This window comes from Fringilla coelebs (assembly GCF_963513975.1).
Source record: "Fringilla coelebs genome assembly, chromosome: 6".
Lineage (NCBI taxonomy): Eukaryota > Metazoa > Chordata > Aves > Passeriformes > Fringillidae > Fringilla > Fringilla coelebs.
In genome coordinates, this window is record NC_140034.1 from 2,514,341 (window position 1) to 2,565,786 (window position 51,446).

A 51,446-nucleotide genomic window follows, 5' to 3' on the forward strand; every position below is an offset into this window, starting at 1 on the left:
GAAGGCTTAGAAAATCTTTAAAAATCAGAGTGACAATTTAACTGGCTCAGGCTGTGAGGGTTCTGCTAGGCTCCCTCCAGGAAGTGCATTGGAGGATCTCCAGTTCTCCCAGTGGGAATGTGGTGCTGGTCCATGACCCCTCGTGCCCAATCCATCCCTGATGCTGCTGCACTTTGCACAGAGCCAACCCAACCCTTCCCCCTGACCCCTTTTCCCAGCTTTATCCCAGATCCACCTGATGCACCCTGGACCAGGTTCGGAGCAAAACCTTTGGCTTCCTGACCCCATTCCCAGATTTCACCGTGGCTCCTGCCAAACTTGTAACCCAGCCCTGCTGCCATGGAAAATCCACGGGCACAGGTGAGGCAGGAGCTGGATCACCAGGGTGCCAGGGAGGAATGTGCCCCCCACGCCTCCTCCTTTGGAGCCCTGATGGATGCCCTGGCTCTTTGAAGTCTTTCACCACCCAAACTCCACTTTTTTTTTTTTTTTTTTTTTTTTTTTTTTTTTTTTTTTTTTTTTTTTTCCCAGCAGAGAAATTCCCAGTTTTCCTCCCACCCCACTGAGGGGGGAATTCTCTGATGTCTTGTAGGTCGGGGCTGTTGGTGACCCCCCCCGAGGGGGCCCTTGCTGGGGTTTCTCTCCTGTTTCAGCAGCCCTGAGGCGTCTGCCCCTCTGTCAGATGGGATTGGAATCGTGGAGTGGTGGTGAAGCCGGAGAACAGACGGGCTAAAAATATTCCCCTGCTCGCTCCTGTGATCTTTCCTCCCCGTCTGCCCCTCCCCACCGCCCTTTCCTGCTTTACACCACAATTCCATGGGATTGCAGCAGCTCTGCCAGGCTGGGAGCAAACTCCAGGAATCACCCCCAGGCCCAGAGCCATGAAAAAGCCCTTTGGGACCCCCCAAAACAGAAAGGAAGGGAGGGAGGAATTGGAGTTTTTAAAGAGGGAAATGAGAGTGGATTTGGGAATGGGGCTGTGGGAAAACCAGAAAATCCCTGCCTGAAAATCCCTGAATTTATCAATAATTTGCTGATAAACCCCCCCTTGGTGGCCCGGGTTGGGTGAGGAGGGGGAGGGGGTTGGGTTTGGGGGCGATCCCGCCTTTCCCTCCGGCCATGCCGAGGAATGTCCCGGGCTCCAGTGGCATCCCTGCTGCTGCTGCTGAGGAGGATGCTGGGCTGGAGGAGCCGGGAATCCTCGGGCTCCATCAGCTGAGCACACCGAGCAGCACTGCCGAGCCGGGGGATGCTTCCCTGCCGGGTGCGCGCTTGAATTTTCTTGATGGTTCCAACGCCCGGGGATTCACACTGGATTTTCTCATTTTCCAGCCTCGTTGGGTTTAAATCTCATGCAGCTCCTTTTTATTTTCATCCTTGCTGACTTCCCAGGCAAAGGCTGGGCACAATGAATACAGAAGGGGAAATTTGGGGGCCAGTTAAATGTACCAGCATCCTCCCTCGGCTAAAATCGGATGGGAAGAGCCCCTCTGGGAGCATCCCTGAATTCCTGGGAAGCCAGGGGTGGCTTGGCATTGCCAAAATTCCAGAATGCTCAAGGAGCCATCCTGCTTTCCACCTGGCTCCTGAGCTGGGGTGTCCCCAGGCCTCTCCCAGGGATGTTCCCCCTTTCCCAGCACCATCCAGGGCTGGCTCCTGCACGCTGGGATCAGTTTTCCCAAAATTCAGCTGGGATGGATGGAGTAGGTACCCCCAGGGGCAGCACTGGGGCAAAACCCCTGAGGAGGGGTCCCAGTGGGTGCTCAGGCTTTTAATTATTTATTATTATTATTAATTAATTGTATTATTAACTAATAAGCTCAGGCTTATGAATTACATTACATTCAAACCAAATTGAAGCAGAGGCTGGATGAGATCTCCACGAATTGGGTATTTATGGCCAAAAATCAGATGGAATCCTCCTCAACAGCCCAGGAAAAGCTGGAGAGAGTCCCTCCAGCCTGGTTGTTTCCGTGCTGGGGGTACAGGAACTCATCCAGCCCAGCCTGGACAGGGAGGAAAGAAGAGCTTCCTTGGAAATCCCCGTGAAATGCAGGAATGGGAGCGAGCTCCAGCTCCTCTCCGGAGTTTATAGCAACGCTCCGGCTGTTGTGGCTCCACACCAGGGATTCTTTATTTAATTTCTTCCCCTTATGGGCTGAGAAACCTTCCCAGCCCCAGCACAGCCCTCTCACAGTAGCTGGGATTTGTTTTCCCCGCTTGTCCAGGGAGGAATTTCTAAATCCCAGCTGCAGCCAGAGCGGGAGCCCTGGAATATGCTGAGTTGGAAGGGGCACATCAGGATCGTGGGGCCTGATGCTGTGCCAGGTGTCATCGAGCAGAGGTGACACCCCTGTCCCCAAATGCCCCCCACAAGGCTTGTGGTCAGCACTGAGGTCCCTGTGCTGCTGCTCCAGGGTCAGTTCTCCTAGCAGGACATCCTGAAAATTCCTAGGAATGGATGCTGGGCACCAACAGCAGCAAGCCTGATCCATCAGCCCTTGGGAAGGGGATGGGATGCAGAGAGGGATGTGTTTAGTTGTTATTTTGTTGCTTTTGGAATAATATTTTTTATGCCATTAACAAAATCCGAGGGACACAATGAGATAAGAGAGCTCCCACGTCTCCGTGTCCCTCCCTGCCAGTGACAATGCCAGCATTGAAATTCTGGGATGGGAGACACTTGCCTGCTGATAATGCAGGATCACAGTGAGCTGCTGCTATTTCCTGTCCTCTCCATATAAATACATCCAGTGAGAGAAAAATCCGTGTATTTTATGGGAATGGTATTTTAAGTCATAACCACACCACCTTTTTCTTTTTTTTTTTTAATTATTATTTTGAGATAGGCTTAGCAATGCAAAAAATAACCAAACCAACCCCAAAAGAATTTTTTTTTTTTTTTCCATTTTCCATCTGCATTTCCGCTCCTTGGGACTTGAGGGAGATTAATTCCAGAATTGTGAGGGAAATGTCACCAGAGTCTTTGGGCTTTTCCTCTTGCAGAGAGCAGAGGCAGAGCAGACCCTGGCTGAGGTCCATTTTTCCAAGCTCTCCCCACACTGCAGCCTGGGATGGCTTTTCCTGGAGTGTCTCCTCCAGCCCTGGGAGCATCTCCCTTTGGAATGAGCCGAGATTTTCCCCCCCGGCTCCGGAGCAGCCGCGCCATCCACGTTGGTGTTTATACATCGCCTCGCTGGCATCCCAGAGCTCTTCCTGCTGCTTTATTTAGCCTCTGCAGCAAGGCAGGAGCTGGGCTCCTGTATCCCTGTGTTCCACAGGGCCTGGGATGGGGCTGGGATGTGCTCAGCAGGACCCACTCGTCCTCCTCAGCACCGCAGCAACGGGACCGTGTCCCACTTGTGCCACCCCACAGCCCTAAAATGATTTGTGGGCTCAGAGCAATGAGCCAAAGGGAGGCTTTGCTTGTGTTAACTGCAGGAAGGGTATTTCCAGAGGGAGTTTTTTGGGGAAAAAAGACATTTCTGGCTGGAAAGACATGCCCTGCTTGGAATGACAGGCCCAGCTTGGACAGGATGCTCTCCATGCCCTTGGCAGTGGCACCAGTGGCTTTGTAAGGACTCAAGCAGGAGGTGTGGGGTAGAAACCCTCTCCCAATTCCAGCTGGCATGGCCAGGAGGATGAGAGTGAACCCAAACCCGAGGGATATCCAGCTCCAGGCCCGCAGAAAGCCAGGTTGTTTTCTTCCACGAGGAGCTGGATTCCCAGCGCCGGCACCGTGCACTCCCATAATGGAATTACCCAGCACGAGCTGTTGAGCTGCAAACAGATTTCAGCAAGGAGCGTCAGGGTGTTCACAGCAGAGCTGCTCTTTATTTAGGGCTGGGAACAAGCGGCTCCTCTCTCCCAGAGCCTCGGAGAGACTGCGGGGGCCGAGGCGGCCTCGCAGGTCAGCCCGAGAAACGCCTTTAGACAGTTAAAAGTGAGGAATAAATAACTCCTCCAAAAACAATCTCGCCAGATGGCACTTCTGAAGGAGGAGCGGCTCGGAGATGCTTTGCTGCTAATTTATGGTGCTGCTGCTGTTGCTATTCCGGGCCTGGGTCACCTATGGAGAGGGATCTGTGAGTGCATCAGCTCCAAGGGGTGGCCAGGCCTCACATGAGTGAGCCCCACTCACCTTCATCCAGCTGCTAGCGGGGGATTTAATGGGAATGGGGTTTGATTCTGCTCTTGCCTCAACCTGAATCCTAAGAACTGGGATTTTGTGATCTCCCAGGGCTGGGGATACTGGGATGGGTGTGGGGGGGTCCCCTACACATGGGTGTTGGGATCCCCCCAGAGGACATGTGAGTCCCTTCCCTAGGAGATCATAGAAACCCAAGGTTGTTTGGATTAGAAGAGATCTTTAAAAAAATCTTGTTCTAACCCCTGCCATGGCAGGGACACCTTCCACTATCCCAGGCTGCTCCAAGCTCTGTCCAGCCTGGCCTTGGACACTTCCAGAGATCCAGAGGCAGCCACAGCTTCTCTGGGCACCCTGTGCCAGGGCCTCCCACCCTCACAGGGAAGGATTCCTTCCCAATATCCCATCCATCCCTGCCTTCTGGCAGTAGGAAGCCATTCTCCCTTATCCAAACTCCCTCTCCAGTTCTCTTGGAGACCCACTGCAAGGAGCTCTAAGGTCAATCCAAGCCGGACACCGCCAGCTCTCCCAGCCCTCCAGAGCAGAGGTTCCGCAGCCCTCGGAGCCTCCTCCGGCCGCGCTCCCCGCGCTCCCCGCTGAAGGATGCTCAGCTCCGCTCCCGGGCACCTTCGGTGGCTCCATCCCGCAGGGACGGTGCCCGCGTGCCCTCCCAGGGGATGCGATGCTCAGGCTCTTCCCAGAGCCTTCCGTGGGCACCGTGGCGGCGGCTGCCCGGCTCCCCACGCCTCCTCCGGGGCCACCGCTCGTCTCCCAAGCCCGGGGCCAGCCCGTTCCCGACCCTCTCCCCGCTGTCCCGGGCACGGCGCCGGGGCGGGAGGCGGTGCCGGTGCCGCTCGGGGCGGTGCGGGGCGGCCCGGGAAGGGGCGGGGGCGGCGGGATGGGCTGGGCTGGGCTGGGCTGGGCTCGGCACGGCTCGGCTCGGCACGGCACGGCGGGGTTCGGCACGGCACGGCTCGGCTCGGTTCGGCACGGCTGGCACGCAGCGCGCTCCCGCAGCCGCAGGTAGGTGCGTGCCCGGCGCCCCGCACCGCGCTCCCGCCCGGCTCAGCCCGGCTCGGCTCAGCCCGGTTCCACTCCCTTCGGCTCGTTTCGGCTCGCTTCGGCTCAGCCCGGTCCGGCTCGGCTCGCCCCCGCGGGGCCGTGCCGCGGGTGGGCCCGGCGCGGCCGCTTGTTGCGCTCGGGGGCGAGTTGGAGCCGGAGCGGTGCGAGCGGCCCCGGCTGCAGGAATGCGAGTCATTTCCTCCGCCCGCCCGCGGGAGCTGCGGCTCCGCCGGAACCCCCCCACGGCCCCCGACGGCCGCGACACGGCCGCGACACAGTCGCGACACCGCCACGGCCACCCCGGAGCCGCTCCGGCGCCGGGCGCGCTCCAGGGGCGCGCTCGCCCGCGGGACCCCTCGCCCCTGGGTCGCACTCGCCCACGGGTCCCCACATCTGTGGGACCCCTGGGTCACACTCGTCCCCACATCTGCGGGACCCCTGGGTCACACTCGTCCCCACATCTGCGGGACCCCTGGGTCACACTCGTCCCCACATCTGCCGGACCCCTGGGTCACACTCGTCCCCACATCTGCGGGACCCCTGGCCCCTGGGTCTCAGCCACCCGCGGATCTCCTTTCCCCTGGGTCACGCTCGCCCACGGGTCTCGCTCACCCGCGGGCCACCTTGTCCCCTCACCCACAAGTCTCACTCACCCTTGGGACTCTTTTCCCTGGCTGGCACGCACCCACAGGTCCCCTCACCCATGGGACCCCTTGCTTTCACCCACAGGTCCTCTCACCTGTAGGTCGCCCTCACCCATGGGTCCCCTCATTTGTGGTTCACAGTCACCCACACGTCCCCTCACCCCTGGGTTACACTCACCCATGGGTCACTTCACCCGTGACACCCCTTGCTCATGGGTGACACTCACCCCCAGGTCCCCTCATTCCTGGTTCACAGGTGCCCATGGGTCCCTTTGTCCCTGGGTCACACCTGCCCTTGGGTCCCCTCTCACCCCTGGCTCTTGCCCACAGCCCCCCTTGTCCCTGGGCCACACTCACCCAGCTGTCCCCTCACCCCTGGGTCGCACATCCCCAGAGGGTCCCCTCACCCGTGGGTGCTCTGTGCCTGTGCCACCTCTTTCCCGTGGCTCATGGTGACCCACAGGTCCCCTCAGCTGTGGTCCCCACCATCTCCTGGTTCCCATACCTGTGATCCTCTCATCCATGGATCCTCCTGTCCCTGGGTCACCGCCACCTGTGGGACCCCATTGTCCCCGGGCTCCCCTCACCCTCGGGTGCCCCCCACCCCATGGAGGTGCTCAGGGTGCCAGCTGCTCCCTGCTGGTGTCCCTGATGGCCCTCTCTGCGCTTCCCACCGGGAATGCCATCCCTGACACGTTCTGGATAAATCCATGCAGCTCCTAAGCCAGGCTTTATCTGACCCGGTGCCCTGATGGCAGCGGGGAAATTGGGCTGAGCTTTCCCAGCGCCATCCTTGGTGTTCCTGTGTCCTTTGACTCGCCCGTGGGAGTGAGGCGCATCCCGACCCTGCCGTGCCCCTGGCCCCCTGCCACCTTTCTGCCATCTCCCATTCCTGAATCCTCCTCTTCCTGCTCGTGCCCAGTGCCTTTCTGGCCATCAGGATGTTTTTCCCTCGGAGCCAAACTCTGCTTTTCCAGAGCTGCTTTCCGCGTGGCACCGATGGAGCTTTGCTGCTCTGCCTAATTCTGGGCTGGTTTGTGTTGGTGTTTTTCCACAGGGCTCGCTCTCCCTCTCCGAATCTTGGATAGAGCTGGGATTAATTCGAGCTCTCTTGCCTGAAAGAGATGTTCCGTTTAAAATTCCCAATCCCGAAGGCATATTGGAGTTTGGTTCTAGGTACTGGATTTTTACTATCGGTTTTTAAAGGGGTTTCTTTTTTTTTTTTTTAAACTGGGTTTATTCAGGCTCTTTAAACCCCGAGTCTGTAAGCAATTATTCCATTACATGAAAGTCAGGACGCTGAGAAAGATTAATTCAGACCAGATGTAAAAATAAATGGGAATTTGAAATTAAGATGATGTCAGTTCCCTCCTGCTAAAAAAAAAACCCGGCAGCCTTTGGACTCCAGATGGAGTATACAAACCATGGCGCTGGTTAAAATATCTGCCTGCTCCTTAATTGAGTTTTATACTGCTTTTTTTCCCCCCCCTTGACTGAAAAGTGGGCTTTGGATATTTTTCCCAAAAAGCTTTCCCCGATTGTGGCCGGGGCAAGGGAGTTGATGGAGGCTGTGGCGTGGCTGAGGAGCTTTCCCAGCTGGAAAACTGGAGAGCGGCGCTGCTGAGGGAAGACAAATCTCCCTCTGCCTACCCCAGGATTAAAAAAAATCAGGAACTTGGTTTGGCTTTGTTTTGCTGGATTTGGAGCTGGAGGCGAGGGCGCCACAGAGGGCAGCAGGAGCTCCGGATAGTCCAGGCATGGATTTGAATATTTTGGCATAAAATGGAGCTGGTTTTTGGGTTCTTGTGTGTCTGCAGAGCTCTTTGCATCCCATTTTTTCCCCCTCCGTGTGCAGCAAGCACATTCCCCAGAGTGGGAATGGGTTTGGGCACCAATCCCGTGTAGAGCAGCCTGTGAGCGGGATATTGGGAATGGGGCTCCCCAAAACTGCCTCCTACTGGGAAGGAAAGGTTTGCCCAGGGTCAGAGCATCTTGGGGGTGTGTTGTTATAGAAAATAATGTAAACATTCATCATTGCATATTATTAATATTAATATTTACGTGGCATTATTAATTATTTAATATTATGTTGTTAATTAAATTTAAAATATGACTTTAATTTCTAAATAGGGATCCCCGTGGTTTGGAGACTCAGGGCTGTGCTTTCTGTGGTGCAGGGATTTGGGATGGTGACTCTGGCCCTTGGGGCTGCTTTGTGGTGCAGGGATCCCGCAGCCAAATCCCAAGGGATTTATGGCAGCTGCTGCTGGTGTGGGCTGCAGCCTGCCCACGGAGAGGGGAGCAAAGGCAGAGCTCCACATCCATGTGCAGCCTTGGGAGTGATGCCTGTCATCCTGGGAGTGGGATCAGAGCTCTGGGAGCTTTGGGCTTGTTGGTGCTGGGGGATGGTTCCTAAAATGCCTGGGAATGCCGTGGGACAGGCTGTGGAGCTGGATGGGAGAGCTGGGCTGCCCTGAGCACAACTCTCTCCAACCCAGTCCTGATATTGTTCTAATCCCAAAGGCTCAGGCAAAGTTTCCTGGAAGGAAATCTTATGGAAGGGGCTGGTCCTGGAGCAGAGGAGGGAAGAGGAAGAGCAGGCGTTGTCCCTCCCCTCCCTGGAGCCCTTGCCAGGAGAAATCCATCTCTGTGTCCATCCCTGGCAGAGGCAGGGACGCTTTATTTATATTTTAGTGCTCCAAAGTCAGGGAATGAAGAGGCCTGGGGTGACTCTGCTGTGGGCTGGATGGAAAATCAGTGCTTCAGGCTGGATTCTGCTCCGTGCATGATGAGATAGGCAGGGCAGGAGCTTCCTGAGCTGCCATGGCTCAGCCTGTGTTTCCCCGTGGAGTGTGGTGTCCCATGGGGCTCATCCCCAGCAGGAGGGGACATCATCCCATTTTTAGGATGATCCACATGGCCCAGCCATTCCTGCCCGTTGCTGTTGTCCCACTGCAATAGCCAAGGGGGAGGAGGATGAGGAAGAGGAAGAATGTTGAAGAAGTAGGGACAGACGAGCTCCTGGAGGAATTTTCTTTGGAGAGGCTTTTTGGATACCCCCAGCAGTCGGGGGCATCTGCTGAGGCTGGTGGGGGCTGGTCCCCGGCTGCCCAGGCTGAGTTTCCAGCATCCAAATAGCTTTTGTGGTGGATGAAGTAATGGAATATTTATAACTGAGTCCTTTTTCCCAGTGAAGGTCTCTTTCATCTGCCTCTCTTCATTAGGAGGAAACTGTTGAGTTCATGAAGAATTGGAGACGATTTTAATTACGGGGCAACCGCAAGCAGGAATTAATCTGGGTTTTGGGTTCGGAGAAGCTGCATTAGGGGACGGCCCTAAAACTTGTAATAACAGCTCTGTGCATACCTGTGCCTGTGATGTGGGGTGAGACCCACTCCAGACTCTTCAAAACAAGAAATTCCTGCCCCGTGAATTCATCTTCCCATCTCACCCCGCGCTCTGGGCAGCCTCTGGCTGTGGATGGCCCCTGCCTACGTGTGGGTCCTGGGCTGGATCCCTTCCCTTGCCCCTGGGGTGCCTCAGGAGGGCTGGAACAAAAGCCTGGAGGTGGGTTAGAATCAGGGAATCGTGGAGTTTTTTAGGTTGGAAAAGACCTCTAGGATTGTAATCGATCGTTCCCCCAGCACTAACCCGTGTCCCCAGGTGCCACAGCCCCACGGTTTTCAATTCCTCCGGGGATGACAACGTCTGATAGAGCTGCATTTTTTGGAAAAGTGGATATTTTGGCTAGGAGGGATGGATTTGTTTGATGGAGGAATGGACAGGATCTGCCTGGAGGCTGGGTTGAGCAGGGGGCACTGGGATGTCTGGTGGGCACCACAGAGGGACAAACCTGACCCAAACCCACGAGGATGGAGACTCATCTGCTTCTTTCAAATCCATTTAAATCCACGGAGAGGGAAGAGCGCTGCCCGTCCACCCAGCCTCGCTTCACACACGTGGAATCTGGAAGAAAACCCCGCCTCAGCCAGCAAGTTCAAACCATGTTCAATCCCCACCCTGGAATTACATCCCAATTTCTATTTCTGACGAGATCCTGCTCCAGCACCTCCATCTGAACCAATCCCAGGCTCTGCCTGCCCTCGGATGTGTTTGCAGGACCCCGGGATGAACAAATCCCTCGCCGAGTCAGCAGCGCCAGCCCCGGCTGCTTTTCCCAGGTTTTTTGTGGGATGTTTTCTTTGCAGCTGAGCTTTGTGACAGGATTTATCCCATGGCATCAGCACCACGGAGGGAGACAATATTCCAGCAGCCTGGGCCTGGAAAACACGATGGATGGAAGGAATTTTCTCAGCTCTGGAGTCACGAGCAGTTTGCAGTGCCTTCCTATGGAGTTTTAATGCTCTTTTCCCCATAGCAGGGAAAACATGGCTGGAAGACCTGGATCTCCTCACTCTGCTGATCCATGCCCAAGCCCTCATTCCCAGTGTTTTTTCCAGCTGACTTTGGATGGAAAACGCTTTAGAAAACTGCCTGGGGTTGAGGTTCCTGCTTGGAGTGTGGGGTGATCTGTGTCACCCCCTCTGTTCCGGGGCAATCCAAGGGGGCTCTCCCTCCAATCCAGGATCTTTCCAGCTTGGAGCCAGGAAGGCTGGGCTAGATCTTTAAAGGTCCTTTCCAACCCAAACCATTCCATGCTTCCATGTTTGTGCCTCTTATCAGCACTTCCTCCGGAGCAGCAGTGACCCGGCGAGGGCAGCGGCGCGGGGTCCCAGGGAATCAAAGCCCACATTGTGGGAATGAGCAGCAGATGCTTGGAAAGAATTTCCTGGCATCTGGCTGGGGCTGCTGCAGGCACAGCACCCTGGAAAAGGGCTCTGTGTGTCCCCTGCTGAATCCCTGCAGCTCCCAGGGCTGGCAGAGCCCCTGGGAAGCACCTGGAACTGAGGGGATCTCCATAGGGACCGTCCCTGTGTGGTGGGCTGATGGAATGTTCCCACTCAGCAGCAGGAGCTGGGATGTTTTCTACACAAATACCAAAATATAGGGTTTGGGCTTGGGTGGTTTTTTTCCTCTCCCATGTCCGTGCTCTGCTGACGCCAGCTCGTGTGGTTTAATCCCTGGTGCTCTGGGATCAATCCAGGCTGCAGGAGGAGGAGGAAATGCAGGGACTGGTGTGGGGATGAACAGTCCCAGAATGCCAGAGAGTGACAGGACAAGAGGGAATGGTTTAAAACTGGCAGAGGGCAGGGTTAGGTGGGATATGGGGAAGGAATTCTTGGCTGTGAGGGAGGAGAGGCCCTGGCACATGCTGCCCAGAGGAGCTGAGGCTGCCCCATCCTTGGAAGTTTTCCATGTTGGACAGGATTGGTGGAAGGTGTTCCTGCCCATGTGGGGGAGAGAATCCCAGTGATGGATTCTCCAGTGGCTCAGCAGTGGGTGCTGCCCATGGCTGGAATTTCGAGCCAGCTTGGGAAGAAGCTCTTGTGCAGCCCTGGGGCTTGAGGAGCCTGTGGGTGGGAGCAGGATACGGAGGGTGCTGCAGGAGCCCCGGGACGCGGCTGCTTTGCCGGGAACGCCGCCCCTCCCCAGCCCAGCCTCACAAGCCACATCCCACCAGCGCCCAGCCGGGCCAGGACGTGCCAAATTCCTTCAGCCCTGCTCTGTGAGCGCCGGGATCTTCTTGGGATCTTCAGTGAGCCCTGACACCACCCCAGCCATGGCTCTGTCACCTCCCGTCGGGATTGCCACGGCCGGCACGGCCTCAGAGCGTGGATACCATGGAGAGGGGCCAGGCACGGCCGCGGTGCAGAGCTGCGCTGCAGGGATGCACTGCATGCATGCCGTGGTGCTCCAGCTCAGTGCATGGGTGCCACAATGCAGGGGTGCAATGCAGGGGTGCACTGCGTGGATTCCATGGGGTTCCAGCACAATTTATGGATGCTGCAATGCAGGGGTGCGCTGCATTTGTGCCATGATGTTCCAACTCAATGCATGGATGGCACAATGCATGGGTGCAATGCATGGCCACAGATGCAATGCATGGATACCGTGACATTCCAGCTCAATGCATGGATGCCACAATGCAATGCTGCAATGCACAGGTGCGCGGCATGGATGCCATAATGCTCCAACTCAATGCATGGATGCCACAATGCATGGGTGCAGTGCGTTGGTGCTCTGCATGGTTGCACGTCTGTGCTTCATGGATGCAATGCATTGGTGCCATGATCTTCCAGCTCAGTGCATGGATGCCACAATGCAGTGCTGCAATGCACGGGTGCAATGCATGGCCATGGATGCACTGCATGGATGCCATGAGGTTCCAACTCAATGTATGGATGCCGCAATGCATGGGTGCAATGTGTAGGTGCAATGCATGGCCAAGTTGCATATCTGTGCTGCATGGATGCAATGCATTGGTGTAATGATGTTCCAGCTCAATGCATGGATGTCACAATGCAGTGCTGCAATGCACAGGTGCCATGATGCACTGCTGCAATGCACAATGCACTGCATGTATGCCATGATGTTCCAATGCATGGATGCCCAATGCATGGGTGCAATGTGTAGGTGCAATGCATGGCCACATTGCACATCTCTGCTGCACGGATGCAATGCATAGGTGCCACGATGTTCCAGCTCAATGCACGGATGCCCCAATGCATGGATGCAGTGGAGGGCCATGATGCACACAGATGCCACACAGAGAATCCATGATGTACCACCACGATGCATGGATGCAACGTGCAGGTGCAATGTATGGCCAGGATGCAGGGATGCAGTGTGTAGGTGCAATGTATGGCCAGGATGCAGGGATGCAATGCATGGATTCCATGCACATTTGCAGTCCAGAATCCCCCATGCAGGGACACAGCCTCTGTGCTGCACTCCCAGAGTGCCCTGGCCATGGGAAAGCATCGCCTCCGGATTTCCCAACTTCTGCAAAACCCCAAGAACCACCAACAAAAAGTCACCTCAGGGCACTTTCCCCCCTGTGCTGCTGCAGGAATTCCAGGCTTTCGGAAGGCAAAGGCGCTTCCATTTAGACCAAAGCAAATATTTGGTGACAAGGGGGACACTCTGCTGTCCGGGTGCCAGCGTAAATCTGGGCTAGGAAAGGACTGAACTAGGTCAGAGTTTAAAGTCCTTCCTCGTGGTGTCACGTGGGAATTCGTGTCCTCGTGGATGGTGGGGTGAAAAATGATTTGGGAATGTACACCCTCGGAAATGAGAGTTCCCTGGGTCAGTGTTAGGATGGATTTGTTGGCTCTGAATGTCAATTCCAATCTGCAAATCCCTGTTGGTGCTTGGATTGTTTTATTTCACCCCAGTAAAGAGTCAGAACTGGAGGGAAGGATGTTGGAAGGGATGTGGGGATCCTCTTAGGATTTCCTTGCCTTTCCATGGCTGGCAGGGAACCTCCTGCTTCCAGCACCGCCCCTTGCTGCCCCAACCGGGTTATTCCCAGGGGATAAACTTCTATTTATTTTAACTATGCCAGAAAAGCCTTTCCTGAGGTTTTCCTGAGCCTGAGCCAGGAGAATCAAACTGCTGGCTCAGGTTTTTGGGGCTGGGCCAGAAACCATGAGGGTGGCTGTGGTGGGGTGGCTGTGATGGGGTGAGGTGTGCTCCGGGTTTTTTGGGGTGCCTCGGTTTGGAAAGCCAGGTGTCTGCTAAGGAAGGCAGGAGGCTCCCCTGAAATTGAGAATGTAAACCCTCCCCACCCCTCCCAGTTGTTATAAATTTTAAATTAAGGGGCTCTCAGGCAAAAAATATGGGAGCAGGAAATCACAGTTCTTTAATAGGGAAGAAAATGAAAGGAGAAAATAAACAGTGCAGTGAACCAAACCAACACTGCCAGAGCCAGAGCACAGCCTGACAGCCTGTGGGTCAGGGTGCTGCAGCAGGGCCATTGGAATTGTGGCTCAGCCCTCCTGCAGGGCCAGGGGTGGTTCTGCTGGAGCAGGGATCCTGGAGAAGGGGGCAGAATCCTCTGGAGATCCAGGGGCAGAGGCAGCTGCTGCTCCTCTGGGAATGCAGTGGAGGAGCCGTGCTGGTGTTCCAGAATCTCCAGATTATATCCGGGTAGGAATGCTTGGCTCCTCCCTCTGGGCTCACATCTCCCATGGGATGCTGTAGCTCTTATCAGCCCTGCAGGGACATTCCATGGCCTCTTATCAGCAGGGGTCTGCCCAAGGGAGGAGTGGGTGTGGAAGAGATAAGGAAAAACTGCCCAATGGACAGAAGCCAACTGCCATACAGATGGTGATAGAACACACCTTCCTGGCAGTCTGGAGCAGGGGGACACCCCAACATGAGCCCACACCGTGTGGGGACGTGCTGGTGGGTGGGAGGGACGGGGGTGCAGCTGGGGAGCAGCGGGTGCCGTGCCCAGGGCTGATCCCCCCTTTTTCCAGCAGGGATGGCACCCGCGGAGCCCGAGGCCGCCCCGGCCCGCCGGTGAGGTGCCCCCAGCAGCCCCCCCGAGCCCCCTGGCCAGAGCACGATGAACAAGCTGCCTTTCCACAACAACAGAGTCATGCAGGACCGGCGCAGCGTGTGCATCTTCCTCCCCAACGACGACTCCCTCAACATCATCATCAACGTAAGGAACGCCCCCTGCCCAGCCTGAGCCTCCCTCACCCCCGGGCTGTGCTTGCACACCCTGGGTCTGGTGTGGAGCCTGCCTGGCCTGGCTCTGCTGGGGAAATGCACACTAGTTGTTCCCCTGGGGGTTGCAGTGGTGTTTTAGGCTCTGCTGAGTCTCCTTGATGGATGTGATGCTGGGTTTGGGGAGGGTGGCTTGCTGCTGGGCATCCCACAGAGCGTGGCACGAGCCCCGTCACTCCACCAATCCCTTCTGGATGGCTCTGCAGCCTCCTCTAGCCCAGGGAAGAAACAGGAGGGGCTTTGGCTCTGATTGGGATGGAGCATTGAATGTGACATTCCCCCACTTTTTGGTTTTGTTTTTTTGTTAACTCACCCCCACCCAATGTTGCTTTTAAGTCGTGAAAATATTGAAATTCCATTCCAGACTTAAAGGGAGCTTATAAAACAAGATGGAGAGAGGTTTGGAAAGAGGTGGATAATGATAGGATAAGGGGAATGGTTTTAAACTTAAAGAGGAAAGACTTAGATTGGATCATAGGAGTAAATCCTATCCTAGGAGGGTGAGGAGGCCCTGGCACAGGTTTCCCAGAGAAGCTGTGGCTGCCCCTGGATTCCTGGAAGTGTCCAAAGCCAGGCTGGACAGGGCTTGGAGCAGCCTGGGATGGTGGAAGGTGCCTGTGGGATGGAATGAGACTGTGAATATTCTGATTTCTGCCCCCAAAACATCTCCCCAGTGCTGGGTTCCTCCACCACCCCCTGCTCTCGAGCTGCCCCGTGGTCCTCTGAGCATCCCACCCCTGGCAGAGCTCTGCTCCAGGCTTTTGGGCCAGAGCTGAGCCCCACAGCCCATCCTGCCACCCTCATCCTGCTCGGGGTCCTGCTGAGGGGTTTGGTGGGCACAGATGCATCCAGGGCTCATTTCAGGGTTTTTTTCTCACAGGTGAAGATTTTGTGCCAAGAGTTACTGGTGCAGGTGTGTGACCTCCTGAGGCTGAAGGATTGTCACCTCTTCGGGCTCAGCGTCATCCAGAGTAAGTCAGGGGGCCTAAGTGTGAAAATCAACACTTCTGGTGACGAGGAGGTCCCAGTTCCCCATCCCCCCTTGCTGATGCCACCTCTGTCCCTTGCAGACAATGAGCATGTGTACATGGACCTGGCCCAGAAACTCTACAAGTACTGCCCCAAGGAGTGGAAGAAGGAGGCCAGCAAGGTCAGCGGTGAGGTCTTGCATGGAGAGCTGAGGCCACCTCTGTCCCCATCACAGGTCACTCCCAGGAGCCGGGAATGCTGCCAGGGGGTGGGGGGCACTTGGTCAGTGTGGGGCTGGGGGTGGAGGTGCAAAACCACGACCCTGGGGGTGTCACTCTGAGTGCCACCATGTGCCCCAGCTGGGGCTGTGTCCTCCATGCTCCGTCCCTGGAGCCTCTGGGTTTTTTTCCCTCTGATTTTTCTTTTCCTCCCTTATCCTTCAGCAGAATTTTTGAGGTTCCTTCTTCCAAATTCTGAAATCAGTTTGGGTTTTTTTCTCCCCAAAGCACCTTTTCATTCTTTCAGTGCTGAGGGGGTGGTGTCCAGGCTTGAGTGCTGGTGGAAGAATGGTCTGGGAGAGGGAGAGCAGCAGTGAGGTGTTGCAGAACTCCTGGGCTTGTCACACCCAGCCTTTTAAAATCCAAATCCCCTTCACTTCCAGCATTTCATGTGGAAAAATGGGTGCCAAACCCTTAACTGAGGAACAAAAACCCCGTCAGTGCCGTGGGGGGCAGGGGGTGGCTGTGACAGAGAGCACCCCAGAGAGCTGAGGAGAGGGGCTGGGCTGTGATGCTGGGATCCCCAGGGGATTCCTGAAAACCTCCTCCATTCCAGGGCATCGACCAGTTTGGCCCCCCCATGATCATCCACTTCCGAGTGCAGTACTACGTGGAGAACGGGCGGCTCATCAGGTAGGGAGTGCCCCCTGCCCGCCACCTCTGGGGGGGCTGGGCACATTCTGGGGGGGCTGGGAACCTCCTGGGGTGGTTGAGCACATTCTGGGGTGGCTGTGCCCCTCCTGGGGTGACTGTCCCCTTCCTGGGGTGGCTGTGCCCCTCCTGGCATGGCTGTCCCACTCCTGGGGTGGCTGTGCCATTCCTGGGGTGGCTGTGCCCCTCCTGGGGTGACTGTCCCCTTCTTGGGGTGGCTGTCCCCTTCCTGGGGTGGCTGGGCACCCTCTGGCATGGTTGTGCCCTTCCTGGGGTGACTGTGCCCCTCCAGGGGTGGCTGTGCACATTCTGGGGTGGCTGTGCCCCTCCTGGGGTGGCTCTGTCCTTCCTGGGGTGGCTGTGCCCCTCCTGGGGTGGCTGTGCCCCTCCTGGGATGACTGTCCCCTTCCTGGGGTGGCTGTGCCCCTTTTGGGGTGGCTGTCCCCTCCTGGGGTGGCTGTGCTCCTCTTGGGGTGGCTGTCCCCTTCCTGGGGTGACTGGGCACCTCTGGGGTGCTGTGTGCTGCTGAGCACACCCCAAGAGGTGGGGCTGGTTGTGGGTGGGTGCTGAGTGGTTTCTCACAGGGCCAGGTGGGGACATTGCCCCCAGACAAACCTCTTGGGGGTGGGGATTGTTGTGTTTGGGTTGTCCTCAGAGGAAGGGAGGAATGATGAGTCTGACTCTGTGCTCTCAGAAGGCTCATTTATTACTTTAAGATACTGTATTGTATTAAAGCATGCTATGCTAAATTATACTAAAGAATACAGAAAGGATACAGACAGAAGGCTCAAAAGACAATAATAAAAACTCCTGACTCTTTCCAGAGTCTCAACACAGCTTGGCCCTGACTGGCCAAAGAGTGAAAACAACTCCCAGCAGAATGCAATGAAACAATCACCTGTTGGATAAACAATCTCCAAACTCATTCTAAAGCAGCAAAACACAGGAGAAGCAAATCAGACAATTATTGTTTTCCTTTTTCTCTGAGGCTTCTCAGCTTCCCAAGAGAAAAGTCCTGGGTGAAGGGATTTTTCCAGAAAATGTGAATGCACAGGGGCTGATGTGTTTGGGGGTTTAGCACAGCCTGATTTGAGCTTACCCACGGCTGGGTGGCAGCTGCAGCTCCTGCTTTGGGGCTAAAATGATGCCCAGGTTTTGGGGACACAGTGGCACCTGCACAGACTTTTTGAGGGGGCTCCTCCACCTGGCTGGTGAAGCAGCTGGGTTTGCAGAATTTTAACAAACAGGGAAGAGGGAACAAAACCCTTTGGTGCCCCCTCCTCGAGGGCTTCCCAGCGGGTGTCCCCTGGCTGCTGACTCCTCCCTGTGTCCCCCTGTTTTGTGGAGGCAAACAAACTCCACAGCTTTGTGAGAGTTTGAAGCTGGTGTGTTTATTACAGCATGTGGGGATTGCTCTCCTTAAAAGACACAGGCACCTCTGGGAGCTACAGGTGCTTTTTTATCCCCCTCCCAAATACATCTGCATGCAATTGCACAATAGGTTTGTACATATTCATTTTTACTGATTTTGAGTGAGAGTTGCTGCTGATTCTTCTTTATCAGAAGGAATTCCTGGGTGAGGTGGACCTGCTTTGTTGCAGTCTTTTTGGTTTTTCTGTCTGCCCCCCCTTATCTCTGTCCTTTGGCTGAGGCACTTTCTCTGAGCATAGGTTTTTTACTAGAACAGGCAGTCAGACCAAACAGCCACGTTTCCAAACTACAGACTTAACTCAAAGACGTGCATTTCACCTAAATCAAACTGGATTTCTGCCCTGGGAAATTCCCACTCTGTCTCCCTTCCCCAGTGACAGGACAGCTCGGTACTACTACTACTGGCACCTGAGGAAGCAGGTGCTGCACTCCCAGTGTGTGCTGAGGGAAGAGGCATATTTCCTGCTCACTGCCTTTGCCCTGCAAGCCGACCTGGGAGACTTCAAGAGGAACAAGCACTACGGGAAATACTTCGAGCCCGAGGCCTATTTCCCTGCCTGGGTAAGAAATCCTGCTCTGCTCCCTGCTCTGGCTGCATCCTGGGTTAATCCTGGTTGTAAATAACCTGGGACAGTGGGGTGGTTGTGAGGGTTCCCAGGATGAGGTGAGAGATGAGACTCCCAAGTTCTCAGAAGGCTGATTATTATATTATATTATATTATATTATATTATATTATATTATATTATATTATAGTATAGTATAGTATAGTATATATTATAGTATATCATATATTATGGTATATATTCTATTCTATACTATATTATATAATATAGTATATTATATATTATAGTATATATTATAGTGTATATATATAGTATATATAGTATATATATTATATTATATTTTATTATATCACATTATATCACATTATATTATATCACATTATATTATATCACATTATATTATATCACATTATATTACAATATTCTAAAACTATACTAAAGAAAGAGAAGGGATACATCAGAAGGCTTTACAAGAATGATCATGAAAGCTCATGACTGACTCCTCAGAGTCTGACCCAGCTGGCTGTGGTTGGTCATTAATTAAAAACAATTCACATGGAGCCAGTCAAAGATGCACCTGTTCCCTGTGAGCTGCAGGGATGCTCCTGAAGGATTCTCTGTGCCCACCACCCTCCCAGGGAAGGATTCCCAGTTCCCACTATCCCACCCATCCCTGCCCTCTGGCACTGGGAGCCATTCCCTGGCTCCTGTCCCTCCATCCCTTGTCCCCAGTCCCTCTCCAGCTCTCCTGGAGGCCCTTTAGGTGCTCTGAGCTCTCCCTGGTGCCTTTTCTTCTCCTTCCCAACCTCTTTTCTTGGTTTTGGCCCCAAATCTGCCCAATTCTCCTTTTTTCACACATCTCACTGAGCAGTGGTGGCCCCGGGCCCGTGTCCCCAGCCACACAGGGAGCCCAAGTGTCCCCCAGCACAGGTGTCACTGTGGAATGGCCACATGGAGCACACTTCCAGCAGGAAATCCTGCTGGCAAGAAGTCCCTGGCTGCTGTAATGATTTCATTTTTGCTTGGAGGTCTCTAGAACAAAGCTCCCCTTTGCCCTTTTCCCTTGAAACCAGCGCTCCCAGGAGCCAGCACGGGGCAGCTGGACAAACTCCTGTCCCCCTCCAAACAGGTGGTTGCCAAGAGGGGCAAGGATTACATCCTGAAGCACGTGCCCAACATGCACAAGGACCAGTTTGCCCTGACAGCCTCAGAAGCCCACCTCAAGTACATCAAGGAGGCTGTCAGGCTGGACGACGTGGCCGTGCACTACTACCGCTTGTACAAGGTGAGCCCTGGCCCTGTGGCTGTGGGGATCTGGATTCTGGGAATGCCCTCCCTGAGAAATAAATGCTGGTTTTGCTCTCCTGGGAACAAAGCAGTTGGTTTGCTGGGAGAGGGTGAGGTGTTTGAATTGAATCTCAGAATGGTTTGGGTTGGGAGGGAGCTTAAAGCTCATCCAGTGCCACCCTGTGCCATGGCAGGGACACCTTCCACTGTCCCTGGATGTTCCAAACCCTGTCCAGCCTGGCCTTGGGCACTGCCAGGGATCCAGGGGCAGCCACAGGGCCCCACCACCTTCACAGGGATGATTTCTTCCTCACATCTAATCTAAATCTCCTTAGTTCAAAAGCGTTCCCCCTTTTCCTGTCACTCTCTGCCTGTGTCCAAAGTCACTTTCCATTTTTAATTTGGCACATTAATCATAGAAGGGTGACTGGGGTGATTCTGGGAGTATCCCTGGGCTGAGATGCTGAGGTGGGGTGGATTTAACCACTTCATGCTGCAAATTGTGTATTTAAAAGCATTTTTCCCCCCTTAGGACAAAAGGGAAGTGGAGGCCTCCCTGACTCTGGGGCTGACAACACGGGGCATCCAGATTTTCCAGGTAGGTGATGAAGGTGCTGGCTCAGCTCAGCTCCATGCCCCTGCCAGAATCCTCAGCCATGGCTCCCTCTCCTCTTTTTGCAGAACCTGGATGAGGAAAAGCAGCTGCTCTACGACTTCCCATGGACAAATGTGGGGAAGCTGGTGTTTGTGGTGAGTGCCACCACCTCCACCTGGAGCTCTGCTTCCAGCTCTGGGGTCCTCAGCACAGGAGCTCTTGGAGCAGGTCCACAGCAGGCCACAGAGATGCTCCATGGGCTGGAGCACCATTTCCTATGGAGCCAGGCTGGGAGAGCTGGGGGTGCTCACCTGGAGAGGAGAAGGCTCCAGGGAGAGCTCAGAGCCCCTGGCAGGGCCTGAAGGGGCTCCAGGAGAGCTGGAGAGGGGCTGGGGACAAGGGATGGAGGGACAGGAGCCAGGGAATGGCTTCATTGAGATCAGGGTCAGATGGGATATTGGAAAAGAATTCTTCCCTGTGATGGTGGGAATGTCCTGGCACAGAGAAGCTGTGGCTGCCCCTGGGTCCCTGGAAGTGTCCAAGACCAGGTTGGATGGGGCTTGGAGCACCGTGGGTTGATGGAAGGTGGAAGGGGGTTGGACTAGGTGTTCTTTTAGGTCCCTTCCACCCCAAACCCTCAGTGACTCCCCCATCCCCAGGCAGGGCAGGGCATCTCCTGGGCGTGGGGCGCTTTGGCCCCGACCCGCAGCAGGCGACACCAACCCATGGGCTCAGCGAGGAGCTGCAGCAGGGCTGGGGGAGAACTGGAGCCTTCTCCTCCTTGGGGCTGACCCCTCCCTTGTCCCACGCAGGGCAAGAAGTTCGAGATCCTGCCGGACGGGCTGCCCTCGGCCCGCAAGCTCATCTACTACACGGGCTGCCCGCTGCGCTCGCGCCACCTCCTGCAGCTGCTGAGCAGCAGCCACCGGCTCTACATGAACCTGCAGCCCGTGCTGCGCCAGGTCCGCCGGCTGGAGGAGAACGAGGGTAGGTGCCCCGGGCCCCAGCCCCGCCAGGACGGGCTCCCAGGGGAGGGCACACCTGGAACAGCTCCCGGTGCTCCTGTGGAGGGATGGGTGTGAGCCCCGCTGCCGTCGCCGGCGTCCCGGTTCTGCTGCAGCACAGCTTTGCCAGTGTCCCTCATCCTTGTGAAGGCATAAGGTCTTCCTCCTCTTCTTTCCTCTCCTCATCTTCTCTTTGTCTTCCTCATCTTTCTCTTTCCCCTCTTTCTTTTCTTACTTGTTCTTCTTGTCCTACTCTTCTTCATCCTCCTCTTCTGCCTCAACGTCTTACTCTTTCTCACCCTTTTCGTGTGTCCCTTCCTCAGTGTCCCTCATCCTTGTGAAAGCATAAGGTCTTCTTCCTCTTCTTTCCTCTCCTCATCTTCCCTTTGTCTTCCTTATCTTTCTCTTTCTCCTCTTCCTCCTTTTATTATTTGTTCCTCTTGTCGTACACTTCTTCATCCTCCTCATCTGCCTCAGCTTCTTCCTCTTTCTCATCCTTTGTCTTTTTCTTCTTTGTCCTTTTCTTCTTCTTCCTTGTTCTCATCTTTATCCTCTTCTTCTTATGTTTTCCTCCTCACACCATCCTCCTCATCTTCTTCCTCATTATCATCTTCATCCTACTCTTCTCTTGTTTTCTTCCTCCTCTTCCTTCTCTTCCTGTTTCTCTTCCTTCTCCTCTTCCTCTTCTTTCTCCTCCTCTCCCTCCTCCTCCTCTTCTTGCTCCTTCCTGTCTTTCCCCTCCTCATCTCTCTTTCTCTTCTGTATTCTTCTTTTTCCTCTCTTCTTCCTCCTCATCTTCTTCCACCTTGTTTCATTGTCTTGCTCCTCCTCATCATCCTCATCTTCTTCCATCTCATCCTCATCCTCATCTTCTTCCATCTCATCCTCATCCTCATCTTCTTCCTTCTCATCTGCATCTTCTTCCTTCTCATTTATTTTCTTCTTTTCCTGCTCCTCCTTATTTTCTGTCTTCTTCTTTCCCTTCTTCCTCCACATCTCTTCCCCTTCTCCCTCCTCCTCCTCTGTTGAAGGAACAGCCCAGCACAGGAGCTTTGCAGCTCCTGCCCCACCTTCCCTAATGCCACTGGGACAGATCCATCTCCAGCTGTGCCAGGGCTCTGGTGACAACTCCTCTGTGTGCCAGCACATCCGTGCTCCTCCAGGGGATCCAGTTTTCCCTGGAGGTCATGGGAATCCCTCTGATCCCGTTCCCCCTGTGGTGATGACTCCACCAAGGGGTAATCAATGCTCACTCGAGGTCACCAAAGGTGGAATTTTTCTTCACTCGGGGTCACCAGATGTGGGAATGCTCCTCACTTGGGGTTCACCAGATGTGGTGGTGTTCACAGGGGTCCCAGGACGAGGGAAGAGAAGAGAATGTTGACTCCATATTTCAGAAGGCTGATTTATTATTTTATAATATATATTATATTAAAAGAAAATGATATATTAAAACTATACTAAAAGAATAAAGGATTTCATCAGAAGGCTAGCAAGGAAAGAAGACAAATGGAAAATGATAACAAAACCTTGTGACTGACCAGAGAGTCCGAGCCAGCCGGACTGTGATTGGCCATTAATTAAAAACAACCCCATGTCACCAATCACAGATGCACCCGCCGCATCCCCCAGCAGCAGATAATTAACGTTTTTCCTTTCCTCTGAGGCTTCTCAGGAGAGAAAAACCCCGATGCAAGGATTTCTCTCATAAAACATGTCTGTGCCTCCCCCCCTGCAGAGAAGAAGCAGTACCGGGAGTCCTACATCAGCGACACGCTGGACCTGGACATGGAGCAGCTGGAGAAGCGCTCGCGCGCCAGCGGCAGCAGCGCCGGCAGCGCCCGGCACAAGCGGCTGTCCCGGCACTCCACGGCCTCGCACGGCAGCTCCCACACCTCCGGCATCGAGGCCGACCCCAAGGCCAGGGAGGGGGGGCCCGAGGACGCCTTCTCTGGAGCCGGCGCCCACCGCAAGCTGAGGACCTGCAGCTCCATGACCAGCCACGGCAGCTCCCACACCTCGGGCGTGGAGAGCGGCGGGAAGGAGCGGCTGGAGGAGGATTCCCAGGATGATGGTGAGGCGCCGCCTTGGGGGGTTGTTGTAAATCAAAGGAGGCTCCGACGAAGGGGAGAGAGGAGGATGCACCTGACTCCACCATCAGAAGGCTGATGAATTACTTTGTTATGCTGTACTGTGTGCATTTCATCTAAACTGAATCTGCCACGCGCTCACTCTTGCTCACAACTGCCCAGACCTGCACTCCTCTCTGATTCTCTCAGTCCCACACACACACCTGGCCCTGACAGGCCAAGGGAACAAAACATCCTCACTGTGGGCAAACAACCTCCACTCTGCATTCTGCTTTAGCACAATGCAGGCACAGCAAGCCAGATAAGAATTGTGTTTTCCTTCTTCTCTGCTTGTCTCACAGCTTCTCGCTGTTCAGAGGGCATGTGCATACCACAGGTTGGTTGGAGGGTGTGTGGTGGTGTTTGCAGGGGTCCCAGCTCCTGATTATTGTAGATTGTCAAACACTAAAGATTTTAATTTTTTTAAGATTTCTTTAGGAGGGGTAACAGCTGTATTGTAAATGATAGTTGTTATTTTAACAGCATCTTGCACAATTTATTCCTGCAAGTGGCAGATTTGCTTTCTGCTAGTTTTTATTATTGAGGGAAGAGATGAGAATCTTGACTCCATGTTTCAAGGCTGATTTGTTATTTTATGATATATATTATATGAAAAGGAGATGATATACTAAAACTATACTAAAATAATAAAGGATTTCATCAGAAGGCTAGCAAGGAATAGAAAAGAATGACAATAAAATCTTGTGACTGCTCACAACCTTGACCCAGGTGGCTGTCATTGGTCATCAGGTAAAAACAATTTCACATGCTGGGTAAACAATTCTCCAAACCACATTCCAAAGCAGCAAATCATGGGGAAGCTGAATCTTCCCAGGAGAAAAGATCCTAAGGAAAGGATTTTTCATAAAATATGTCTGTGACAGAGGGTGCTCTGGAGGGGCAGGGCTGACTTGTCCTGTCTGCTGGTGTCCTGCAGAGATTGAGATGCTGGTGGACGACCCCCGGGAGCTGGAGCAGGCGGGGGAGATGGAGGTGAGCCCCGACATGTGCGTCTACATCACCGAGGACATGCTGCTGGCCCGCAAGTTCAACGGGCACTCGGGTAAGCTGGAGGCTGCTCCTCTTCCCAGTCCCCCAGTGCAAGTCACCCCTCTGGGAGCTGGGATGGTCTTTAAGGTCTCTTCCAAGCCTGGTCATTCCGTGTGTCCTGGTTCAGGGAAAATTTGGGAGAAAGGCTCCCAAGGGGGCCCCTCCAGAAAGCAAACCCACACGGGCCCTCCCCTCAATGGGTTTGGGAGGGATTCCTGGAGAGAAGTGGACAGAACCTGTTTATTGAACAGCACAGCACCCCCAGCACACAAAATGAACAATACCAGGTGACAGCACTCTGTCACTGCTCTGAAAACGATGGCAAATCCAGAAAGTCTCTCTGGGGTGGTCGCTCTGGTATCAGTCCCTCAGTGCTGGGGCAGCTGCTGCAGCCACAGGGTGCAAACTCTGGGTGTTCCCAGATCCCAGTCTGGAGCAGGCTCGAGTGGTTCCAAAAAAGGGAAAGGAAAAACAGTCCAGGGAAAAATTTGGACTGCTTAGCTAAAGTAACTAATGAGCAGAAGCAAAAAACCAAGAGCAAAGCAGGAGCAAAGCAAAAAGCAACAGCAGCACCATGTACTGCCCCATCTGTGTGTCCTGCCAGCCGTGGGGGAGTGGCTGATAACAAAACCAAAACTGATAACAAAACCAAAACAAAACTTTCACTCTTCCAAGCCAGTCCAGAAGGCACAGAAGATAATATCCAGCATGAACAGCACACGTGAATGGGGATACAAGCATCATAAGGTCACCCTGGGGCACCCTGGTTCTGTGGTGTTTGGCAGAGCAGAGTTAGCCCCAGGTGTCCGTTTGGGATGCTGGGAAAAGCTGTTCACCCAATGGGTTGAAGGAGAGATGGGGTAAAGGAAAGAGGAACCTCTCTCAAGTTGTGTCGGGGGACGTTTGGATTGGATATTGGGAAAAATTCCCTCACAGAATGGTTTGTCCAGCCCTGGCACAGCTGCCCAGGGCAGTGGTGGAGTCCCCATCCCTGGAGGGATTTAAAATCCCTGGGGATGTGGCACTTGGGGACATGGTCAGTGGTGGCCTGGGCAGTGCTGGTGAACAGCTGGACTCCAGGATCTTCTCTGGAGCTGTGCCTGCACCCGGAAAGTCACTTGCAGCTCTGAGCTGGGAGATACTGGGAGGTCTTTGGGGATGCCAGGCTCCCTGGGGACAGCTTTGGATGCCATTTTGGGGCAGATTTGGGATTCTTGGTGGGCAACGCTGTTTGCAAGTGGGGCTGTTGGGCTGAAGGCGCCTCGTGGCGCTGAGGGAGCTTTGTCCCCAGGGACAGCAGGAGTGGATCCCAGGCCAGCTGAGCCACCCCAAAATAACCTTTGCACCCTCCTTTGTGCAGGACTCATCGTGAAGGAGATCAGCTCCTCCACCTCCAGCTCCTCAGAGACGGTGGTGAAGCTGCGGGGGCAGAGCACCGACTCCTTACCCCAGGTACGCGGGGCTGGGGCTTTGGGATTCCACAACATCCCTGGAGAAGGGGAGGAGGCTTAGAGGGGCCCTTATTGCTCTCTGCACCTTCCTGAAGGGAGGCTGCAGACAGGTGGGGTCGGTCTCTGACAGAACCAGAGGATTCAGTGTCAAACTAGATCAGAGAAGGGACAGGTTGGATATCAGGGAGAAATTTTCCACCGAAAGAATAATAAAGCACTGGAATGCTCTTCCCAGAGAGGTGGCAGAATCACCAGCTGTGGAGTGTTTAAAAAAGCCTGGACATGGCACTGGGTGCTATGGTCTGGTTGAGGTGTCAGGGCATGGGTTGAATTTGATCTCAGAGGTCTCTTCCAACCCCATCATTCTGTGAATTCTGTGAATTCTGTGACCCCGGGGGCTCCCTGGCACATCCTGAGCCTCCTCTTGGCTTTTCCCAGACAACGTGCAGGAAACCCAAGACATCAACAGACAGGCACAGCCTGAGCCTGGATGACATCAGGCTCTACCAGAAGGACTTCCTGCAGCTGGCCAACCTGTGCCAGGACACGGCGCAGAGCTTCACCTTCGGCTGCGCCCACGGCCTGGACGAGGAGGGGCTCTACTGCAACGGCTGCCTGGCCCAGCAGTGCATCAACATCCAGGACACCTTCCCTGTGAAAAGAACCAGCAAATATTTCTCCTTGGATCTGACCCACGACGAGGTGCCCGAGTTCGTGGTGTGAGCGCGGGGAGGCTGCGGCGCCGCCTCGCCCCGGCCCTGCCCTGCTCCCTGCAGCCCCGGGGGTCTGGAGGAGGGACAGGACAGGAGGGGATCCCCGGGCACAGAGCGGATTCCAGAGGAGTTTGTGCCAAACACAAGTTGTCTTGTTGCAGCTGGCGGGAGCACGGCTCAGCTGGAGCTGGCAGAAGCCCACCTGTGTTTTCTCGTGGCCTCTCTCCCCCCCTCCTTGCCCCCAGGTGACTCTGGGGTGGCTGGAAAGTGCCAGACTGTCGTGTTCAAGCCAAGCCAAAGAAATGTAAATAACCCTAAAGGCCAGTATGGGAAGGGAGGATTAAGCAATAACCAGCCAGGGATCTCCGGGCGTGGTGATGCTCCATGGAGGAAGGCATGGCCAGCAGCTCCTGGGGCAGAGCACGATCCCAGTTTTTCCAAAAACACGTGCTGGAGGTCAGGCCACAGCAGTCCCAGCCACGTGGATGATGGCTGGAAGCTCTCAGAGCCATTTGCAACTTGTTTTTATATTTTTCTCTTTTTTTTTTTTCTTTTTCTTTTTTTTGTGACAGCAAAACCCCAAAACCAAAACAAAAAAAAAAAGAACTCGCCCAAAAGAACTCACCCTCCCCAAAAAAAAAGAAAGCAAAGCAGGATGGAAAAAAATAAATCCCCTATAAGGATAATGCAATAATGCATTCCAAACATTGAATATCAAGAGAATACATATATAAATATATCAAGGTATGTATGTTTATATATGTCTGGATCTTATAGACCCATTTGCATTTTACTCCTGCTCTGAAACACCTTTTATACAAAAGATCTGCCTCTCTTCTTTCATGAACTCTATCAAAAATCCTATTATTTTTTTTTCCTAAGCACTACTAAGGTGAGAAAACAGACTTTCCTCTTGAGGAGAATGTGCATCCTTGCCTTGTCCGTGTGGCTCTTCCCACTGCATCTCCCTTCTCTTTTCCCAAGGCTTTTCATGCATCCTTAGGTGTCTTACAGCTGGAATAATTCTGCCAGAGGATGATGGTGATGTGCTAGGAAAATCCAGGGGTGGTTTCTGAGTGTGTCCCAGGGAAGGCAGACAGCCCAGGTGGAATATTTGCTGATTGCAGAGTTAATTATCACAGCACAATGCCTTTGTAGTGGATATTTTTAATTAGAGTTTAGCCATTGACAGCCAAAGTTTTGCCATATTTTGATACACCACCGTTTGTTTTTTTGTTGTTTTTTTTTTTTTAACTGGAAGCTTTTCTTAAAAAAACAAACCAAAAAAAAAATTATAATTATTTTATAAATAAGCACAATCTTATTTTTATAAGAAATGTTGGGGGAGGGAGCTGAGAAATGGGAGCTGGTACCAAAAGAAATGGAGAGTAGCTATAGGCACAGTGCAAAAAAAAAAAAATATAAAAATCTCTTGGGATGTTGGGATATGGGAGAGCTGCTGTGGGACTGTGGCACTGTGCCCCCACCCCAGAGCTTTACCTGGCCCTGCCTGAGGGGTTTTGTGGGCAAATAATGTCAGTGTGCCCCGTTGGCAGGGCAGGATGGTGTCCCTAAAGCATCCTTGTCCCCCTAAATCCACACAGGGCAGCTGGGGGGATGCTGCTGGGGCTCAGGGCTCTCTACCCCACTCTGTTTGGGGGACACCCCACTAAATACCCCAAAACCTCTCTTTGGGTGTTGGGATAACATTTGTGAGTCACAGCTGGGATTGCAGTGTGAGTTTCCATGCTGGCACAGGCAGGAAAATTCCCCAAATTCATCCCCAGCCTCTTTTTCCCCCCTCTGCCAGCCTCTGGGTGCTCTCCTTGGGACCCTCACCCTGCAGAAACACAGAGCTGGAGGGAAAAAAAGGATAAAACGAGTAAAGAAATGCTCAACTCTGCTGAGAAATGGGGAGGGAGCAGCCCCATCCCGTTATCCTGCATCCAGGGCTGGGGTGGAGCAATGGGGTTGGGATGGAGCTTTGTCCCTGCAAACAGCAGCAGTGCCAGGGAGCAGGGGGACACCGAGGTGCCACTGTTTATTCCCAGTTTTCCCACAGGTGGCCGTGCCCTCCTGCCCTTGGGGCTGTTCCCCCTGCAATAAGGAGCTGTCTGTCTGTCTGTCTGCACAAAATAATCCTTTCTGTGAAAGGATCTTCCCATCAGGGCTGATGGGAGAGCCCGGTGACTGTGTTGCAAAAGGAGCAGGAAAAAAAAAAAGAAAAACAAAAAAAAAAAAGAAAGAAAGAAAACTCCAGGAAAATCGAGTGAAAATCCCCGGAGCGAAATTCTTTTGTACCAATGAAGTTTGTTGTGTGCCTTTTGCAGAACGGCTGGAGGTGACAATAAAGTGACAGTTGTTTGCATCACTTTGACTCCTGGAGGTGTAAAATGCTCCCAGGCTGAAGGGGCAGATGCAGCAGGGCTGAATTTAAGGGTGACCTTGCATTTATTGTGTTCTCTGCTCAGGTTAAGGCAACTCCTGCCTCAGGCAGGGCAGTGGATGGGCTGAGCCTTTCAGCCCTGATTTTCGGTGGGTTTTGGTGGTTTTTGGTGATTTTGGGAAGTTTTTGTGGAAGTTCCAACGCTCTGGAGTTGGGAAGAGGCGCAGGGGGAGCTCCTGAAGGGAGTGTGGAGTGTCCATAGAAAGGATCCTGGGGGGATGCTCAGGGGGTCCCCACCCTTCAGGAGCTGTGGGGATGGAGGGGTCCCAGCCCCCAGACCCCCAATCCTGCTCCCACCCTCGGGGGGAGCAGCACTCAGTGTGTGCTGAGTGAGCCATCCTCTGCCTCCCTCCATCCCTCAGGGACAGTGGGATGGGGATTTGGGAGCAGAACTCAGTGTGTGCTGAGTGAGCCATCCTCTGCTTCCCTCCATCCCTCAGGGACAGTGGGATGGGGATTTGGGAGCAGCTCTCAGTGTGTGCTGAGTGAGCCATCCTCTGCTTCCCTCCATCCCTGCTCTGCTCCTCAGGGACCCTGGGATGGGGATTTGGGAACAGCTCCCAGCTGAGTTTTCCCAAGGGGAGGAAGCTCCACAGCTCTGGTCCAGGATGTGATTCCAAGCAGGATCTGATGGTTTGGGGTGGTTCTCAGGGATTCTCCAGTGTCTGATGGGAGGTTTGTGCTGCCTTTCCCCTCCACAGCACCCAGGACCACCCTCCCATCCCCCACTGCTGCTAATTAAACTCAGAACATAATTGGCCAGCTCTTTTCCATGGGATTTTGGGCCAGGTTTGCTGATCCTGGCACCTCCTTCCTAAAGCCAAGAAAAACTCTGGAAGGCACCAACACCCACAACCTTTCCGTGTCCCCATTCCCAGTTTCTGGATCTCAGTGGATTTATCCTCTGCAGGACCCAGGGAATGGCTTCCCACAGCCAGAGGGCAGGGAGGGATGGGATATTGGGAATTGGGAATTCCTGGCTGGGAGGATGGGGAGGAGCTGGGATGGAATTCCCAGAGAATTCCCTGGACCCCTGGCAGTGCCCAAAGCCAGGTTGGAGCAACCTGGGACAGCGGGAGGTGTCCCAGGAATGGGATGGGATTTAAGATCCTTCCCAAACCCAACCCATTCTGGGATTCCATGATGATGATGATGATGATGATGATGATGATGATGATGATGATGATGATGATGATGATGATGATGAAGAGCCTGTTTTCCATAGGGAAGCAGCATCAGTGCAGCCTCCAGGGTGGTTTTTCCCTGGATGCAGCCACGTCCCATTTTGGGGCTGGGGCCCTGGATCCTGCTGCCTTTGCCATCCCAGCCCTGGCACGGAGATGTGCCACTGCCCCTCCCCTGGCACCTCCAGCATCCCCTCTGCCTTTTCCACAGGCTCCAGAGATAATTCTATGTTCCCAGCAAATTCCCTTTGTCCTCTAAAAATATCCCTCGGCCCCGGCGCTGACCGTCGGCAGGTCCGGGGCCCTAATTGCTGATTTCTGCTAAAATCTGACATTTTTGGGGCAGGAGGGAGGAGCAGGAGGGAATGAGCCACTTCTGGGAGGGGGACTGCATTGTCTGCTGCTAAGTATAGCCTGCAGATTTCAAGCCTGGCCTATAAAACCCCGGAATTTTCCTCCAGCCAGATGGGGAAGGGTTTGTTGCCCCGTCTGGAGCGGGTGAGGAGGGGAGGGAGCTCTGCCCTCCCCGTGGGCTGTGCTCAGAAAAGGCTAAATGGGAATGAATTTCATAAATCCCCCTCCCTTTGATGCCTTGACCTCCGTTCCTGCTTCATCTCAGCACGGGGGAGGTCCCCAGGGGAGGGAAAGGTCCTCGAGTTCCCATCCTGGCCTTTTCCCTGGGATGCTCCCTGCTGCTCCAGCCCTCCTGCTGCTCTCTGCTGCCATTCCATGCAGTTAAACCCTGACAAAAAAATAACCCAAAAAACCCAAAAAACCCCTGCCCTGGGGCCATCTCTTCTCCAGTGGCTGCACTTCCAAATTTTGCAGCTCCCATCACAATCCCAGGCTGAGAACTCAGAGATTTGGGATTTGTAGGGTGACCACACCAGTTTTAGGGAGCAAAATGCACAATATTTGGGGCTGTTTGGGGCTGGTTTGGGATGTTTGGGGCCGTGTTGGGATGTTTTGGGGGTTGTGCCTCTCCCCAGTTCTGCTGTGCCCCCTGCCCAGGGTGACACAGGAACTTCCTTTCAGAAAATCATGGAATTCCAGTGCTCCCCTTAATTTCCTTAATTTCTCCCCCTCCCTGCTTTCTCCTGGCTGTGCCCAAGTGGGTGCCTGGCACTGCCTCATTTTTTTTACCAGCCCTCCCAAACCAAGCAGGGCTGGCTGTGCCCATCAGCACCACCCCAGGCACTGACTGCTGATCATCACCCCAAATCCCCCGCCTGCCCACGGCCTTTCAGGGAATTCCTGGCGCCCTGAAATCATCACTGCAGGCAGAGCTTTGCACTGATGCAGCCCCAGAGGGTCCCCTGGGCTGTGTTGGGGTCACTGGGCAGGGGTGGGGGGGCTCTGCCAGCTCCAGGGGGGTGCAGGGATGGCTCTGGGAGGATTTTGGGGGGTCCCAGGAGGATCCCAGAGCTGCAGGGACGGCTCTGGGTGGGTTTTTGGGGTGTCCCAGGAGGGTGCCAGGGCTGGGTGGGTTTTTGGGATGTCAGAGTGATGTGCCAAGGCTGCAGGGAGAGCTCTGGGTGGGTTTTTGGGGGGTCCCAGGAGGATCCCATAGCTGGGTGGGTTTTTGGGATGTCCCAGGTGGGTGCCAGGGCTGCAGGGATGGCTCTGGGGGGGATTTTGGGGGGTCCCAGGAGGATCCCAGAGCTGCAGGGACGGCTCTGGGTGGGTTTTTGGGATGTCCCAGGTGATGTGCCAGGGCTGCAGGGAGAGCTCTGGGATTTTGGGATGTCAGAGTGATGTGCCAGGGCTGCAGGGATGGCTCTGGGGGGGATTTTGGGATGTCCCAGGAGGATCCCAGGGCTGCAGGGATGGCTCTGGGGGGGATTTTGGGGTGTCCCAGGTGCTGGGTGGGGTTTTGGGATGTCAGAGTGATGTGCCAGGGCTGCAGGGATGGCTCTGGGTGGGTTTTTGGGATGTCCCAGGTGATGTGCCAGGGCTGCAGGGAGAGCTCTGGGATTTTGGGATGTCAGAGTGATGTGCCAGGGCTGCAGGGATGGCTCTGGGGGGGATTTTGGGATGTCCCAGGAGGATCCCAGGGCTGCAGGGATGGCTCTGGGTGGGTTTTTGGGATGTCCCAGGTGATGTGCCAGGGCTGCAGGGAGAGCTCTGGGATTTTGGGATGTCAGAGTGATGTGCCAGGGCTGCAGGGATGGCTCTGGGTGGGTTTTTGGGGGGTCCCAGGTGGGTGCCAGGGCTGCAGGGAGAGCTCTGGGGGGGATTTTGGGATGTCCCAGGAGGATCCCAGGGCTACAGGAATGGCTCTGGGGGGGATTTTGGGGTGTCCCAGGTGCTGGGTGGGGTTTTGGGATGTCAGAGAGATGTGCCAGAGCTGCAGGGAGAGCTCTGGGTGGGTTTTTGGGGGGTCCCAGGAGGATCCCAGAGCTGCAGGGATGGCTCTGGGTGGGTTTTTGGGATGTCCCAGGTGATGTGCCAGGGCTGCAGGGAGAGCTCTGGGATTTTGGGATGTCCCAGGGGAGTGCCAGGGCTGCAGGGATGGCTCTGGGGGGGATTTTGGGGGGTCCCAGGTGCTGGGTGGGGTTTTGGGATGTCAGAGTGAAGTGCCAGGACTGCAGGGAGAGCTCTGGGTGGGTTTTTGGGGGATCCCAGGTGGGTGCCAGGACTGCAGGGATGGCTCTGGGTGGGTTTTTGGGGTGTCCCAGAAGGGTGCCAGGGCTGGGTGGGTTTTTGGGATGTCAGAGTGATGTGCCAGGGCTGCAGGGATGGCTCTGGGTGGGTTTTTGGGGGGTCCCAGGAGGATCCCAGAGCTGCAGGGAGAGCTCTGGGTGGGGTTTTGGGGTGTCCCAGGTGGGTGCCACGGCTGGTTAGGTTTTGGGGATGTAGGCTGATGTGCCAGGGCTGCAGGGATGGCTCTGGGTGGCATTTTGGGATGTCAGGGTGATGTGCAAGTGCTGCAAGGATGACTCTAGGTGGGTTTTAGGGATGTCCCAGGTGATGTGCCAGGGCTGGGTGGGTTTTTTGGGCATCCTTGATGGGTGCCAGGGCTGCAGGGATGGCTCTGGGAGGGTTTTTGGGATGTGGGGGTGATGTGCCAGGGCTGCAGGAACAGCTCTGGGTGGGGTTTTGGGATGTGGGGGTGATGTGCAGGGCCAGCTCTGGGATTTTCTGGCACGCCGGGGTGATGTGCCAGGGCTGAGCTCCCTCCAGCAGGGCAGCGGAGGAAATCAGTCATGGAAGGAAATCAGTCACCGGGGGTTGCTGTGGAAACCGGAGGGGAAGCCCGGGCGGCGGCAGCCGGAGCAGCGCGGCCAGGGGAGGGGACACAGCCCCGTGTCCCCCTGTCCCCGGAGCGCTCCGTGTCACCCTGCTGGGATGCTCCCAGGAGGAGCCGCGTCCCGCGGTGATGCTGTTGCTGCGGGAGCTGGTTTGGGCTGGTTTAGGATGTTTTGGGATGTTTTGGGATGTTTTGGGGCTGTTTTGGGATGTTTTGGGATGTTTTGGGGGTTGTGCCCCACCCCAGTTCTGCTGTGCCCTTTGCCCGGGCAAGGGGCAGAGCAGAAAATCATTGTGCACTTTCAGAAAATCATGGAATTCCTGAGTGGTTTGGGTTGAAAGGGACTTTAAATCCAATCCCATCCCACCCCTGCCATGGCAGGGACACCTTCCAATATCCCAGGGTGCTCCAAACCCCAGTGTCCAACCTGGTCTGGAACAATTCCAGGGATTTGGGGCAGCCCCAGCTTCTCTGGGCACCCTGTGCCAGGGCCTTCCACCCTCCCAGGGAAGGATTTCCATGAGGACACAGCTGGGCTGGGGCAGAAGGAGGAAAAAGGGAAAAGCCACCTTATAAAAACCCCATCCCTCATGCCTCCAAAATCTCCCACCTGAAATCCTCCAAACTGGGCATGTGGGCTGATATTGAATAAAAATAAAATAATAAAATAAAATAAAATAAAATAAAATAAAATAAAATAAAATAAAATAAAATAAAATAAAATATATACTGAGTGATCCCCTGAGCTGTGCCCTACATGGAAACCTTGGAGTTGGGAAGGGTTGGAGGGGCAGGGAGGGGTTTGGGTGTGCCAGGGGGATGGGGGCTGTTGGGGAGGGAAAGGCTGGGAGGGATCCGGGGTTTTGGGGGGCTCCGGGGACATGGAAAATGCAGGCAGGGGGTGAGAGGGGGCAGGGATGGGTGTGTGGGGTCCAGGGGTGGTTTAGGGGTGCGATGGGTGCAGGGGGGGATCAGGAGGGGTTCGGGGGGGATATGGGGCGGGTGTAGGAACTGTGGGTGCACAGGGGTGTGGGGTGGGCAGGGAGCGGGGTGGATGCAGGGACAAGGGGCCATCGAAGGGACAGGGACAGGGGCTGGGCAGGGCAGGGAGCGGGACCTGCGCAGGGCGCGGGCGGGGAGGAGGCAGCGGGCTCTGGGCAAAAGCGATCCGCAAACGCCGGGGGAGCGCAGAGCAGAGCAGAGCAGCAGCAGGAGGAGGAGGAGAGGAGGAGGAGGAGGAGGAAGTCGGGGCTGAGCCGCTTCCTGTAGGCAGCGGGATGAGCGCAGACAAAGCTGGGTGGGGACTCGCCGCTCGGGGCTGCTGCTGACCACCATCCTCCTCCTCCTGCTGCTGCTGCTGCTGCTGCCGCTGCGGCCGCATCCCTCCGGCCCTCCCTCCTCCATCCCTTCCTCCATCCCAGCGTCCGTCCGTCCGTCCATCCATCCCTCTGTCCGTCTGTCCGTCCCGCTGCCGCCCGCCCCGCGGGGACCGGGGCACCGCTTCCAGGTACGGAATGGGGGCACTGGGAGCACTGGGAGGGCTGACACTGGGACCACTGGGAGGGCTGGCACTGGGAGCACTGGGAGCACTGGGAGCGCTGGCACTGGGAGCGCTGGGATGGCTGGCACTGGGAGCACTGGGATGGCACTGGGATGGCCGGCACTGGGAGCACTGGGATGGCTGGCAGTGGGAGCACTGGGAGCACTGGGAGCACTGGGAGCGCTGGCAGTGGCCGCACCGCTGTCGCAGGTGGGGCTGGGCAGGGCTGTCCCCACCCCCGCCACCCGCTGTCACTGACCCCCGTGGGGACCGAGCCGCTCCTAAATGGGCAGGAAACTGCCCCAAACCCCGCAATCCCCGCAGCCCACGGGGACCCCGCGGTGCCGGGGGTCCCACCCCGCCGGGGCTGGGAGCCGGGAAGGTGCTTTGTGCAGCGAGCTCAGGCTCCCGACAAAGATTGGATTTAAAGGGTTTGATCCTCCTTAATCAGCTGATTTGCCATCACAGGCAAGGCTTTCTCCGTGGATGAATGAGATGTAGTGTTCTTTCTTTCCTGATTTTTTTTTTTTTTTTTTTTTTTTTTTTTTTTTTTTTGTAATCACGGGAAGGAAGGAATGGGGAGACTTTCCCAAACCCAAATCCCTGCAGCAGCCTCAGCTGGGATCAAGCCCAGCCTGGCTTGGAGGGATTTGGGGGTGATGTCCATGCAGGTCCATCCCTACAGCCGTGGCCCTCTCCTTTCTGTCCAAATCCGTGTTTTCCCAGCAGCGCTTTGGGTGAAGGATTCCCGGGAAAATCGCCGGGATGAGCTCAAGGAAAGCTGGTCCAGGGCTCCCCTGCCACAATGGGAGGGGGGAATCCAGCAAAAAATTGACACGGGGAAGATTTGGAATAGAAATTAGGAGGAAATTCCTGGCTGGGAGGCTGTAAGGCCCTGGCAGAGGGTGCCCAGAGGAGCTGGGGCTGCCCCAAATCCCTGGAATCGTTCCAGGCCGGGTTGGACAGGGCTTGGAGCAGCCTGGGCTGGGGAAGGTGTGGATGGCAGCGAGTGGAATGGGATGGGCTTTAAGGACCCTTCCCATCCGTGTCAGAGATTCTCACCTCCGTGGTGGAAAGCCATTTATATTTAAGGCCGATCCTGACGCACAGCGATACCCCCTCATTAATCAATCCCTAATGAGCTGCTAATGAACTTAGAGCACGGTGCCCAAAGGGCAGTGGCTCGGAGCAGCTCGGATCTGCCTCTGCTGTTCCCGCTGCTGCCTCTGGGTTCTTTTTTCTTTCCCCATTTCCTCCCGATCCATCTCCCCAGCCATCCCCTGATCCTCTCTCCCGGAGAAGGGGCTGGGGCCGTGTGGCTGGGTGGCAGCAGGCTGCAGCCAGGCACTGAGGATTTCTGCTCATAACTGGATTTCCCTGAATGCAACTGGAGCATGCAGATTTTAATCCTCTTTCCAACCATATGGCCGCTGGCTGGATTGAAATATGACTCAATTAATTATTGCCAGGAAAGCCCTGGGGCCGAGCCTTTCTCTGGGAGGGGGTTTGGAGGTTTGGAGGGTTCTCGTGGGGCTTTTCTCACCCTGTGCTGTGGGATTCAGGGTGGGGCTCAGCCCCATCCCACCCCAGCTTCTGTGCTGGCCCTGGCCACAGCCCCAATTGCTCCTCGGCACCAATTTTGGGGCATTTTTTGGCATTTCCAGCCTTGAAGGAGGAGGCAGGGATGCTGCTTGATACGATGTGCTGCTGGCTGCTCACCTGGAGCACGAGCCTGGCAGTCTCAGCATCACCTGGAGGCAGCCTTGTCCCCAGAATGGGATATTCCCACCTTGGGAGGATCTGTGCTCTCTCCCAGCTTCCCTGGGAGCTGCCAGCTCTGCTCCCAGTGGATAATGCACCAGCCTGAAGGATCTCCTGGGGTTTTCTCCTTGCAGTCATGAGCTGGTGGTGGCTTGGTGGGGCACATTTTGGATCTGGGGGAGATGATAACTGAGGCTGCTTCATGGCATGGGGGTTCTCAAGACCAGGAGCAGGCAATCCTGAAGGGATTCCCATGGATTGATGGATGCGAGCTGGTGAAGAAGCTCTAAATTTTTAAAATTATTATTATTATTGTTGTTATTAATCCCCGATCCCGCCTGCCGCTTTGCCACCCTGTGCCAAATGGAAAATGCAATAAAAATGCAATTTTCCCGGGGTGGGCAGTGCCGTCCCACCTGGCAGCCCCGCGGATGCTCCCGCTGGCATTCGAGGGGCTCCTGAATCCCGGTGAGTCACCGAAGGAGGACAGCCAGGCGCCGGCGCCGGCTGTTTCCATAGTAATTAGGGCTGGAGAGACGGTGCTGGAGCCCCACGGACCCCCGGTGTCCCCAAAAAGCGCTGCCAGGGGCGGCTGTCCCGCTCCATCCCGCTCATCACCCGGGATGCTCCATCCCGCCCATCCCGCCGGGACCGCGGGGCTGCTCCCTCCCCCTGGATCGCCCCGTTTGGGGCTGGGATTTAGGGGCTCACCTAAAAAACAGCATTTTTGGCTCGAGTGGCATCAATTCTCAGCGTGACTTCTCCAAAGGTCTCCCTGCTGTGCCCGGAGCGGGATGGGCAAAGCGGGGTGGGAAAAGCGGGGTGGGAAAAGCGGGATGGGAAAAGCGGGATGGGAAAAGCGGGATGGGAAAAGCGGGATGGGAAAAGCGGGATGTGTCCGTGTGTGCTCACGGCCAGCACGGAAGAGGGAGGAATGAGCTGAAGGATTAGGTCGGATTTTCAGGTTTTCTTGCTTTTCAGGCTCTTCTCTTGCTGTTCTCCCTCTCTGGGCTCGGCCTCTTTGTGGGGAGGAGGGATGAAACCCCATTCCATGGAAAAGGATGTGGCTGCATCCTGCTCCACTGAGCAAGGGATTTTTTGCTTGTCCACGGTTTTATTCCCTGCTCCCTTCCAGCCCAGCTTTCCATCTGCATTTTTCCTTCTGGGTGCAAACCCCCCCAAATTCACTCCCTTTAGAGCGCAGGAGGGGCCTTGTCCCCCCAAAATGCCCAAAGGGAATGGCCAGGGGTGTCCTGGTCCTGCTGCTGGTGGGGAGGCTCGGGGGGGCTGCAGGGACAGGGGCTGGGGCTGGTGGAGAGGCAGCTCTGAGCTGGGAAGGGCAGGATCCAGCTGGAGGGATTTGGCTCCATGGAGAAGCCAGGATTGCTCCAAACCCCATCCAGGGTGGGGTTGGGATGGTGCTGGTGGGGTGTGGATGTTGGATCAGGCCAGTGATTAATTAATTAATTAATTAATGATGCCTTTGATTAGGGATGTGCAAGGGAATCGAGGTGCTGGGTGGGCAGGGAGGAGGCAGGATGGAGGAGCAGGGAATGGCAGGATCAGGGAATGACAGGAGCAGGGAATGACAGGATCAGGGAATCAGGGAATGACAGGAGCATGGAATCAGGGAATGAGAGAAGCAGGGAATCAGGGAATGACAGGAGCAGGGAATCACAGACAAGAAAATCACAGGATCAGGGAATCACAGATCAGGGAATGACAGGAGCAGGGAATCAGGGAATCACAGATCAAGAAATCACAAGATCAGGGAATGACAGATCAGGGAATGACAGGATCAGGGAGTCACAGACAAGAAAATCATAGGGTCAGGGAATGACAGGAGCAGGGAATCAGGGAATAACAGAATCAGGGAATTACAGACCAGAAAATCACAGGATCAGGGAGTGACAGGATCAGGGAATGACAGGATCAGAGAATGACAGATCAGGGAATCACAGACCAGGGAATTGGGGAATGACAGGAAATCACAGATTAGGAATTCACAGGATCAGGGAATCACAGATTAGGGAATCAGAGGATCAGGGAATGACAGGAGCAGGGAAACAGGGAATCACAGGTGGCTTGGGTTGGAAGGGATCTAAGAGACCATCTGGGATGGGTTCAGCTGCAGCCATGCTGAGGCTGGAGTCTAAAATCCCTCATCTCCTGCATTTTTTGTGGGAATGATGGACTCCAAGCACCAGGATCAGTGGGAATAAAAACCCCTTCTGAAGTGACATTGGGCCAAGCCTTGAAAAATCAGCCCCTTGCAGCTGAGGCAGCCTGGATAATTCCTGGGAAGCAGCTGCACCAGGACCTGCTTATCCTCCCAAACACAATTAGTTTTCACCTTATCTCGTCCTTCCCTGGCTTTTCACTCAGCAGTTTCCTTCCCCTCTTGTCTGTCACCATCACCCTCGTTAGAGCCCGGGTTAATTAGTTTATCCAAGGGAAAGGCTCGTGGTTGGAGCTCTCTGCTGCTCTCCTGCAGGTTCCTGAGCTGCAGGTTGGTTGTTCCAGGGGTGCTGCTGGATAAGCTCCTTTGGCTGAGCTGCTGGCTCAGTTTAACAGGTTTATCTTCCTCTCTGCTCTCCCGAGGCTTTGGGAAGGAAAGTTGGCTCTGTCCGTCCCGTGATGCTCCCTAGGAACAGCTCTCCTGCCTGGAAAGGTCCTGGATGGGCACTGCAAGAGGGATCTGTGTGGGAAGGAGCTGCCTTGGAGCTCCTCGGGGATTTGTGCTCCTTCCTGGGTCACACCAAATCCCCCAAAAGGGGAAAAATCCTTGGCAGAGCACGGGATGTTCCCACTACCAACCCCTCGGCGTTCCTGGTGTCACAGGGCTGCTCAGCATCCCCTGAGGGGCCAGGGGGACAAACCCCAGCCCCAGAGCCTGCCTGCTTCCTGCTTTTCCTGCTGCCTCTGCCCATCCCTGCAGGCAGAGCCAGCGGTGGGGACCACGGGGACATGGGTGCCCTGGGGACATGGGTGCCCTGTGCCACCACCCCCTGATTCTGGCACATTCCCGGAGTAAATCCGTGCTGAGGATCCCCCTCCTCCCTGTCCTCCTGCACCTGCCTGGGTAGGAAGAGCCCCGGTGTCCCCAGGGCTGGCACCTCCAGGAGAAGGGTGACACCGCGGGGTGGGGTCCTGTGCTAATTACGGTCATTAAGGTCATTACGGTCATTAACGTTCGGGTGCTGCCCTGTCTCTCGTGCCAGGGAATTTCAGGCTTAGAATCCTGGAATTGTTCCGGTTGGAAAAGCCCTCTCAGATCCCCATGTCCCCAAGTGCCACCACCCACACGGATTTTCAGTCCCTCCAGGGCTGGGGTCTCCACCCTCTGCCGGTGCCTGAAATCCCTCTGCAATTTTTGCCAATTCCCTTTGCATAATTCGTTTTTCCTGGTTCCTTTTCCCAAGGAACGGGCGTGGTGCTGAGCCAGGGAGAGCCACCACGGTGCTGGCTCCTTGGGGACAGGCAGAGTGTCCCTGCAGGAGCTGTGTTGTCCCTGCAGGGCTGTGTCCCAGAGGACAGAGCAGGAGCTGGGTGAGGTTCAGGAATACTGAACCTGTTGCAGCATCCCCCTGGGATGGCACTGGGAGCACTGCCAGGGGTGCAACAGGCACAGCCTGGGGGGTGATCCCTCAAGGGGAGTGCTGAAAGGATGCTGAAAGGGTTAAAATCCTGCCTGGAGCTGGGAGCTCCTGTGCAGGAGCTGTGGTTTGGAGGAGCTGTGGTTTGGGGTCGTTCTGGGAGATGCTCAGCGCTGATTTGATTCCTCTTTGGTGGAGAAAGGAGGACAAGGAAGGTGTTGAGAGTCAGGGGTGCCAGGACAGTGTCTCCACAATGCCACTGTCACCAGGGGACACCAGGGCAGTGACAGTGTCTGTGAGGTTTGTCATTACCTCTGCAGCCCAAGGGTCTCTGCACAGAAACCTTGGGAGGAACAGGCAGGGCTTGGTCTGGGGACAGGAACAATTCCCAGGGCTCAGGAGTCCAGAGGACGCCATGGGGATGCTCCAAGGGCTGGAGCCAGGCTGGAAGATCTGGGGATGCTCACCTGGAGAGAAGAAGGATCCAGGAAAATCCCTGGCAGGGCCTGAAGGGGCTCCAGGAGAGCTGGAGAGGGGCTGGGGACAAGGACAGAGGGACAGGAGCCAGGGAATGGCTCCCAGTGCCAGAGGGCAGGGATGGATGGGAGGTTGGGAAGGAATCTCTGCTCTCCCCCATCACTCAGGGCAGGTCAGAGCTGTCCCTGTGGCTGTGGTGTGAGTCCAGGTGGGTCCAGGTGTCCCCAGGATGTCCTGCAGGAACATGGCTGGGTTTTCTCCATGCTCCAGATCTTCTCCTTGTTCCCTCTCAGGGATTTCCTGCCCCCTCTTGGTTCTGCAGCATTTTGGGGCCCTTAGTTGGGCACCATCACAACCTGCCTGAACCTCTTCTCATTTCCAATGAACCTCCAGGCCTGTGGCTGCTGCTGGAGCAGCTCTGATGCTGCTGGAAAGGTCCAGGCAGAGCTTCCCCACCTTGGGAAATGCTGAACATTGGCCAGACCTGGTGGATTCCGTGTAGAACCTTGGGAAGGGGCAAGGACCCGATGGGGACAGAGCTCCAGTGTGACCCTGGGGCACCTTGAGGTGTTGGGAAAGGCTCTGGGGTCAGTTCTGGCTGCATCCCTTGGATTTTTAACGTCCTGGAGACGTGGTGGTGTTTGTGTGGTGCTGGCAGGGCCGGCCCCATCAAAACCCCTTGCATTATTTATCAGCTGATTTAACAGAATTGCTCAGCCTCACATCCTTGCTCAGGGATTTGTATCCACCTCTGGTGCTTCCCTCACTCCCCACTTAATGCCAGGGCTGGGGGAAACTCTCCCTCCTCCTTCCTCCCTCCACACTGTGAATAAAAATGGGGAATAAAGGGAATAAAAAGATTATTTTAATGCAGCGAGCCAGGCTTAAGGAGAGGTATAAGCAGCAAATAAGGGAGGCAATGATTATTATTTTTTTAAACCTAAAAATCTAAGCCCTGTGTAAGTGTTTCTATTAAATGATGTAAAAGTTAGGCTGGTTTAGAATCCACTCTGCTCTGCCTGGAACTGAGATCCCCCAAAGAGCAGCTGCTTCCAGTGACTTCACAGCTCAGGAAAAATACAGAAACCCACTGAAACAGAGATTTCCCAGCAGCAGGGAGGCAGGGAAAGGTGTTTAACCCTGGGGAATGAGAAATAAAAGTGAGTGAATGTAGACAAATGAGATGTAATGCAGATTGTGTGATGTATAATAATGTATATTGTGGATAATGTAGATTGTGTATTTTAAGCTTCACTATATCTCCTTGGAGGGAGGTGTATTATATTGAAAAGTAGTGGGGAAAAAAAAAGGGGTTTTGTTTTTGTGTGTGTGTGTGTAGTTGAAAGAAAAGTGGTATTTAGGTTGTTGGAGAAAAGTAAAAAACAGAGGCAGGGGACGAATAGATCTTGAAAAATGGGACAGAAAACCAGAAAGTTGGATACAGGAAAAAAAAAATAAAAGGGGGAATAAAAGTATACTAGCAGAGACACCCCAGAAATAGCCCTTTGGGAGTTGTGTTAGCTAACAGAGATAAAACTCCTTGCAAAAGGAGAAAATACAGGGTATGCAGTAGTGGATGGGAAAAACATGCAAACTGTGGGAAAAGAGAAATTCACCTCAAACTGGTAAGCTCAAACCTGTGAATGATATATTTAAAAAGAGCACATAGAGAATATTTAACACAAAAAGCGTGGTGCCAAGGCAGTGATTCCAGAAGGATCCCTGGGATAAATGAAACACCTGAGGGATCCCTGCATGGGGAGGGAGGGAATCCAGCTCTCCTGGGCTGCTTCATCCAGGCAGGAAATTTTTCCCCCTTGATTCTTTTTTTGCCCAGTGAGTGTAAAAGCAGCAGTGTGTGCTGAGCTGGTGTCACCCACAGCTGGGGAGAGCAGCCCTGGACTCCCTGCCAGGGTTTGGGGAGTTCAGGGCTCTGCAGGGAAGGTGAGGGGCTGCATGTGGGGGTCAGTAAGAGATGAGGGGGTGAGGATGGAGACAGGCAGGGAATGGGGTGGGAAAGGCTCTGAGGGAGCAGCTGGGGAGGGAAAAGCCAATTTTGCTGTTTTGTAGGAGCAGCATGGTCAGGGAAAAAATGGGTGGGTCAGGCCTGGAGCAAAGGGGAGCTGCTGAGCACATTCCCCCCTTTTTTCCTCCTTTTTTTTCCTCTTTATTTCTCTTTTTTCCCCTTCCCTTTATACTATTTTTCCCTTTTTTTCCCCCTCAGAAACCTGCTAAACCCTGCCCTGTTCCACCTGGCCCCTCCACCTGCCCATGGGGCTGTGGCCCTCCGCAGATGCTTTCCTCACTTCCCAACTCTGAAACCCTCACAGCCCCAAGATAACTGGGACAATTTTGGGGGGTTTGGTGTGTTTTACCCCACACCTAAAACACACCAAACCCCCCAAAATTATCCCAAACTCCCATCTTGTGGTGCAGCCACCGTTGGAGCAGCTCTGGAGGCCCCAGCTGTGGATGCTGTGAAAAGCCTGGATCAGAAATGCTGCTGCTGCTGCCTCAGGGTTCCTGCCCCAGTTCTGCCACTCTGGCCATGCCCTCCTCTCCTCATTCCTGGGCAGGACCCAGGTGTACACCCTGCCTCCAAAAACAGGGCCAACTTTAGCCTGGAATGCAGCAGGGCACAGGGGAGAGGGAGGCAGGCAGCAGCGGGGCAGGGAGTTAAATTTAATTGGGATAATATGGGTCAGAGCAGCAGCACCAACAACCTACTTCTGCCAGCCCGCCCAAATAACCTGGTTTGAGCTCTGCCAGGGCTCCAGCCCAGGTCCCCACACACACCCCTGTGTGCATCAGTTTTGGTTTGGACAGCCAGGTGTCTGCTCAGGAAGGCAGGAGCCTCCCCTGAAATGGAAAATGCAAACCCCCTCCCTCTGAATTATTACCATTTTGAAATTAGGAGGCTCTCAGGAAAAGATATGGGAGTGGGAATAACAGTTCTTTAGTAGGAAAATTAAAATGAAATAGTACAAACAAAAAAGAAAACAAACCACTGCCAGAGTCAGAATAGGACCTGACCCCCTGTGTGTCAGGGTGGTGGCACAGTCCCATCCCAGGGTTGGTGGCACAGTCCCATCCCAGGGTTGGTGGCACAGTCCCATCCCATGGTGGCACAGTCCCATCCCATAGGGGTGGCACAGCCCCATCCCAGGGTGGTGGCACAGTCCCATCCCAGGGTGGCACAGTCCCAGGGTGGTGGCACAGTCCCATCCCAGGGTGGTGGCACAGTCCCATCCCAGGGTGGCACAGTCCCATCCCAGGGGTGGCACAGTCCCATCCCAGGGGTGGCACAGTCCCATCCCAGGGGTGGCACAGTCCCATCCCAGGGGGGCTCAGCCCTCCTGCAGTGCCAGCTGTGGCTCTGCTGCAGCAGGATCCTGCACAAGGGGGGAGTTTTCCTCTGCAGCTGCAGGGCTGCTGGAGATGGGCCTGCTCTCCCTCTGGGAATGCAGGGCAGGAGAAAGCTGCTCCTCTGGGAATGCAGGGGGCAGAGGCTGCTGTGCTGTTCCAGGGCAGATTGGATCCAGGTAGGAATGCTTGGCTCCTGCCCTGGGCGCAGCATCTCCCCATGGGATGGTGGAATTGGATCAGCCCTGCAGGGACACTCAGTGGCCATGGACAGCAGAGATCTGCTGCAGGGAGGATGGGCTGGGGGAGAGATAAAGGAAAAACTGCCCCATGAACAGAGAGAACTGCCCCAGCTCTGACAGATGGACACGGAACACACAGCCACATTTCCAGCCTAAGACAGCATCCCTGACCACATCCCTGCCCAAATCTTGTCCACATCCCTGCCTGCATCAGTTCCTGCAGCCCTGCCCACATCCCTGGATCCCTGTCAACACCTATTCCTCCATCCCTGCTCACATCCCTGCCCTGATCCCCCTCGGCTTGGAGAGCCCCTCTCACAGCCTCAGCTTTGCCAGGCTGTGAAATATCAGTGCCAGCACAAGCCACAGTAAATTCTTTTTCAAAATTATGGATCGTGGAAATACAGAATGCACAGGAGATTTTTTTCCCCCTTTTTTGCCCTCATTTTTCCCCTCCTTTTCTGCCTTTTTTTTCCTCCCTTTTTCCTCTTTTATTTTCTCTTTTTCCCCCCTCGTTTTATACCCTTTTTTTCCTCTCCTTTTCCTCTTTTTTCCCCCTCAGAAACCTGCTGAACCCTGCCCTGTTCCATGTGGACCCTTCCCCTGCACTTTGGGCAGATGCTTTACTCACTCCACGGCTCTCAGGGGTGTGAAACCCTCAGAGCCCCAAGATAATGGGGTTTTACCCCACAACCCCCACCTAAACCACACCAAACCCCCCAAATTATCCCAGAAATCCCATCTCCATGTGGGGCAGCCACTGCTGGAGCAGCTCTGAAGGCACCAGCTGTGAAAAGCCTGGAAAAAAAAATGAAATCCCTGAATGGTTTGGGTTGGAGGAGAGCTTGAAATCACCCAGTTCCACCCCCTGCCGTGGGCAGGGACAATTCCCACTATCCCAGGTTGTTCCAAACCCTGTCCAACACTTCAAAGGATGCAAGAAAAATTAATCAAAAAAAAAAAAAAAAAAAAGGTAAAAAAAAATTTCCAGCCTTGTTCTTCCCACGACAAGGATGGGAAGAGAAATACCAGGCAGCAGCCCTGGGAATTGTGTCTGCACTCTCAGCTGGGCTGTGACCTGTTTGCTGTATTTGAAGCTTGAAATAGAGCCTTATGAGTAATGTGGTTCAGGTGCTTATCACCAATTAATTAATTCTTTTGCACGGTGGATACCTAATTAAAGCAGTCTCAGGTAATTCCTGGGGGGGAAGGGGGCTCAAATTAATGGGGCTGCTTAATGGGGTTGTTTCTTTGCTGATGTCACTTGTTGGGTGATTCCCAGAGGCTGGGAAGGGTCATTGGGCTCTCTGTGAGTGTTACTTAAAATAAAATTCTAATGAAGGTTTGATGGGGGTGAAATCATGGGAGGATGATTTCTCATCATGAGGATTTCTGCAGCCCAAGGCTTTGCCTGCTGCAGGAGAGTTTTTTTGGGGAGAAAATGATGAGACTCTAGCAAAAAAAAAAAAAAAAATTTTGGGTTTATTTGAGCTGAAAATTGATTTGTAGAGGGGTGGGCCCAGCAGCCTGGCAAAATCCACATTTTCCTTCCCCTTTCCTGTAGTCACATAGAAGATGCCCCTAAAATAAAATATTTTAACCTAATCAGGGCAAGGTCTTGTCCCAGTTCCTCAGGGTGCCTGTGTCCCCACACCAATGAGCAGGTATTGGGAAATCATGGAATCATTTAGGTTGGAGAAAATCCCTGAGATTGTGGAGTCAAACCATTCCCCAGCCTTGAATTTGGGGTGATTTGTAGGAATGCTTGCTACAGAAAATTCCTTTTGGAATTTTATTTATGGATTGTGGAGATACAGAATACAGGGGAATTATTTTTCATTTTTTCACCCCTTTTTCCCTCCTTTTTTTGCCTTTTTTCTCCCTTTTTCCTCTGTTTTTTAATTTCTCTTTTTTCCTCCCTCCTTTTATACCCTTTTTTCCCTCTCCTTTTCCTCTTTTTTTTTTCCCCTCTCTTTTTTCCTTTTTTTTCCCCTCTTTTCCACCCATCCCAGGGTGCATTTGCCCCTTTCCAAATCCTTTTGGAAATGTGATGCTGGGAGAAACAACTCCATTTGCAGCTCTCCCTTCATCTTCCTTTCCCTTTCAATCCTCATTTCCCATCTTCCCATCAAGATCCTTATCTTCACCCTGGCCAATACTTAAGAGCAGGATGTTAAAAAGCTGAAACCCATGGCTGGATATGTTAATTAACATGAAATAATAGCTCTTGCCTGCTTCCCTTAATTAAGGGTCAGGAGTTCAGAGCTGGATGAGCAGATAAGGAAGAAATTCCTGGCTGGGAGGGTGGTGAGGCCCTGGCACAAGTTGCCCAGAGAAGCTGTGGATTCCCAATCCCTGGAAATGTTCAGTGCCAGGCTGGGTGAGCAGCCTGGGATAGTGGAAGGGGACTGGAATGGGATGAGCTTTAAGGGATTTTGTGATCTCTGTGCTGCAGATCCTCTGATCCATCCATGGATTTTGGGGAATTTCTCAAGCTGTGAGTTCTCCTCCCCTCCTGTGCTGCAGCAGCTCCAGTCTCCTGGTGACCTCTGGGTGTTGTTTAACATTTTATTAAACCTTAAAAACCCAACCCAACCCCCTAAAAAACCCCATGAAACCTGAAGGCACTTTCATTTTAACTGAAGTGCAGCCTGACAGGGCTGAGCCCTGCTGGGGAGCACGGGCTTGGGGCTGGAGATGGTGTGACAGGATGTGTGCCCTTATCTGTCCTGCTGGGGTGTCACAGCATGTGACAGCCTGGCCCCTTCCCTTCTGAGTCACAGCAGGAGGAGAGGCCAGCCTTGCTCCCCAGGATCTGGGCATCCTTATTCCTCAAAATTTGGACATCCTTATTCCTCAGGATCTGGACATCCTTATTCCCTGGTATTTTGGCATTCTTATTCCTCAAAATTTGGACATCCTTATTCCTCAGGATTTGGGCAACTTTATTTTCCAGTATCTGGGCATCCTACTTCCCTGGTATTTGGGATCCTTATTCCCCAGGAACTGGACATCCTTATTCCCCCAAATTTGGGCATCCTTATTATGGGATTTACATCCTCTGAACCCGAGAGAGAGAATTGTCTCTCTCTGTTCAGAGAATGTGAATCCCACATCTTATTCTCAGGATCTGGGCATCCTTATTCCTCAAAATTTGGGCATCCTTATTCCTCAGGATTTGGGCATCTTTATTTTCCTGTATCTGGGCATCCTAATTCCCTGGTGTCTGGGCATCCATATTCCCTGGTATTTGGGCATTCTTATTCCTCAGGATCTGGACATCCTTATTCTCCAAAATTTGGGCATCTTTATTCCTCAGGATTTGGACATCCTTATTCCTTGGTATCTGGGCATCCTTATCCCTCAGGATTTGGACATCTTTATTTTCCAGTATCTGAGCATCCTTAGTGCCTGGTATTTAGCCATCTTTATTCCTTGATATTTGGACATCCTTATTCCCTGGTATTTAGCCAACCTTGCTCTCCAGTATTTGGGCATTCTTATTTCCCAGTATCTGGGCATCCTTATCCTACTGTATTTGAACATTCTTAATTCCTCAAAATTTGGATATCCTTGTTCCCAAGTATTTGGGCATTTGTATTTCCCAAATATCTGGGAATTTGTATTTCCCTCTGTGTGGGTTTTCTTATCCCTCAGTATCTGGGCATCCTTATTCCCTGATATTTGGACAGCCTTGAATTTACCAATATCTGACCATTCTTATTCCCTGGTATTTGGTCAACCTTGCTCTCCAGTATTTGGGCATTCTTATGTCCCAGTATTTGGGCAATCCTTATTCCTCAGATTTTGGGCATTTTTGTTCCCCAAGTATCTGGGAATATTTTTTTCCTTTATATGGGCATCCTTTTTCCTCACGATTTGGGTATCCCTTAATTCCCCAGGATTTGGGTGTCCAGTTTCCCCAGTATTTGGACATCCTAATTCCTCAGTATCTGGGCATCCTTATTCCTCAACATTTCAGCATTTTTATTCCCAAGTAGGTGGGAATTCTTTATTCCCTCTTTATGGGCATCCTTATTCCTCAGTCTTTGGGCATCATTATTCCCCATGCATCTGGGAATTCCTTATTTCCCCTTTATGTGGGCAGTTGAATTCCTTGGTATTTGGGCATCCTTGAATTCCCCAGTAGCTGGGCATTGCTCAATATTTGGGCATCCTTGTTCCCTGGTATTTGGGCATGTTATTCCACCTTATCCCTCAGAATTTGGGCATCCTTGTTCCCTGGTATTTGAGCATATTATTCCACCTTAACCCTCAGAATTTGGGCATCCTTGTTCCCTGGTATTTGGGCATGTTATTCCACCTTATCCCTCAGAATCTGGGCATCCTTGTTCCCTGGTACTTGGGCATGTTATTCCACCTTATCCCTCAGAATTTGGGCATCCTTATTCCCCGGTATTTGGCCACGGTGAGGGAACACCCAGAGCCTGATCTGCTCCCACCACTGGGATTATCCCTTGTGCACCAGCATTTTTTCCCAGGATTTTCCCCCAAATAACAACCTTAGAGCAGCCTGGGGGTTTGCTCAACTATCAGTGCATTCCCTAGTGGCTTTCTCATGGCTCTGAACCCTTTTTCCAACCCTGGAGCAGATCTGTGCTCCTTCCCTGTGACACTGGGGTTGAGAGAGCCAAAACCTTGTAGGAACGGTGGCAGGAGGTACCAGAGCTGCTGATCTTTCACCTGAACAATATTTAAAAGAAAAAAACAAAACCACAAAACCCCTGAAAAACAAAAAAAGGAAGTCGAGGTTGGTTCCTGTTTGCTTCATTTTGAGCCTTCAGTTAGGGGGCTGAGAGAAAACAAAAGCAGCTGAGGTTCCCCTGCACGTGATGCCCACGGGGCAGGGGTGCTCCAGGGAGAGGGGACACAGCAGGAATGTGAGGCTGGAGCCTCCTGACTCCATCTGAGCTTCACACAAGGTGAGTGAAGGGCACCTCTCATCTCAGACAGAGCCAATCTCGATGCTGAGCTCTTCCTTTAAAGCAAAATTAGGGAAGAGCAAAATGTGCTTTTGCCTTGCCTTGATAATTCCCATCCTTGGAAACGGCCAGGGCTGGGCTGGGGGTGCTCACCTGGAGAAGGGAAGGCTCCAGGGAAACCTCAGAGCCCCTTGCAGAGCCTGAGGGAACCTTCTAAAGAAGGACAGATTTTTATAGGGCCTGGAGGGACAGCAAAAAATTATTTTAATCCTAAAGAGGGTTGATTCAAGCTCAGATATAGGAAATAATTTTTTAATATAAGGGTGGTGGGGCCTTGGCACAGGGTGCCCAGAGCAGCTGTGGCTGCCTCTGGATCCCTGGCAGTGCCCAAGGCCAGGTTGGACAGGGCTTGGAGCAGCCTGGGATGGTGGGAGGTGTCCCTGCCCATGGCAGGGGGTGACACTGGATGAGCTTTAAGGTCCTTTCCATCCCCAACAATTCTGGGATTAGGAATTGGGGCTGAACCAGGTGCCCATCCCACCTCTCCTGTTGGGGTTTGGCAGGAGGGATGGGATGCTGCCAAAGGGATAAGGAAGCTGTTGTCATGGAAACAGGCTTGGTTTTTCCACTCCCTTGTCTTTTAGTTTATTTATTTATTTATCTGCCAGCACATCTCTGACCTGCAAGCAGCTTCACAGGGATTTAAACACTGGATTGGACATCTGGGATAAAAAATGGCTGGGAAAGGGAATAAAATCCCTGTGGGGAGGGGCTGGGGCTGGAACCAGCACTCAGGATTAAGGCTTTTTTTGCCCCATGGAACAAATCAAGCTCAGACCATTTTCTTTCCTTAAGGAAAGAGTGAAACATTTGGAATTTGGGTGTGTTGAGGCTCCTTTCCCAGGCAGATCTGTAACTCCTGTTGGGATCAGTGGGACTTTCCCATCTCCCACCCCCTGGAAAACGTGGCTCTGCTATTTTCTATTTTGCCTGTCGTATTTTTATACTTTTCTGGATATATTTAGCTTTTTGCCTTTTTTTTTTTCAGCTGAGCCACCTATTTTTAGCCATGGCTTTTAGCAAAAGCCACAAGATGCCTGGCAAAGGCATCCAGCCCCTCACGAGGGATTCCCACGCTCCAGCCAGCCAGTGACCCTATTCCCAGTTATCCCTCCTGGATGTGCATCCTGGCTGCTTTTGGGGAGAAAAAAGCAGGTTTGGGGAGATCCTGCAGTAAGCTGGGCTGGGCTCAGCTCTTGGGAAGCACAGGGACAGCATGAATGAAATTTGGGACAAATCTCTCCATTCTAATACCCAGCATGGAACCATGTCTGTCCAAAAAAACCCTTTTCTGTCCAAAAAAAAAACCCTTTTCTGCCCCAAAATCCCTCCTTTTCTAGATCAAACCTCCCCCCTGGGTGATGTCTGCCTGGTAGGAGCAACCCTGATCCTGCTCTCCCCAAAATCCTGGCTGTCCAAGTGGGGTTCACCCACTTTGCTGTAACTGAATGGAAAATGCTGCTGCATCAGGGATGGAAAATGTGACTTTTTTTGCAAGCAAGGAGCAGGAGGGCTGCTGCTTTCACCCCAAAAAGGAGCTGCTTTCAGGGTGGGTGATGCTGCTTTCAGTCTTTGTGGTGAGGGAAGGGAGAGGTTTCAGCCTGGCCAATGTCAGCACTTTCTGTTTCATTCCTGCTTTTCCTTTTGGTTCAGAGGGGAGAGATGGATTTTATGGAAAGCGGAGAAAAACCTTGCTGGGAGGTGAAAAAAGTCTGGAAAATTGGACTGTGGAATCATCCAGGTTGGAAAAGCCCTCTAAGGTCATTCCACCATCAATTATGGAATGATTTGGCTTGGAAGGGATCTTAAAACTCATCTTTTTGCATCCCCTGCCATGGCCAGGGACACCTTCCACTATCCCAGGTTGCTCCAAACTCCATCCAACGTGCCCTTGGACACTTCCAGGGATGGGAAAATGCCATTTTTTTTAAACATTTAGGAGAATTCCAATCTCCACCCACACAGACCTTGAGCT

The 51,446-nt window shown here is 53.8% G+C and overlaps 1 protein-coding gene across 5 annotated transcripts; it reads left to right on the top strand.

The window, feature by feature from the left end:
• Window positions 1–5,067: 5,067 nt before the first annotated feature.
• On the top strand, window positions 5,068–28,947 carry FRMD6 (FERM domain containing 6). 5 transcript variants are annotated; one of them, XM_084207237.1, is made up of 15 exons: window positions 5,071–5,174; window positions 6,911–7,029; window positions 14,238–14,422; window positions 15,368–15,458; window positions 15,558–15,691; window positions 16,291–16,367; window positions 18,191–18,377; window positions 19,510–19,665; window positions 20,200–20,265; window positions 20,349–20,417; window positions 21,075–21,249; window positions 23,005–23,340; window positions 24,333–24,458; window positions 25,806–25,897; window positions 26,335–28,947. In XM_084207237.1, the coding sequence occupies exons 3-15, from the start codon at window positions 14,324–14,326 to the stop codon at window positions 26,617–26,619; spliced, it is 1,893 nt and encodes a 630-aa protein (XP_084063363.1). In that variant the 5' UTR covers window positions 5,071–5,174; window positions 6,911–7,029; window positions 14,238–14,323; the 3' UTR covers window positions 26,620–28,947. The 5 variants fall into 5 exon arrangements, with proteins under 5 accessions (XP_084063364.1, XP_084063363.1, XP_084063362.1 ...); XM_084207236.1 differs by having other exon boundaries at window positions 5,072–5,170; window positions 14,235–14,422; XM_084207235.1 differs by having other exon boundaries at window positions 5,072–5,170.
• The last annotated feature ends 22,499 nt before the right edge of the window (window positions 28,948–51,446 follow it).

Excerpts from the sequence above, each read along its gene's own strand:
- FRMD6 (XM_084207238.1), top strand. The coding sequence starts at position 14,324 with ATGAACAAGCTGCCTTTCCACAACAACAGAGTCATGCAGGACCGGCGC. Across the intron at positions 20,266-20,348 it reads GGGGCATCCAGATTTTCCAG|AACCTGGATGAGGAAAAGCA; the intron begins GTAGGTGATGAA and ends CTCTTTTTGCAG. Across the intron at positions 23,341-24,332 it reads GGAGGATTCCCAGGATGATG|AGATTGAGATGCTGGTGGAC; the intron begins GTGAGGCGCCGC and ends GGTGTCCTGCAG.